Source organism: Euleptes europaea, chromosome 12 (assembly GCF_029931775.1).
Source record: "Euleptes europaea isolate rEulEur1 chromosome 12, rEulEur1.hap1, whole genome shotgun sequence".
Classification (NCBI taxonomy): domain Eukaryota; kingdom Metazoa; phylum Chordata; class Lepidosauria; order Squamata; family Sphaerodactylidae; genus Euleptes; species Euleptes europaea.
This window is the reverse complement of record NC_079323.1, coordinates 20,917,737-20,989,383: the sequence shown is the minus strand read 5'-3', so window position 1 is coordinate 20,989,383 and position 71,647 is coordinate 20,917,737. Positions and strand designations below refer to the sequence as shown.

Here is a 71,647-nt window from a genome sequence, read left to right as displayed (position 1 = left end):
AGAACTGCATTTGCACAATCACAAGATGCTACAGTTTGTCTGCTGAGGAACTGCAGAGACATGCTATTGTAAGGAAAGACTTCTGGATTTCATGCAACAGATGATTGACAACCACGTATTTATTGGCCTATGAACTGATCATCTGGAAAACCTCTGCGAGGCAAAAAACTAGGGCTTGCTGCTGAATAAACTGTGGTCTCTTGTCATACTGAACCTGGACTGGGGAGGAGGCAAACATCCTCCCATAGCAGCTGTGACTGTCACAGCCTCCAAACATACGGGTTCTATTTTTATTTTATTTATTTTTTTGCTACCATGGCTAGTGGTTTTTGAGGAATCAATCTTTTTGTTGTTTTTTTAATCTCGTTCTCCTCACCTAATCTTGTGGCAATTAATTCTATGGCTTATTAATACATCATGAGAGGATTAAAAAATGCTTCCTTTCCCTGATACAAACTTGTTGGCAATAAATTTAATATTTTCCACTTGAGCCAGGAAATTACATATTTGAACAGAAGCTCCTTCATAAGATCATAGAATAGAATCATAGAGTTGGAAGGGACCACCAGGGTCATCTACTCCAACTCCCTGCACAATGCAGGAAATTCACAACTACCTCCCCCTCACACCCCCAGTGACCCCTACTCCATGCCAAGAAGATGCTCCTTTTTTCCCCAGGATTTGGAAACTCCTCTTATCTAAATATAATTACTGATATACCAATAATAGAAACCCCAGATTGGTACATCTACACAATAATGCAAGACAGTTCAATTAAACCGGGGCTCTTTGATCATATATATTAGATACCAGACTAAGATAGATGGACCACTTGAACTCAAACAGTCATACAAAATTAAAAAAACAAAAAGACTGAAAACTGTCCATAGTCCTAGGCAGGTGACAGAACAGAACAATAAAAGGTTTGAAGCCAGAGGGAGCCAAATACTGCTCATACAGTCCTGAGAGCGGGTGACGGAAGCTTTGCAGGCTATTTGCTTAATCAGCTGGGTGAAACGTGCTTCTGCATGCAGAGGAGACTCTCTGGAAGCAGCCTGGTTTCCCTCTCCAAAGGTTCCTGCACAAGTTCCTACTTGCAGAAGGTAAATAGCTGCTTTGAATGCAGAGGAGGATCTCTGAATTCTGGCCAAAAATAAGTACATTTCATTAGGCAAACATGTATTGATGGGGGTGGGGGTGACAGCAACTGATTTAATTTTTTTCTAAAGTCTAGGCACACAGAACCAATGAGGTGTAGCAGTCAGTGGATATTGTGTGTCACTTGGGGACTAGGATATATGGGTTCAAGTCCCCTCTTATCCATGAAATGACACTAGCAATTCATCTTCTGCCTCAGTTTAATATCAACAGGCTACCTCTCCGTGTGAGTCTACCCGAGTTTCTGTTCAAAAGCAAACTGCTAATGAAGAACACCACAGAAATTACACAACTGGCTAAGCCAAACAAGGTAAGCCCAAGTGTTAGTTGGCCATTCTATGTCTCAAGTTCAAATACCAGCTCAGCCCCTAACAATGGTTTTCAAGCAAAATGCAAACTAAATTGCAATGGCTTGGATCCTACTCACTTTTCTTCTGGTGGAAAAAAAGAAGGAGCAGCTCCCCACAATGCGGTGCCTAGTATTATGGGACTCACATGGACAAACAGCCACATGAACAGGGTTGCAGTGAGAAAGGGAACTGGGAAAGAAAGATCACCCCTCCTTCTCTCACGCTAATGGAAAAACTAGTCATATGACAGCAATTTGCCCAGCGGTTAGTGCTGGGCCCAGCATCTAGTCTTCTCTCAAAGACCAAAACAGCCCTGGAAACCAGTAACTATAAACTGTTGCCTAGCAATGGCAACTGAGACCATTTATTTCTTAAAGTTACAGGCATTGCATCTATTATTTTGAGGGAGTTTAACCCCCCAGTATTTGGGGTTTTCTTATGCAAACCTGGGGCATTTTTCAGACTTGTAGAAAGAGATGTCTTGTCTGTCTATGCCTCCAGTCTCTGGATTTAAGTAACCACAGATTTCAGTAGTCTCTCCAATTACATTTAAGTGCAGATCATGACAGTTTCATCACCAGCAGCTTCATATCAACAATTTCATCAAATTTCACCACCAGCAGAGAGGTCTAGCACACAGTACCAGCATACTAAATAAAAGCTATTGAAATAAAAGCATCATTACTTGTGCCTAAAAGATAACACAGATTGCATGGGCCAAATTTAATGGGCCAAATTTAATAACAGAGACTATTCCCAGTCCTGGTGTTGCCATTGAGAAGGCCTTTTTCTGGGTGGCCAGCCACCTCTATTCAGCTCTCATGGTGGGGTCTCCTGCTATATCTTAAGGCACAGGCAGACCCATGTGAAAGTAAGGAGTCTTTCAAATACCTTAGTCCCAAACCATTTACTTTTTATTTTATTTACTTTTATTAACTTCCATTTGTTACAGACTGTTGCTGCTGTTTGCTTTAGTGTAATATGTTATTATATTGCATTTTTGAAGATGAGATGTTTTATATAATGAATCATCTCTTCATAGTTGTGGGTAAGATACAGGTTGAATATTCTAAAATATGAAAAGTTCCAAAGTATGGACCACTTCTAGTCCCAAGCAGTCTGGATAAGGGATACTCAACCTGTAGAATTTATGTTGCTAGTGGCCTTGAACATGTTTTATGGAAAGGAAGGTCTTCCTTTGTGGTCTCCCTTCCAAGTACCTACCCTGCTTAGCTTCCAAGATTTGACAAGATTGGGCTATACCATGCCTTCTCTCCCCACAATCTTAACTGTGTGTGTAAAGTGCCTACAAGTCGCAGCCGACTTACAGTGACCCCTTTTGGGGTTTTCATGGCAAGAGACTAACAGAGGTGGTTTGCCAGTGCCTTCCTCTGCACAGCAACCCTGGTATTCCTTGGTGGTCTCCCATCCAAATACTAACCAGCGCTGACCCTGCTTAGCTTCTGAGATCTGACGAGATCAGGCTAGCCTGGGCCATCCAGGTCAGGGCACAATCTTAACTACTAGACTATTATTTAAGTAAAAGTCTAGTAGTTAAGATTGTGGGGAGAAAAGGCATGATATAGCCCAATCTTGTCAAATCTTAGAAGCTAAGTAGGGTTGGTACTTGGAAGGGAGACCACTAAGGAAGACCTTACAGAGGAAGGCAAACCACCTCTGCTTCCTGCTTGCCTTGAAAGCTCCTTGCAGGGGTTGCCATAAGTCGACTGCGACTTAATGGCGCTTTAAACACACGCAGTCAAGATTGTAGAAAGAATGTTAATATCCATGTTTAATAAAGATGCAGGTCATCAGCACCACAATAACTGGACTGAATCAACAATTACATAAAGGCAGATAAGTATTCTGTTTTGATAGCTGCTTCATAAATTTTTATAGACCTGGCAATACTTAATTCTTAAACATTTTATATCATTCAACACTAAAACCATCTGGTCTTGCGGTTTTATTACTTTTCAATGTTTATATTGCATTTTCTAAATTCTATGCCATAATTCATCTTGGTCCAAAAAAACCACATTTCTTTTGAAGAAATATCTTTTCCTAGGAGTGATTATTATCACCCAAGCAAATGAATTAATAAATAGTGTATAGATACTTTTTGGTGTTGCGCGGCATCGCATTCTGAAAGATTAATATTCTTGGAATTTTGCTGTTTCAAAAGGAAGGCCCTTGAATTTTCTGACCTGCTTAATGCAAATAAACCTGAATACTGTTTTATGAGGAAGTGTCTTATCAATTCTGTATTACAAACCTAGGACTGCACAACAGCCTTAGAGTAAAGGAGATTAACCGGTAAAGTACCCCAGTAAATTTACTTTCTACTGTTTACCCAAGAATCATGATTCTTCAACAAACAAATGCCAAGGAAATAACTGAGTGATAAACTGCTGAATTAGAATGGGTTTCTGCTTAATGTGATAAGAGATCTGACACCTTTCTCAGCCTCTACAGCAGTTAAATAGCTTAACAGTGCACTTCTAAGCAGAGTTAGTCCACTGAACTCAATGGACTTAGATGTGTGTTTGTCTGCTTTGGATTGCACTGTAAATAGTATGTGCTACCATTAACAACATAGCAGCTTTGAGTCCTAGCTGGAAAGAAAAGCGGGATATAAATAAATGCATCTCTTGTGAATGGTCACTGTACCTATCTTGTTTACTCCTGCACTTCATAATCCAGTCTTCTCAACATTGCCCCTTTCTTGCTGCATAAGTATTTCTTCTGACTGAGACAACATTTCAAGCATCTAATCCATGAAAGTTTATGCTTCAATAACAGTGCAAATCCTCTGCACAGGATTGCTCTACAAATCTATTAGTGTTTAAGTCGCCACAAGACTCCTTAGGGTTTTGCTGTAACAGATTAACACAACTACCTAACACAAAAGTATAGAGTAAGTAGTTCACATTCTACTTGGCGGTAGTGGAAAGTGTCATCAAGTCACATCGGACTTATGGCGACCCCGTAGGGTGTTCAAGGCAAGAGACGTTCAGAAGTGGTTTGCCATTGCCTGCCTCTGTGTGGCAACCCTGGACTCCCTTGGTGTTCTCCCGTCCAAATACTAACCAGGGCTGACCCTGCTTAGCTTCTAAGATCTGATGAGATCAGGCTAGCCTGGGCCATCCAGGTCAGGGTTCACATTCTACTTACTGCATTTTGTGCACTACATATGCAATTATTCTTTCCCTTAGGAAAGGAAACATTTGTATCCCAAATATTCTGCTGTGAAGAACACAGAGTTCAGTTTCAACACACCCCTTACCTCTGTCCACATATATGATTCCAATATTCCACTTTAAAAATAAGATTGTGTTAAAAATCCAGGGAGACTTCACTTCTCAAGACCCTCAAGATGGCAGTCACATGGTCTGTAATAATAAAATGATTCATTGAAACAGTTACTGTAGACTGTAAAAATTGGTTAGCTCCTCAAAGTAACTCTACATAAAACAATTTAATTGTAACAAAGAAATAAATGGATAGTCACATTCCATTGGAATATGCAGCTAATATAAATCTAGTTCATCTATAAATGCCCAAATAGTCTGTATTGCTTTAGATGTTTGAGTTGTGTTTGTTTTTAATATGAGGCACATTTCTAATTATCTGTACTGGAATATGTGCCCAATTTTATGATCGCTAGAAAACGCAGAAGGTAGTAGGAAAAGAGGAATCCAACATGAGATGGATTGACTCTATAAAGGAAACCACGGCTCTGTTTGCAAGACCTGAGCAAGGCTGTTAACAGTAGAACAGACATTAATTCATAGGGTCACCGTAAGTCAAAAGTGACTTGACAGCACTTACACACACACAAAAGTTCTCAGTATTTGAAGCATAGAAGCCGAGAGCGTGCAAGGAATCACAAGGAGAGATAAATTTTGCAGAAATCCCTCCCCAAAGCAACCTCCCCTCTCAGCTTCTCTCAACATTTTAGGGCAAGGAGCATGTTCACTCATCAGCATATGTGTGTGTGTGGGTCTTTTAATTTTCAAACTAATATTTGTTTACATATTTAGGAACTCCCAATAAACAACTGTCAAGTCAGAATATCTAAGAAATGCTTCTTAGTCAGCCACCATATACTCCCCAGAAGGGAAATGGGTCTTCCCCATCACCCTTTTCCTTCATCCTATTACGCTATCAAGTTAAATACACACAGTTGGATCTTCTCCACTTTTTGATGCAACCTGTAGACTTACCATGGAGTGGGAATCAATGACACCCCCAGTGACCTTGTGTGGGGCACACAATGCAGAGGTCTGGAAATCCAAATGGGTTTGGGGAGCAGAAGCAGGTGGGGGCAAGTCTAGAGGAAGGGGAAGAAACGCAGGCTGAGGACGTGAGGTCAAGACCAGCAGGGCTAAAAATGGCCAGGGCAGAAGTGGATTCATTGCAAACCACCTCTGCCCGTCTCTTGCCTTGAAACCCCTATGGGGTTCGCCATAATTTGGCTGAGACTTGACAGCACTTTCCCCCTCCACATGTCACCTACAGTGTATAAAGTGTCGGCGAGTCGTAGCCAACTTATGGCGACCCCTTATGAGGTTTTCAAGGCAAGAGACTAACAGAGGTGGTTTGCCAGTGCCTTCCTCTGCATAGTAACCCTGGTATTCCTTGGTGGTCTCCCATCCAAATACTAACCAGAGCTGACCCTGCTTAGCTTCTGAGATCTGATGAGATCAGGCTAACCTGGGCAATCCAGGTCAGGGCCACCTACGGGTTAGGGTTTTGGACTGTGAGGAGCTTCTAAATACATAGGGTTGCCAGGTCCCTCTTCTCTACCAGCGGGAGGTTTTGGGGGGCTGAGCCTGAGGAGGGTGGGGTTTGGGGAGGGGAGGGACTTCAATGCCATAGAGTCCAAGGCACCTTCATGTGTTCGTCTTGTTTGTGAGCTTCCTAGAGGTGCCTGGTTGGCCCCTGTGTGAACAGACTGCTGGCCTTGATGGGCCTTGGTCTGATCCAGCAGGGCTTTTCTTAGTGCTTATGCACCATGCCTGTTATAGTAGGTGCTGTGGAACTCAGGCAGGGTAATGCTGCTGCAGCCGTCTCTGCCTGAGGCCCTGGGGAGCCGCTGCTGTAATGCCCAGATATAAGGGCTGGTTTAGAACACTATGTATTCATACGCACACACATGGAAGCTTTGGGAAGTTGGCATCCAGGAGCCAGGAACCAACAAATCATGCTCTCTGTGCTTGGTACGGCCTTTCACCAGTAGAGAGCTCTGAATTACCTTCATCTTTAGGTATGTGGTTTCTAGTTACTAAGATCACAAGACCTAGGACTTGCTTAGAGACAGCCTTCGGCCAAAATCTATGGCTATGCTAATTAGAGTGAAGTAGACACTTAATGTGCATTGGTGCTTTTGTGTATCAATCTGCTTGTCAGCAGCCATGGGCCTGCCCCATGCGAATGCATAAACGATACTGACTTTCCTTTGTTTCTCGGGTGAGTAACTCTGCACATCTTATTTGTGGGTTATTTCACTCCAGGGTCTCTGTTTAGCTAAATAAAGAATTGTTGCTTATTTTAACCTCCTCCTAGTTGTCTTCATTGGACTCTATAAGACAACCAGGGCACTTCAGTATAAGGCAGCTTCATGTGTTTGTCTGGTTTGTGGGCTTGCTAGAGGCACCTGGCTGGCTGCTGTGTGAATAGACAGCCGGCCTTGATGGGCCTTGGTCTCACCCAGCAGGGCCTTTCTTAGTTCCTATGTTCTTAAATCTATTATAGTCGGTGCTGTGGAACTCAGGCAGGGTAAATGCTGCTGCTGCAGCTGTCTCTACCTGAGGCCCTGGGGAGCCACTGCCGGTCTACTGACCTTGATGGGCCAAAAGGGTCTGAGGCAGTATTGAAATGGTATTATTGTATTAATTCCCAATGCCAATAATACTGTAGGAGGTTGAGAGTTCAAAGCAGTCTGTTTATTAGGCCCAACATACATACCGGGTGAAAATTGCCCAAATGCGCAGGACAATTCACACAGAGAACAAAGGATTACAACAACGTTTATAACTTTGGGTCAGGGGTGTTACTATTACGTAGATTCACTGCACATTGGTTGTCTATTTCACTTTAATTAGCATAGTGTGTAGATATTGGTCCAAAGCTGTCTCTAAGCAAGCATTAGGTCTTGTGATCTTTGGAAGTAGGAAACACATTCCTCAGGAGGAAGGTAATTCTGAGCTTTCTACTGGTGAAAGGCTGTACCAGACAGCAATGTAGCCTTATTAGTTCTTGTAGGTTATCCGGGCTGTGGTCTTGGTATTTTCTTTCCTGACGTTTCACCAGCTGCTGTGGCAGGCATCTTCAGAGGAGTAACACTGAAGGACAGTGTCTCTCAGTGTCAAGTATGTAGGAAGAGTAATATATAGTCAGAAGGGGGGTTGAGCTGAATCATTGTCCTGCAAAAAGTATCAAAGGTAATGTGCTAATCATTGTCCTGTAAGAATCAAGATAATGTGCTAATGAGGGTGTGGTATGTTAATATGGAACCATTGTATCCTGAAGTGATCTGTTAATGTGTGAAATCCAAAGCTAATCTGCATGGCTATTGTTGACTGTAGTCTTTGTTAGTCTGGAGGTTTTCAGGACAGGAAGCCAAGCCTTATTCATTCTTAAACTCTCTTCTGTTAAAGTTGTGCTGACGTTTATGAATTTCAATGGCTTCTCTGTACAGTCTGACAAAATAGTTGGTAGAACTGTCCAGTCTTTCAGTGTCTTGGAATAAGACCCTGTGTCCTGTTTGTGTCAGTCCATGTTCAGCCACTGATTTCTCAGGTTGGCCAAGTCTGCAGTATCTTTCATAGTGTAGCCTTATGTTCTGGCAGCTCAGAATGGGGTCTGCCAGACTCATGCTAACCCTAATGATTACACGTTAGGGCAAGGATCAATATCTCACCCCTTATACCTGGGGCTGCATGTCAATTACATACATGTGCTCTTACATGGTATTGTGCTAGATCAGGGGTGGGGAACTTTTTTTCTGCCAAGGGCCATTTGGATATTTATAACATCATTCGCGGGCCATACAAAATTATCAACTTAAAAATTAGCCTGCTATATTTGGTCGAACATTTAGCCAAGAGGCACGACCGGAGATGGCTCCGAGTGTCCGCCACATAGAGCAGCTCGCTTTTGAGCTCTGCTGTCCCCAGCTGGGCCCAAGAGATTCAGGCAGGGCAGCATCCTTCTGAGCTAGAGATCTGCCAGGACCCATGAAGGGCCAGACCAAATGATTTCGAGGGCCTCATATGGCCCCCGGGCCTGACGTTCCCCACCCCTGTGCTAGATGCTACCCCTTATATCCTGGGCTTAACATCTTTATAAGTACTTTGTACATCCTTTTATTAGTACTGTGTTGCATGTCATATTCTGTCAAGACACTTCCAATTTATGGCAACCCAATGAATTAATGAACTTCATACTATCAGCCTTCCTCAGGCCTTACAAACTGAGGGCCGTGGCTTCCTTTATAGAGTCAATCCATCTCTTGTTGGGTCTTCCTCTTTTCCTGCTGCCCTCAACTTTTCCTAGCATGACTGTCTTTTCCAGTGACTCTTGTCGTCTCATGACGTGACCAAAATACGACAGCCTCAGTTTAGTCCTTTTAATTTACCTCTTATACCTGGGGCTGCATGTCAATTACATACATGCGCTCTCACATGGTATTGTGCTACCGGTAGATGCTACCCCTTATATCCTGGGCTTAGCATCTTTATAAGTACTTTATACATCCTTTTATTAGTACTGTGTTGCATGTTATATTCTGTCAAGACACTTCCAATTTACGGCAACCCAATGAATTAATGAACTATCAGCCTCCCTCAGGCCTTACAAACTGAGGGCCGTGGCTTCCTTTATTGAGTCAATCCATCTCTTGTGGGTCTTCCTCTTTTCCTGCTGCCCTCAACTTTTCCTAGCATGACGGTCTTTCCCAGTGACTCTTGTCGTCTCATGACGTGACCAAAATACGACAGCCTCAATTTAGTCCTTTTACTTCACCTCTTATACCTGGGGCTGCATGTCAATTACATACATGTGCTCTCACATGGTATTGTGCTACCCCCGTGTTGGCGAACCTATGGCACGAGTGCCACTTCCGGCACGCGTAGCCCTCTCTGCCGGCACGCGTGGTTCCTCCAAGCCACTGGCTTTTCCGGCTCTGCCCCTCCCCGGACGGGGGAGGCTGTAGCCCAGGGGTGGGGAACCTCCGACATCACTGGCGGTGGCCCCCACTCTCCCACAGAAGCCGCCGCCATTGCCGCCGCTGGAGGGAGCGTGCGCGGCCTGCCAGGCGGGTGGGAGAGCGGGGAACAGAAGCCGGGCGCCCACACTCAGTATGGCCGCCGGCTTCTCTGACGCCCTCTGGGCCTGTGCGGGCTGAGGGGCGTGGCTGGCCGGTGGGCACGAAGGAGGCGCCCTCTGCCCCACTTTGCTCGCATCTCGCCGCATCCCCCCCTTGGGGCAGGCAGGCCGGGTGGGAGATCCCCTCCGGGCGGGGGGCTTAGGGGCCTGGGCAAGGCAGGCAGGCAGAGAGGGGCAGTGAGCTAGGCTGGGCTCCCTCCCTCCTTCCCTCTGCGCCAGACGGGCCTCCTTTCCACCGGAGCTCCACTCTGAAAGGGGTGGGTGGAGGCAGTGGCGGCGAGGCCCAGCCGGGCGGGGGATCCTCCTCCTGCTGCTGCTCAACCCGGGCACGTGGGAGGCGGCCGGGGGGGCCCAACCCCGTGCACAGGTGAAGGGCGCGGTGGCAAGGCTGGTGGCTGGTGAGCCGCGGGGCGGGAAGTCAGGCAGAGGCCCTGGGGTGCCTCCTTCCCCTCCCTCGCTGGCGGCGGGCCAGGCTGGGCGGGGGCAGCTGTCAGTGGGGCAGGACGCCGAGCCTCCGCGGGAAGGGTTTCCAGGCGCCCGTGCACTGCGGGCTGTTCTGCGCTCGCGCCCCCCTTCTCTGCTGCGGGCTGAGGGAGGAGGTGTGTGTGTATGTGTGTGTGAGAGAGAGAGAGAGAGAGAAGCGGGAAGGCTTTCCTGTCTCTGGCCATTCATGCATGGGATGTTTTGCCTTGGATTTGCCGCTCTGTAGATGCACATTTTCCCCATCCAAATTCTCAAAACTCATCAGTAAGTCCCCATGCAGAGTTTTGAGAATCCGGATGGGGAAAATGTGCATCTGGAGAGTGGCAAATCCAAGGCAAAACCTCCCATGCATAAATGGCCTCTTTCTTTCTCTGTCTCCCTCTGTCCTTTTCTTTCCCTACTTTTCTTTCTCTCCCTCGCTCCATTTCTTTCTCCCTTTCTCTCTCTTTTTCTTTCTTTCTCTCCTTCCCTCCCTCCCTTCCCTTCTTTCCTTCCTTCCATCTTTCCCTCCAGCAGCTTCTCCGGCGCCCTCTGGGTCTGTGCAGGCGGAGGGGCGTGCAGTCCTATTCCACCTTTGAAGTGCCCACAAGCCATCCTCCAAACACCTTTCCATTTGTCTTGATATGTAGAGAGAAAACACTAAGGAACTAGTTGCCAATCTCCAGGTACTAGCTGGAGATCTGCTATTACAAGTGATCTCCAGCCAATAGACATCAGTTCCCCTGGAGAAAATGGCCACTTTGGCAATTGGACTCTATGGCACTGAAGTCCCTCCCCAAACCCTGTCCTCCTCAGGCGCCACCCCAAAAACCTCCCACTCATGGCGAAGAGGAACTTGACAACCCTAGCCTCTCCCTCTGGGCCCCCTCTGGGGGTGGTATTCAGGTTAAATTGCCGCATTGGCACTCGGCGATAAATAAGTGGGTTTTCGGTTGCAGTTTGGGCACTCGGTCTCTAAAAGGTTCGCCATCACTGTGCTACCCCTTATATCCTGGGCTCAGCATTTTTATAAGTGCGAGTATGCGGACTGAGCATAAAAGCGCGCCTTCCCAGGACGTTTCCCATCGCACAGAACGACTTCGGGCATGACAGCGTGAGGCGGCTTCGTGCGTTCCAACGGCCCAACGGCCCACCACCGCGCGCCCCCTCAGGAAGGCCGCGCTCGGGCTCCCCTGGCGCGAGGCGAGAAGGGCCCAGCAGGCCCGGCCTTCCCGCCCACTGGAGCGGCTGCGCAGGCCCGGCCCCCTTTGGCGGGCGGAGGGAGCTTCGCCGCAGCGGCGGGCGAAGGAAGCGGCGGCGGCGGCGGGAGCAGCAAGAGGCGGCGGCGGCGGCCCCCGTCCACAGCAGCGCGGATGGCTCCTGCTGGCGGCGGCGGCCCTGCGGCGAGGAAGATGGCGCCGTCGCACGTCCTCCGCTGCTGCCAGCGGGTGCTGGCGTGGGTGCCCGTGGCCTTCATCGCCCTGGTCGTGGCCTGGTCTTACTACGCCTACGTGGTGGAGCTGTGCGTGTGTGAGTAAACGCCTCGCCTGGCCGCGGCGGGGAAGAAGGGCGCTCCTCGCCGAGGCGCCCCGGCTCCTTCGCCTTCCCTTCGAGCCGTCATGGCGATGAATGAGCGAGAGGCTCCTTCCCCTCGCCGCGGGTCGCCTCTGCCCGGCTCCTGGGCCGCCGCCCCCTCGCGCCCCCTCCCTTGCTGAGCGGCGGGCGGAACGCGCCAGGCCACCCCCTCCCCCAAATAATTTTCGGGGGGACTTGTTGCCTGCCCTCTGCTCAGCTTTGCCCTCCCCAGCCATGCACAGGATCGCACCTAGGCGCTTTTGTCTTCCTGGTCCTGGAAGAACGACTCCCCTTCCCTCCCCGCAGAAGTCCTTACTTTGGCCATTGATGCACATTTTCCCTATCTGGATCCTCCAAACTCTGCATGGGGGCTTGTTTTTGGCCACTTACGCATGGAAGGGTTTACCTTTGATTTGCCGCTCTCGAGGTGCACATTTCCCCCATCTGAATTCTGAAAACTGCATGGGGGCTTCTTTTAGTTTTGAGAACTCAGATGGGGAAAATGTGCATCCACAGAGCTGCAAATCCAAGGCAAAACCTCCCATGCATAAATGGCCTTTGAGTTGGGGATGTGCATTTTGTTTTATGTAGGTGAATTGGTCTCCTTTTGCAAACCCGGCTTGTGGGTGCATCAGGGAATTCAGCAACCAGTAGTTGAGATCCTGCACAAGTAATCTTCTTCCGATCTTTCCTTTTGCCTTTGTGGTGCTGGCTGAGACAACTAGTGTGTCTTACTGAATCGGATGTTGCTGGATGCTTTGGGATGTCACTTTTTTTGCTGTTTCCCTGCTTGGCTCCTTGTAGTGCATGGTCAAGAAGAGTGAGAATTGGAGGGCTTTCGAAGAGCCTTGCAAGTCCCTTTTACTCAATAGCGTTTCCAGAGATGCAGGTAGCAGCGCGGGCTCTCTAGCACTCCTGCAGCAATTCACGGTGCTTCTCTGGTCATTGCTGCTCAAATGAATGAACTGGTGTGGCAATCCAGGAAGGATCTGAACCCTCATCCTTCCAAGTGTTAAGGAAGCGTAGCATTCAATATTCAAAACAAAATGTACTAAACTGCAAAAATATTGACCAGTGAACAAGAGATTGAAGACAGACAGTTGGCTGCAATATGAATGTAGTCCTAAGCATCTACTGCATGGGAAATCATAATGGTTGCCTATTCAAGACTACTGAACGCAAGTTAAAATGAACAGGATCTTGTGGTAGCTTAAAAACTGACAACATATTGTTCCACCAAAGTTTTTTTGTGGACTAGAGCCCACTTCTTCAGATACAATGAGTGAATCCTCGCTATGCTGTAGTCTTATGTAGGAGGTGCGGGCGGCAACAGCAGGGTCAAGGGCCATGGCATATAGGAAGTACAGGGTGAAATATAATAACTACTTTTCACCCTGTACTTCCGGCTTGATTTCTAAGGTTTCTCAAGGCTCCTGTTTACTTTTGCTGTAGCAGAACAAGACTCATTATTACCATTAACAGATGAAAAGCAGGTTTTTAAAGTGCATTTTTATGAATAGTGACTCTTCCTAGAGAACTGGGAGCTGTCCAGATTAACCCAAAGCAAAAGAATTGAGTTGTTTTCAGTATCTACACTAAAAATATATAGTGATTGTTTCCTTCCAAGATGCTTAAAAAACATTTGAGTTCATTGACACGGAAATAAGTCCTGCTGAACTCAATGAAGCACTGAGCTAATGGAACGTTTCAAGTGATTGACAGCATAGCTCTGTATTGTTTGAATTGTGTTTATAAATTGTTTTGATCCTTGTATTCTTGGCAGAGCTTGTGGACAGTAAGAATAATGTTGAAATCCTGTCTCAGGTGTAAATTCTCTTAATATTTTCAGCAGGCCACCATGTATCAGCCATGGTTCACTTTCTGTTTACAAGGACTGTAACACATGAAAGAAGGGTTGTACTCCATATACAGTAGCAGGAGGGGTAGTTGGGTTAAGATTTTATCTTCTGGTCCCACCCTGTCTTTCATCTACTGATCTGGCAGTTTTGCTGGACGTAAGTTACTTACCTAGGTTCTGTGTGCTTGTGGGTTCTGCACCCCATCTCCAATGTTATCCAATGCTATCCAATGTTGTGAATTTCCTGCGTTGTGCAGGGGGTTGGACTAGATGACCCTGGTGGTCCCTTCCAACTCTATGATTCTATCCCTCGATTTGATTGAACAGGCTAGTGTGTTACACTCAAGATACAGTAATCTAGATTGAAGCCCTGTATGTTGCTGGCTACTTTCATGGTGTATTTATGACATCATTGGTAAACTACTTACATAGCCTCGTATAGGAATCAAAAGTGTTTTAACAGATGCATTATTTAGAGTGAAATGTGTGTTAACAACGCTTTCAGCAGAGTCCAGACTTCATCTTGTTTTTGTCCTATGTAGCTTCTCCTGGCAGATTGCCTGAAGGATTGACTTGGGCATTTAGTGGCAGTCGATAAAATGTATAGGTTCTTGTAGGTTATCCAGGCTGTGTGACCGTGGTCTTGGTATTTTCTTTCCTGACGTTTCGCCAGCAGCTGTGGCCGGCATCTTCAGAGGAGTAACACTGAAGGACACTGTCACACTGAGTAACACTGAGAGACACTGTCCTTCAGTGTTACTCCTGTGAAGATGCCGGCCACAGCTGCTGGCGAAACGTCAGGAAAGAAAATACCAAGACCACGGTCACACAGCCCAGATAACCTACAAGAACCTATGAACTCTGACCATGAAAGCCTTCGACGATAAAATGTATACTTTACTATTTTATTGTAGAAGGGTCAAATAAATCACAAAGTCATTCAATTTTTTAAAAATTGAGGGTTACATTGACTATGGCATCCATTGCAAATTAAAAATATATCCTCTATTGAGTATTTTCCTTTGGCAGAACAGAAATGAACAGGGAGAAATAAAATACAGTTAAGAAAATATAGCATTATGTAAATTTCTCCCCGAGTTTTATTTTTTTCTTTCCATTTTTGTGGGTCACTATTACACCGCTATTTATTTTTACTTCATTTATATCTCACCTTTCTTCCCAAAAAGGATCTGCAGCTTTCTCTTCTCCATTTATTCCTCATAACAACCCTGTGAGGTGGGTTAGGCTGAGTGTGTGTGCCTGGTCCAAGGTCACCCAGCAAGCTTCCATGACAGAGTGGGGATTCAAACCTGGGTATCCCAGATCCAAGTCTGACAGTCTGACCGCTAAACCATGCTGGCTATACAAGCAAGCATTTAAAAACTGTAGTTGTGGGTCAAGTAACTGAAATACACAAAACCAATTGCTTAGAACAGTGGTTCTCATCCCACCAGCCCCTCTGTCAGAGAACTTGGGTCCTACCATGATAAAAACAAAAGGCCCGCTTTCCCCATGCATTCTGTTATACTGCTAGCTTGCCAACAAGTCACAGATAGATAATCTGTGGCAGGAAGGATTGGTAGTAGGCAGCAAGTCAAACTTGCAGGTGGACATGGGGATTGAGGGAGAGCAAATTCTTAGTAATTGTTACGAGAACCCTGCATCTCATAGACTTCTTTTGTGTCCCACCAGTGGTACATGTAGCACCGGTTGAGAATCACTGGCTTAGAATGCTGCTCAGGGTCTTCTTGATCTTATGAACGTGCAGAGTCTGTCATTATACAGAAGCTCTGTGGCAAGTTTGGAACCTGCTATAACATTTTTTCTATTCTGACATTATGTAACCAGACATGAAAATTATATGTTTTTTGTGGGGAAATGTGCCTCTTATGCTTCTTTGTTTTTTGTTTTTTTAAAGCTTGTGGTTTATGTATGCTTTGGAGTGATACATAACTTGTAAATGGGAACCTCTGAGGCTCACTATGTCCCAGCTGCCCTTAAACTCTTCCAGGCAAAAACATGAGCTCAGATGCTGTACGGAACTCACCTTGGCTCTGCACCTTATTGCTTTACACCTCTTGAACTGGTGTAATCCAAATTTCTTAGAGCTGCCCTTCAACTCCCACAATGTGTGTCAATTGGAAACTGGTATGATGAGGGTAGAGGCAAAGGTCTGCTTATCCTCTCTCTATATATGACTTAGGATGAATCTTAATCCTACGGGTCTTTTTCCACTGGCACTGAGTGACTCTACTATAAAGAACACAATATAGTTAAGCAGTGTGCTTAGGGGTGTTTGGCTATCATAGTATATGTTAACAATAATGTGACTGCAAGCGTGCTGATCTGCAAAGAAGTCTGCGTGGCTAGCCTGCCTTTATGGATTTTGGGTTATCTGACCATGATGGTCTAGATATTAATGTTCTAGACCAGGAGTTCCCAACCTTTTTCAGCCGTGGACACATTTGGAATTCTGACATAGCACGGTGGGTGCAGCAACACAATGTGGCCATCACAGGAAGCAGAGCCAGCCACAATATGGCTCCCATAGCTTATCTTCAGTCAATACAGTGAAGATCCTTGTGGCGTGATGGCAGCTGCTTACAAAGCAACATTTTAAAAAATCTGCACAGCCAATCAAATCTCCAGTGGTCAATGACAAGCCTTGCTGGACAAAAGCCCCACCTGGCCCCACCCACACTTGGCGGGTATCAGAAAAGGTGTTGGTGGGTACCGTGACACTCACAGTCCCCTGTTCTAGATATTATTATGATACGTGCAAGTCCCGGGCAGAGGTTGATTAAGGTGAATACTTTGCAGCAGGGACCAAACAACTATGGAGTTGATGCTTCTCCCTGGAACTTGTGATGGCCAAGAATGTTAAGTGTTAGGTTCTTGCCTTCTCTTAGAAGGGCAATAACTCTACTAGATTAAGTTAAATTATATACTGATCATTTGTGGCATATATTTACTTGTTAATGCATAATGGTAGACAGGCTTAAAGGTAGTTCTGTCATATGCCATCAGTTAACTGAACTGGACAGTAATGATTGTATGCTTCCACCACAATGAGATCAGTAGGCTCTTGTTTTATAGTGCAATCTTAACCAAAGTTATGCCTTTCTAGTTCCATTAAAGTCAGTGTGCTTAGAAGGAGGTAACTCAGTTTAGGGTTGTGCAGTTAAACTTCCAGGGTAGTCACATTAACTTAGAAGTGGAACCACTAAAGGTAAGACCTCATGGGAATTTGTGCCAGCGGGAGGCCAAGCCAGTGCCCCAACGCCGGCATCCCTGCCTCTCTCAGTGGTGCAAGTTGGCCAGGCACCAGCACAAGCAGCCGGGACCCCAGCATGGCCACTTGAGCACCTCCTGAGCTCTTTTGGCCCCAGAGCTCAGGAATGGGCTGCCCATCTCATAGATCTCAAGGGAAGGAGAAGTTTAACTTTTTTTGCCCATGCCATTTTCCTGCTCTAAATCATTTCTGAGTGTTTTTCCATGTGGGGCAGATGGCAACTTGCAGGAGGGTTGTTGGATTGGCAAACAGGCATGAGGGGGAAGGGTTAGTGTCTCTTCCTTTATGGCCCTGTAGCTGCTTTTAAATAAGGTTAAAGACTAGGAGAGCTGATCTTAGGTCCCTTGTGCGATCTGGTAGATACAGGAGACTGACTGCCCTCATTCTCAGTTTGAAATCATAGTGCCTTAATATAGTATGACAGTAGTGATACACCTGAGTTGCCGATAGATATATTGGTATAAGCAGATGACACTGAAATTCCATTCTTTGTGTATGAAACTTATGGAATGCTAATGGCCCTGAGAGAAAAGAGGCTTAAGACTGCTGAAAGGTTGGGAAAGCAAATGCAGAGAAGAACCTTTAAAAGCACTCTGGCTATATATTGCCTAGGAAGTTTCAAGGATATGCATTGATAGTAGAACAGCTAGATTCGAGTCCAACAGCACCTTAGAAACCAACAAGATTGTCAGGGTCAAAGCTCCCTTTATCAAATACAGTGTTAGTAGAATGGCTAGGAAAATAGGAAAAATCTGGGGGGGGGGGTCTGTGCTAGACAGAATATTCTACCTAGTACCACCTTTAGTATCTACTTCATTATCTCTTCCATAGTCTGGTGTTTCCCTGCAGTCTCTTTTTTCTGTTAAGTGGTGTTTAGTATATGCTATTCAATAGGCTATACCATGCATAGAAATTGGGGGATTTGTTTCCTCAATATGTTCCAGAATTGTACAATAATTTTGCCATGTAAAATAGTGGGGTGTGCTAAACTGGAGTTGTGAGATTCATTTTATCTTGATATCGCAGATCATTCCTGTATAATATGTAAACCTGTTGAGGATCATTGCGTACTTAAGCAATATTCAACTAGGAGTTGCAAGGCAGCATGAAAATGGGAGGCAGGCAAAAGAAATAAATAATGATCTAATGGTATTTTAGATAGAAAACTTTTTTGTAAATGGATCATGTTAAAAAAAATCCTATGATCGAGGGAAAAGAAGCTTGAAATCATCGCTTTAGAATACTTTTGGAATATTCTGGGATCATTCCTAGAAACAAACAGCCAGGCAATCTCTTAGGTTTCCAAAAGACTCTTCTAAGCCTGTCAAATTAATCAGTATCGAACATTAGTGTGTGGAGGCCAGATGACTCAGGGTGTGTAAAAAGATGCCAAAACTCTCAGAACAAAGCCATTGGCTCAAGTTCAAGGTGGACTGGAAGTGTTCAAAAGGTACTGGGTACAGTCCCCTGGAGAACATCTCATGCACGTTTCTCCAGAAATTAACATGAGCTGTGTGAGAACTCCAGCATTTGTGGTCAACAGCCAAGTGAAATAGACTAGAGTGAGTATGCTGAGACCCCTGCCTTGTAAACAGGTGTTCAGCGCATAAATTATAAATGTATATGTATTATGCATAGCTATACGAAATAATTGCTGAGAACAAGACATAATATTGCTAAAGTGTGGGGTTGGCAGTCTCCCCCCACCCCAAGAGGCAGTCCAGCATCAGGTATCACCCTGTCTATTTTGTGTCCCGAGCAGTGCAATCTTATTTATGGCATGAATAGTTTAATTGTGTCCTTTGAAGCTGCCATTAAATTTTGAAACGGCTCTTGGGAGCTACAGTAAAGATGCATTACGGCTGGCTTTTTCTAAAATAAAAAGTCAGGAAGTTTACAGTACACTTTTGTGTCTGAGATCGTTTTAATCATTTCAGTGTAGCTGTTAGAGTGTCAGACTACGATCTGGGAAACCCAGGTTCGAATGCCCACTCTGCTATGGAAGCTTGCTGAGTGAGCTTGGGCCAGTGACACTCTCTCAGTGTAAACTACCTCACAGGGTTGTTATGAAGATAAACTGGAGGACAGGGAGAACGATGGAAGCTGCTCTGGACCCCCTTGGGGAGAAGGGGCGTATAAATGAAGTAAATAAATACATAATTGGTTATGGTGCTTAACATCCATAAAGACTGTCAGTTCAGGTCTTGCCCTGCAGGGCTGAAGATTACAAATGAGAGATAAGTAATGGGAGATAAATGGGAGATAAGATACCTGTAATGCCTTTACCATCCTTCTTTCATTTACTGGACAGTTTATGCAGTGTAGCCTAACTATATTTAATGTAATTGGGCTTTAAAAAATTTTTTCACAATCAGTGAAAGTTGTTCTTTTTGCAGTTTGATGCTAAAATATTATGATGCTCTTCCACTGGGTTATTTGTACCTATGTCCTTTGAAGTGTGCTTTTGATCTTGTGAATGCAGCATCTGTAAATCCAACTTGCGCTAATTCTTCTTCAGAGCCTTGTGATCAGTGTAAGGCTCCTTCCTTATACAACCCTCATGAATTGAAGCATTGTTTCATCTTTCTGGGCAAGAGGAAACCCCTTTCTAATTAACTGTATCTCTGAAAACAGCGCTAGAGGCATTTTGGTTCAGTTGCGCTTGGGTTTTTATTATTAGAAGAGGGCATTGTAGTGTTTGTTTTAAGGTTCAGTTTTGGCCGAATCTTCTGTTCCTTGCATTTTTTTGTGCCCCTTCACATTGGCAATCAGGACCTATTCCTAAGAGTTAGCAGATGAGTGAAGTGTGTTCAGTGTCGGTGATGAACAATAGGTTATGTTCCTGGCCCATGTAAGTATTAAATTCTACTGGAATAAACTCTTCAGCCATTCAACAGATGGTCCTTATGCATTTTTAATTGAATCATCTCTGCCTGCTTTGATTTGTTCTGGACGGAGCTTGAGAAAGCCCTGTTTTATTTATCTTAATGAAATGTAGTAGCTCTCTTATTATATTTGTCTATTGTAAGGGCCTGCAAAGGGAGGGAAGGCAGCATGGTGTATCCCGATCTCATCAGATCTCGGAAGCTAATCAGGGCCGGCACTTGGAAGGGAGACCTCCAAGGAAGACTCTGCAGAGGAAGACAATAGCAAACTTATCCACTTGCCTTGAAAACCCTACCAGGAATTGCTATAAGTTGGCTGTGACTTAACTGCACTTTACACACATGCAAGCGCCTGCAAAGAGGCCCATGGATTTCCCCACCTTCCCATACCAGCTGCCCCACTCACCCTGAAAATCCTGTTGCAAATAATAATTGCATGCTGTCAAGTCACAACCAACTCGTGGCAGCCCCAGATCTATGGAGTTTTCAAGGCGAGAGATGAGCAGAGGTGGTTTGCTATTGCCTTCCTCCTCACAGCAACCCCAGTTTTCCTTTGGCAATTTCCTATCCAAGGACTAACCATGTCAGACCCTGCTTAGCTGCCAAGTTCTCATGAGCTCAGGCTGCTCAGGGATATTCAGGCTGCTACCTGTGTCAAAGGACACTGGTAAATACAATGCTTTGTGGCATGGGGATGCAGCAAAGAGTGGCAGTTGGGCAGAGCTGCCTCCCCTTGCTCTTGTGTGAGTGATGGAAGCCTCAAGGCTGAGTATGCTGTACTCAGGAAGTAGGGGTCTAGCACGCCATTGGTAAAAAAAGATTGCTCACCTCTGTGCTTGTGGTCACATCAGTTGTGGGAGAATTCGCTATCACTTCCAGTTTGCAGAGGGGGAAATAACAGCGCAGTGCTAAAGCAGACAGTTATACCCTCCTAAGTCTGTTGAAATCAATAGGCTTAGAAGGGTGTAACTCTTTTTACAAAGGCACTGTAGGGCTACTAGCTGTTTTTCAGCAAATCCACTTGATCTGCAGCTATTCCGATTATTCCTTTGTTGATCTCAGGCAAGTGCTTATAGATGGTAGTGGCTGTGTGGCTAAGATTAACAGGTTGGTGCTAAACACCCTTTTACATCTAAAGAGATACTTGGAGGGCTCTTGCAGATGAGTTATGGTATAATCTGTCTCACAAGCCTTCGATTTTATACCACTGTACAAAATTGATTCCTGCGTGTTACACGCAGTCACTATTATTTATTCCCAAAACATGAGATTAAAGTTATTTTTAGCTTGTTGAATCTGCTGTTGCATGTGTATAATCCTGCTGGGCTAAATAAAAATAGTCCAAGACCATGCCAGTGACAGTAACTGAAATCTGTTTGTCTTATTTTCCTAAACTCTACTTTGTTCACCTTGTTGATTTTGGCAAAACTCTTATCCAGTAATCCATTCTACAGTCTGGCCTGGCCAAGAGACCAGAACAAAAGTTCATCATCAGTAAATCACAGTAAAGAGGAGGAGGGAAGAGATACAAGACAATGCAGAGGAAAGAACTGTAATAGCTCATGAGCAGCTAAGCTTTAGATCACCAGAAGTGCTTCTGTCCAAAGCTTGGCACAGTAATCAAGGACTATCTTCCAAGTCCCCTGGGCATGTTCAGGGAAAGCAGCTACAAATATCATCTGGTTACTGAGCCAAGGCATTATTTGTGGTCTCCCGCAAGTTAGTTAAGCCATATGATACAGCAGAAGAACACAGATCCATTTTTGAACCAAAATATGGTAATATGTTACATCATGAATATGGAACAAAGCATCTCTCCATCCACCCAGCAGTCCAACTCTTGTGGCAACCTGTGGTATCCAAAGAAATAGTGCACACAGTCTTAAAGGCATTTGTTTCTTTTGCAGTCAACATTGGCTGCTTAATCGTTGTATTTATTTATTTACTATGTTTATATCTCACCCTTCTATACAAGTACTCCAAGAGGTTTATGAAGGAGTGGATCTTGTACAAAATGTCTGCTGATGGAAGGCATTTCTGTCAGCAGAGCAGGACTTCTCGGCTTCCCCACGCACACTGCAGCCCCCAAATGCCCTCCAGTGGTGCTCTTGGGGGGTGGGGGGGTCATAGGACCCTCTCAGGAACAGCATGGGAGGGAGTTGAAAGTCTGCCATGGGTGGGGTAAATTTGTCTGGACCCAGCCCAATATTTAAAAGAACAAATCAAGAAAATCATAATAGCAGCCTAAAATTACATTCTAACGCCTCAGCTATCCAGAACAGGCTGTATCTGTTTTATGTCAGTTTTAGCTCGATTTTACACCTGACCAACAATACTTTCATCTTGTCTAGATTGGCCTTAACTTGTTCACCTGTATATCCAAATGTCACTGCTTCCAGTTCCACTGACACCTTTGATTTAGATAGGTAGGAGAGAGAGAATGACATGTCATGAGCATATTTATGATACTGTGCTATGAAGCTCCTCTCTCAACAGTTTCACGTAGATGTTAAAAAGTATAGGAGGAAGGGTTAAGCCCCCCTGGCAACCCAAAGATTAAGTGGCAGAAGGTAAGGCAGATAAACCACACGCTGTGCTTCACACTTGCTGTGTGCTTTTTCTGAGCTGCGTGCATCCTGTGCAACAAATAATTTATCATTGGCTTAAAATCTGGCACACAGCAAAAGACAATTTTTAAACTTAGAATAGCTATTGAAGAAAAGATATGGAAGTGCTGTCATTGTGCAAACTAAATTTAGCAACAAAGAAAAAAGGCAGTTTAGAGTTAAGTTTTTTTTTTTTTAATTTGGAGGTTAAAATATATTGAGGTCTTGTTCTTCACAAATTATATTAAAACTTGGGGAAATGGCTTGTGGAAGGACACAAAGTGATTGAGTGTTACCTTCAGTTTGAATCTTTCTCAGTGGACAAAAAATATCTTCCCTTGAGTTGCTTGTGCCCTTCCTACAGAAAAAAAAATGACAGGCACCCCATGTTTTCCCCAGGGGTGGCAAAAGGAGCTTGGGGTGGCTTTTTTCAGCAGGAAAGAAAAAGTTCAAAGGCTCTCCCCCACACTATTCTTTTTTGTCAAAAAGGAGCTTCATCTTTATGCCCTGCTGCAGGCTAGATCACGAGTATGCTGGCTTCCATTTTGACACTTTCTGGCTGTTTTTGTGTTTTTCACCTCAGTTTCCATACTACATTTTCATTATTGCCCATGTTTGATAAATGTTGTTTGTTTCTCTAATGACTGCAGGTGTATTTACTGTAGTTTTCTGTGTTTTTCCCCCCTTAGTTACAATTACCTCTACTGGAGAAAAAGGTAGGAACCTCTCCCTGTGTATACAAAATATCATCTAAAAACTGTTTGTTTTTGTTTTTCTACCTGTCTAGGGAGCATATCTGAATCTTAAACTCATGTTGCTAAATTATTTACAATGCACCCTTCTGTTTTGAGTTCTGGGTTTCCATGAAGGTAGATCTTTCAAAACATAACTGTGCAAAACTGCCCCCAATTCCTTCATTTTTAAATTACCACTTATTTTGCATCTATTTTATTTCTTGCTGATCTCTCCCTTTGTTCCCCACTCCCTGTTTTCAAGTGTTGCAAGAGTCATTGCTCATTCTTTCGATCTATGACAAGCCTATAAATATTGGAATGTGAGAATTAAGTGGCTCCACTGTGATATATTTTAAAGGGTGCATGTGCTGATCAGTTTAGCTCCCTAGATGTGTGTTTGAAAAGCTGAGTAATGAAATATATCCCAAGGGAGTTGAATGGGCACACCTCTGGCCATTGGTAAGTTGGCAACCTGAATCTTCATAACCACTCCTATTGTTATGTGAGGAATGGAATCATGATTTGTTTTTCTAACAGAGGGTTTCTGCTGAAAACTGCCCATCTGCACTGCCTCCTCCCTATTTTTGGCCTATTATGAGAAACTGGGGAAATAATTCAATTTAGAAAATTGCTACCTCAGAAGGTTGCTATTGAAATGTACCCATTTTCTTTTTCTTCCCCCCTCCCTTTAGATCAGGGGCTTTGGTATTGGCTGGTATATTGACATTCTGCATTTATTTGTATTGTAATCCAACCTTGAAGAAGATTGTGTTCCATATTTTAAAACCTAGCATTATACATCTCAGCAAAATAATTTTTTAAAAAAGAAGCAAAAGAAATGTACCCATTTTCATTGAAGGTTTGTTACTGATCACTGGTGGGGAGCAGCAGACGTTCTGCTTAATTTGTATGCCTTTCTCTTTAAAATGTCAGCCTTTCTCTAGTTATTGCTATTGCATGAATTCCAAACTGCTTCAGACGCTTCTCTAAAAAACTTAATGGGTTTAATCTGGCAGTCTTATCAGCAGGAGATGCTGCTGGGCACAGACCTTCCCCAATCCCCCCCCCCCCCAGCAGTCCTTTCCAACCCTGGGAAAGTTTGCTCCTGGAATCGAGACCTGCATGAAGTAATAGCCACACAGGTTGAGAGACAGCTGTGGAGCGGAAGAAGGGAATGCAGTTGCCCTTCCTGCCTCTTCTATTAGTGGAGCTCTACTGTTGGAAAAGGAAGCAGGGAGCATCCTCCTCCTCACTGCAGTTCACCAATCTATATGGATGTTACTTCAGGCAGGTCCTGTGATCCCAGGAATAAAATTTCCCAGAGTCAGAAGTGGGTGCTGCCAGGGAGGGCAGAGAAATTGGGGAAGATCTGCAATCCTTGCATAGTATAGCCTTATATCTTCTTTGTGGGTCTACTCAGGGCGGTAGCTGGGGGGGGGGCGAGGGCATGCAGAGAGGGCAGCAGAACTGCCTCTCCCACAGGAGGAGCAAGCCAGGCAGGAGAGGCAGTTCTGCCGCCCCCTCTGCACGCCACATGGGTGCTGGCTGCCCTCCTCACCCCCCCCTTCAGTTACGTCCCTGGGTCTCCTTGTCATGGTTTCCCTAAAAATCCTGTGGACTTTAGTTTGATGATAGTGCTAAGAATGGTCTCACTGACTGTGAGATCCCGAGTCCCCCATTCAGATTTACAAATTCCAGGATAATACTTAACGGTGAACTAACTCAGTAGTGTGGATATGCTCCAAATTACTTCCTTTTTAGTAGTGCCTTTATATACTAGTTGGGAACATTACCAGACTGCATTTTCGAGTAAGACACTGTCCCTATTCATAGTATACCACTCTCACTACACAGCAGCCCAAATTTTGCCCCTTGTGCTTGTTTTCCTTCCTTCCTTGCGACTTCTGTTGTGTTGGTCATTGTTTTGCTTTTCCAGTTGAGTGCTTTGATGTAGCTAATTCCTGGTCTGTTTGGTTTCTTCCTCTCAGTTCCTTCAGTTCCTCAGTCTGACAATTTCCTTATGTATTGTGTCTGCATTTTTGGCATAATGCTTCCCATAGAACAGTCTGTGCCACATCCTGTATATTAAAGTTCTTTATTTAAAAATCAAGCCGCAGGGTTGCACAGGATTAGGATTCTCTGTAAGAGTTAGAGGCTCACATGTGCTCCTTTGATAAGCATCTTATTATACTGGATTCTAGTAGTACAGTTTCAGAATTCCTCTCTGTGGAAGAAGCAGCTTAAGGCAGGCTGTTGCTAAGGAGAAGCATATAAATACTATTACCAAAACAAATTATCCTGAGAATCGCATGCTTGAAGCTCTGTCTCTCACCCTATGGCCCACATGCCAATTGAGATTTGTCCAGCAGGCACATGTTTTCTGTCCCTTTATTTCTCTTTGCCAGGCTTTCTTAGTCACAGCACCTATTCTAAGGTTTCCCACTGGAGAGATACATTAGGCAGCCTTTCTACTGGCTTTTTGTAAGCCGTTCTTGATTCGGTGGGTTTTCTTTTTTGGGACTGTTTTCCTGGGTTTCTGAAGTGTCTTTTATCCTGTTGGATTCCTGTTAACTTGCCAGTCTGCTTTTTAACAGGCATTTCACATGTAGTACTATATATGATTCTTCTCACACCCCCCCCCCCTTGTTATTGTAATTTTGAGGATTGTAAACTACATTAAATAGCGGGAAAGCGAGGCATAAATTTTAAATAAATGAATCTCGGTGCTAGATTCACAAATTTTAAGCTTTTGAATTGAACTGGTAAGTAATCACCTCGGCAGAAGTTAATCTCTGATTTTTGTTATTGGAGACTTTACTTCTTTCCGGCCACAAATTTAGGTTGGTTTCCAGAAACTTGTCTCTGGTGACTTTTTTTGTCTGCTTTTTAAAACAGGAAATTTCCTATAAATTAGCATTTGCAGTTTCGTCACTGGACAATCTAGTGCGTATAGATCATCTCTGGAACAGATGTTCCTGTAATGTTGCTATAAGATCAATAGTATTTTTCAACATTCTTCCTTTTTCAGCTCAAAAAAGCAGGACAATAGCGTGTCTATGAAAGCACAACAGAAAAAAATAACATTTAAACATTCATGTTAGAAAAAGTTCCTCCTGACACCATGCAATCACTTTTCTTCCCCACCTCACATCAGTTGGTGACAGAAAGTATGTTCTTTAATTATCTCCAATATTCGATGTGTGTAGCTGCAGCTCTTGAATGTAAGAGAGAATACCAATCCTGTTTTGTCAGCTTCTTAATTAGCTTAAATCAGACACATGCGTCTCCAGAAAATTAGGTTGGACTAGATTAACGGAGGAACAAGAAGACAGATCACTCAGACTAAAAGCAAGCAGCTGAACTTGGCAGTCTCGTAAATTAGGTTGAGTAGGGAGCTTTGAAATGTGTTGGAGGAGAGTGTTACGGATACCAAATCAAATCAAGCCTGAACTGTCCCTAGAAGCTAAAATGACTAAACTGAGGCTATTGGACTTTGCTCACATTATGAAAAGACAGTCCTGCTAGGAAAATTTGAGGGCAGCAGGAAAAGAGGAAGACCCAACAAGAGATGGATTGACTCAATAAAAGAAGCCACAGGCCTCAATTTGCAAGATCTGAGCAAAGCTGTCAAAGATAGGACATTGATTCATAGGGTCGCCATGAGTAGGAAGCGACTTGACAGCACTTCACACACACACACACACACACACACACACACACACACACACACACACACAAGGAGCTCTTCACCAAGACACAAGCTTACTGCTGCCTAGGGCACGACCCACCACAAGTCTCCCATGGCAGTACGGGCAGCTTGACCCCCAAGATCTTGGCACAGCGTAATCCAGAGGCTATGCGGTAGTCGCCGAAGGTGCCCCGTTCTTGTTTAGGAATGATTACGGCTATTGTAACTGGCCACAGCAGCAGCAGGACCTCTGAAGCATGGGATTGCCAGATTTGCTAGAGGTTAGCCACCTAGGATGGTTCCAGGAATGCGCGCGAGTGTGTGTGTGTGTGTTTCATCAGTGCAGGGCAAACCAAGTTTGAGATCCGTGCTCTTAGTTTCTATGACAGTTAGCCTCTTTTGGATTGATATGTGTTTGCTAGGAAGAAAATGTGTAACAATGATGGTTTAACAATGCAGTCCTAAGAAGAATTGCACTCTTCTATGCCCATTTATTTCACTGTGTTTAGGATTGCTTCGTTCCTCTGCTTACGATTGCAGTGTAAAAGACATCAATGCAAATCTTCATCTAATTATGGCTTGATAGTACTAGTTTTAATAATAATGTTAAAACTATATAATAAACCAGTTGTTCAATAATGTTACTGCATTCTGCTTGGCACTAGTGCTTAAAGATGAATTATTATTATTCAAGTTGGTGGAAGTCTGCAGTGTTTTCTTTCATTCTTAACATTAAAGATGATATCCTCCATGCCTTTTATGCCTATTACTAGGGAACTCACGACTTCTTCCTATTGATTGTCCCTAGCTGTCGAAGTTATTTTCTTAAACCTAATTTGGTTATGACTATTAATCAGTTAAAAAAAGTTAAGGTAAAGGTCCCCTGTGCAATCACCGGGTCATTCCTGACCCATGGGGTGACATCACATCCTTATGTTTACTAGGCAGATGTTTATTTTACGGTGTGATTTGCCAGTGCCTTCCCCAGTGCTCACCTATAAACACGTTGTTTAACATAAGCATAAACTATACAAACAGTGTAGATTCCATATAGCATTACTGTGCTATGTTGGGGGGGGGGGTTTGCCTTTAAGTCACAGCTGACTTATGGCAACCCCGTAGGGCTCTCAAGGCAAGAGATGTTCCAAGATTTTGCCATTGCCTGCCTCCGTATCATGACCCTGGTATTCCTTGGAAGTCTCCCATCCAAATACTAGCCAGGGCCAACCCTGCTTAGCTTCCAAGATCTGACGAGATCAGGCTAGCCTGGGCTATTCCAGTGCCATTTATACTACAAACCAAATCCTGTTTAATTGTTTATTCAATGCCCCATCTTGTTGATTGTATTGACTCACTCTGTGTAATCCACAGAGTCCCAATGAGAAAGGCAGACTGTAAATAACATAAATAAATAAACACTATAGAACTCATTCCTTTTTTGATGCCAAATATAATTAATGAGGCAGGTTGCTTCAATCAGCAAGCAACTATTTTGTGCCTGGGAAGTAGTTTTAATGGAGGAGTTGTTTTGTATTGAAAGCCTGTTCTTCTTCTCTGTTACAAATCATTAGACACTAGTTTCTCTCTTGGTCACACTAACCTTTCTGTGTAGTGTGACCTCCTCTCGTGTAGCCAGTGCAGATATACTGAGGATCTGTGTGCAAAGAGTCTCCCTATGCATGTTGTGCTCAAGACCTCTGGTCAGATGAGCCTGAAATAAAAGGAAAGGCAAAGAGTCTCATCCCTCTTCTAAATTCATAGTCAAGTTATGGAAATGTCTATTAGCATGCACTTCCTTTCTCTGCTGGAAGTAAAGAGGAGATGAAAAACTTGTCTCTCGCGAGGCAAATTGACACTGTGAAGGCTTCGTCTGGCACATCTTCCCTTTTTTTGATCTTTTCATATTGACAGTGATGCAGACAGATTGGAGAGAGATCTCAGAGGAACACATATGACAAGAGAGTTAGGAACGTATACGAGAAAACAGAAGGGAGTGGGCATATTAGGTGAGAGGCAGATCGCTGAAGGATAGGATGCAACTGCGCAATCTTCAGCAGTCGCAAAGGGATCATAAGCAAAAGGGAGAAACAGGCTTAGCAGAGCACTAAGAACTGCACTTGTGGCAAAACAGATTGAACTGGGGTGTCTTAAACAGAGTCCTGAATGAAAGAGCTGTTAATTTATGCATATCTGTGAAGGCTGTAAAATGTGTTAAAGATATTAGAACTTTTAAAATCAGGATGGGTTGATTTTGAAACCCTCCAGTTGCCCTTTTGCACTCAAGCTTTCTTTTTAAAAAGTGCATATATACCGTTTATCAACTCCTCAGCAATTAATATAATGCTTACAAGGCAGATACTTCCCCCCATCATTAATTCTTTGCATAAGAAAGCAGACCGTAACTCAGTGGCCCAATTCAGTATCCTACCAAACCAGGAGCCCCGTGGCGCAGAGTGGTAAGCTGCAGTACTGCAGTCCAAGCTCTGCTCATGACCTGCGTTCAATCCCAATGGAAGTTGGTTTCAGGTAGCCGGCTGAAGGTTGACTCAGCCTTCCATCCTTCCAAGGTTCGGTAAAATGAATACCCAGCTTGCTGGGGGTAAAGGGAAGATGACTGGGGAAGGCATTGGCAAACCACCGCGAAAACAAAGTCTGCCTGGTAAACGTCGGGATGTGATGTCACCCCATGGGTCAGGAATGACCCAGTGCTTGCACAGGGGACTACTTTTACCTTTTACCTTTACCAAACTGTGGTGTTTACTAACTGGTTGAGCTCAAGCCTACAAGTGTGAGTTTCCAAACAGTTGGGCCTCCTCCGTTTTAGAGTGTCTTGACTACTTTTGTGTTCTGCTTGCTCAGTGTTCCCAGTGGCTTCTAGAGACAGGATATTGGGTTGGACACAGACTAAACTGGCAATTTCTGTTTATTCCCCCTGTTCCTGCTGCAGCCCCTGCCTGTGCAATTCCTCGGGGTCCCCTATCCCCCAAGGACAGCACTTTGTGGAGATCAGTGGGCTGCAGTGGAAGTCAGGAAAGCTCCATTCTGCTGTTGCAAAATTAAGTCTGGATCCATTAGCAGTAACTGTAGTTTGTTGGTTTGTGCAAGCTGTGGTTTGGCTTGAACTATCATTTGCAAACCTAGTCAAAACCATGACTTCTTATCTGGGTTTGCCAGCAAGCTACGAACCATGATTTGTCAATTTGTACACTCCCATCACACTGTAATTAATGACCACAACATATGGCTTGGTATGATGTCTGAATTCAGACAATGTGTTTGATATAAGTTGCTAATTCTTGGCTGGAAATTTGGGGATGGAGCCTGGGAAGGGCAGAGTTTGGGAAGGGGAGGGAGCTCAGCAGAGATGTTATGCCATAGAGTCCCCCCCCCCCTTAGAAGCTGTCATTTCCTCCAGGGGAACTTATCTATGTAGTCTGGGGATCACTTGTAATTCTGGAAGAACTCCAAGCCTGTCTGGAAGTTGGCAACCCTAGTTTGATACTGTGTCATGGATTCATTCTTAAGTGATTATAAGTATAGACTTTGCTGTACTGTAGTTGCATAGAATTTAGAGCATTTTTAAATAGTCTGCTGTTATACTTGATTTTTTTTAAAACCCTGACTTCAAATGTAAATAATAAATATTAATCTGCCTTTCTTAAAACTCTTCCCATTCTGATTACCTAGTACTTTATTGATCAAAAGTGGCCACAGTAGCATAATTGTGGTAATTGATTTCATTGCTATGTTAAAGCTAACTTAGTTGTGTTTTGCATCATAAACCATTGCATTTTTGGTTTATTGTTTTTGCTCTTTTTTAGCTGTACTCACTGAAACCTTATTTGTATTTCATTTTTATTGCAGTTTTCTACCTTGTGGTTTTTCATCTGTCGTTTGTCATGTTTGTGTGGTCCTATTGGAAGACAATTTTTACATCTCCCGCCTCCCCTTCCAATGAGGTAAATGTCAACATTGGCAAAATTACACCACTGCTATTGAACCACTTTTGCTACTGATGCTTGCTTTAAAAGTACAATTTCGTTTAAGTTTTTGTTCCCCTTCAGTAACTAACATAGTATACTGCTTGTAAGTTACCAGAATATTTTCTAAAACTGCCATATTACTTTGAATCACTAAGATTTCATTAATTTGAATGCAATAGTCCAGGTAAAGTAATCTAATAATACAACATTGAGAAAGAAGATTTTGAAGCTCAGTCCTGTTATTTAAATTTATAATCCTGTTCTCTGACTCAGCTTGTTCTTATTTCTGTAAACCTCTGTATTATAACAGTTTTGCGTTACGATTGGAAGCCAGTATCTTAGGAGTTGCTTTTGTTGTAAGCGGGCTGCCCCAAACACCCAAACAGGGCCCATAACATTATTGCAATTCATGCTGAGAGCATCTGGTTGTATGTATTTCATCCTTTTAAAAGCCAATTTGCAAGGATACCAAGTCTACTTCTCTTGTATGCACAATGAGCCCTTAGAGTTGTATCTTTATCTTTCTGTTCTTGGATTCTATAGCTAGTTGCATCTCTCTTATATCTAGCGTACCATCAAGTGAATATTTCAGAAGATCCAGGGAAACTCTGGTATAGCCAGTGTGGTGCAGTAGTTAAGAGTTCTGGACAAGGCCTGAGTAGATCGGGGTACAAATCCCCACTTCCCATGAAACTCATTAGGTGATCTTGGGCCAGACATTTTCTCTAAGCATAACCTACTTCACAGACTTGTTGTGAGGATAAAATGGAAGAGGGAAGGATCACATTTACCACCCGAGTTCCTTGGAGTAAAGGTAGAATTAACATGTACCAAAATAAATACAGGCAAGCTGTGTGTTCAATTGTGGCTTATTTAATTCCAAATGCATCCATCTTCTTTGTTTCCCACCCCTTGAGAAACTGATTGCTGCATGTAAATGGCTGGCAGGGGGGTATTTATGTGTGTGTGTTTTTTAACTACTGCAGTTCTAATGGTCTTTTTAAACATTTTGAAAGTACTGTGTAAGTAATTTTAAGGTCTTGCTATGTTTTTGGTGTTGCTGTACACTTCTACCGTGTGCCATTCAGTGCTCTTTATGATTATGCATTGCTTAAACTGGTTTTTAACATATAAATCATTCTCTTCTGCCCTCTTCAGTTCTGTTTATCCAAATCTGATAAAGAGCAATATGAAAAGGAAGAAAGACCAGAATCCCAACAGGAAATTCTGAGAAGAGCCGCTAAAGACCTTCCCATTTATACCACAACAGCGTCAAGAGGTCAGCCTGTAAACAGTCCCGTCATTGCCAAAAGCTTTTTGTGGCCACAGTGACTCATGACGCTTGACTGCGTTGAACCGCCAGGTTCTTCTGTCTGGTTTTAGCCTGTCTCTCTACGAACAGGCCATCGATAAATTCTCTAAAATGGAACCAACTAAAATTTGGTATGGACATTAATTGCATCATCAAATTGCAACTGCATTTTGTCTGCAGCAGCCCAGTGCATACACACATTGTTGTATACAAGCATACCTCAGAGATATTGCTCTGAGATACTACTCTTTTGATTTAATTTCAACCCATTGGTTCTGGTCCGACCTTCTGGGGCAACAGAAAACAACTCGGCACCCTCCTCTATATGACAGCCCTTCAAATACTTGAAGATGGTTATCATATAACCTCTCAGTCTTCTCCTCTCCAGGCTAAACATACCCAGCTCCTTCAACCTTTCCTCATAGGACTTGGTCTCCAGACCCCTCACCATCTTTGTTGCCCTCCTCTGGACATGTTCCAGCTTGTCTACATACTTCTTAAATTGTAGTGCCCAAAACTGAACACAGTACTCTAGGTGAGGTCTAACCAGAGCAGAGTAAAGCGATACCATATAAAAGTTATGTTTACACTATTGTCTAAAAATGTACTGTGATAATAATGAAAAAGTTTGAACTATTGTGAGAATTACCACAATGTGACACAGACACGAAGTGAGCACGTGCTGTTGGGGAAATGGCGCCTATAGAGTTGCTCGAAAACGCAATATCTGCGATGCGCTATAAAGCGAGGGATGCCTGTATACCTGTTGTGGTGATTCAGCCGATGTTGGTCATATATTATATTAATGTATACTACATCAGATGTGTATCTTGCAATCCTGTTACCTTTACTTCTCACCTTAACAACATGCGTTAACTGTCAACCATCTTTAGTCTGCCATGCATGTGATGAAGTCTGTTAAACATTAAGATTTTGCATCCTCTCAACATTTTACAATATGAAACCTGTTATGCAAAGCAGAGCATTTCTGAACTTACAGGGGCATATTTAATACCTTGATTTTTTAAAATGTTTAATGCAGCCATAAGATACTGTGATAGATGCCAACTAATCAAGCCTGATCGATGTCACCACTGTTCTGCCTGTGACCTGTAAGTACCTACCAGCTCTAGAGCAGAAGATACTTTTGTTGATTAAATGCATCTGAGGGTATCCAGTAGCAAATACAACTTCACATTCAAAACATCAGCGTTACATTATTTTTTCCTGATACAAGGCTGTTATATAGTTGTTACTATATCATTCAGTTTGTTTCACAGGGCAGTAAGCATGAGAGATTTATCATTCATTATAGTTGAGTGATTTCCAATGCAATCCTAGATGGAGTTATACCTTTCTAAGGGAAGGCAGCATGGTATAGCCCGATCTCATCAGATCTCGGAAGCTAAGCAGGGTTGGTACTTGGATGAGAGATAACCAAGGAAGGCTCTGCAGAGGAAGGCAACGGCAAACCACCTCTGCTTCTCACTTGCCTTGAAAGCCCCTTGCTGGGTCCCCATACGTCAGCTGTGACTTGACAGCACTTTACACACAAGCCCATTGACTTAATAGGTTTAGAAGGATGTAAATCTGTTCAGGATTGCATTGTTAGCTTATATAAACTTATTTCATTTTCAGAAACCAGAGTAATAACAGAGGTGTGTGAAACCACGAGCTATTCTCTCAACCACTGTGCTTGATTGTCAATATATAGCTCTCAGCATCCCTTTGCAGGACCTCTTGCATTCTAGATTTACAAAGAATTCTCCATGCCAAGGGTTTGTGGAATTTTTATCCCATTAGCTTACACAGCAGTGTCACTTCTGTGATGTAACCACCTACTTTAGTGTGTGAAGTGCCGTCAAGTCGCTTCCGACTCATGGCGACCCTATGAATCAACGTCCTCCAAAACGTTCTATCTTTGACAGCCTTGCTCAGATCTTGCAAATTGAAGGCTGTGGCTTCCTTTATAGAGTCAATCCATCTCTTGTTGGGTCTTCTTCTTTTCCTGTTGCCTTCAACTTTTCCTATCATGATTGTCTTTTCCTAATCTATCTCTCAGGATTGTTGTAAAGATAAAAATGGAAGCAGGAGAGTAATATTATAAGCCACTTTGGATCCCCATTAGTAGAATAATGGGGTATATCTAAATAATAAATAAATTTAGCAATAGTTAATTGTTTTGATTATTGTAATGAAAGGCAGGGAGGGAAGGTGGCATGGTATAGCCTGATGTCATCAGATCTCAGAAGCTAAGCAGGGTGAGTACTTGGAAGGGAGATAACCAAGGAGACTCCGTAGAGGAAGCCAATGGCAAACCACCTCTGGCTCTCACTTGCCTTGAAAGCCCCTTGCTGGGGTCACCATAAGTTGCCTGCAACTTGACGGCACTTTACACGCGCACACAATGAAAGTAAACCATGGAATGCTTTGAATTTGATTAGAATAACAGACAGGGAGAAAGAAGGGCTGCTTAAACTTTTTGCCTTCCTTCTCCCCTGTCTTCTCCTCTGCTCAGATTCTTATCCTCCCTAAGCAGCTTTTCATTACCAAAGATCAGATATCGGAGGAGACACTACTCCCCTCCCCTTTGCTGTTTTTCTTAAGTGAAATTTCTCAATACACTTGTCAAGACACTATTGTATTTATCTGTCATGAACCTCTCCTTTCACCTTGAAGCTCCGATCTTATACTGGATGGGAATTTCGGCAGTTGTAATAAGACTTTTTTTCCAAATGCTGAAATGTCATTATGGACTTAGAAAGACTGAGATTTCACGTGTTAGGAAATGCATGTAGATGCTCTTTTATCTTCTTTAAATTGATTGGAAATGTCTTCTTTTTTCTCTTAGGTGTATATTGAAAATGGATCATCACTGTCCTTGGTATGTTTTCTTTCTTTTCTGATACGTGCCAATATAAAAAGAAATAATTAACAGTGTCATTCTAAGAACATTTTCCTAGAAGTAAGCCCCATTGAATAGACTTGAATAGAATTTTCAATAGATCTACTTAGGATTGTTCTCCAAATCACTTTGAGTTAAGTTCATCAGATTTTTTTCACTAGTGAAAGAGGGAGGAGGGGGTCCCTTTTGATCACCAGAATGGCTATGCTGGGGATCATGAGAAGAGCATGGACTAAAAGCCCCGTGGGCTGTAATTAGAAGGGGAATTGGGTGAAATTGAAAGTATAAGCTGTCTGGATCCCACCCTTTGTCCTGACTGTACTGTAAAATATGCCAGGAGCAGGAATAACTAGGTGTAACTACTTCTGGGGAAATGTGAACAGGCCTGCCAACATCCACCATGGGCCCTCAGACAAAGATTCGCATTGGGTTTCCCTTGCCCCACCCAGGCCCAATGTCACATGACCTCTCAACACCGTTGGCCCCCAGAATGACCAGCCCCCCTCCTGAAATTTGTCTTCACAGTGGCCCCTCCCAGTTCTGGATATAAATGCTGCATTCATGTAGGGTTATTCTGTAAATAATTGTTAATTTGCTTTTGCTTTTAACAGATTACACTCCATAAACACAAGACCAGGGTTGCAGTCCCTGCTCTGTTAAAATTAATGGAAGCTTTGTTATTGATTTAGATAAGCACAGGATGGCACTCTAAGAACTGTTAATAATAATATTTTGTGACAGTTTTTGTTGAATGCTTAAAGCTCAAAATAAAAGTGAATGTGAAACCAAGAAAAGGAGAACTGGGATGTGAAAAAGAATCCATAAATGGAAGTACTTATGCAAAAATACAGATTATCTGCATGTATGCATAATCAGGCAGGCCAGAAATGCTGCATGTTAATTGGTAAAGAGACAGTTTTATGTCTTGATTTCAAACGTCATGCATAACTTGTCTGACCTAAAGAATGTTTTGGTTGATACTTTAAAGTTACTTTCAGAAAATATTTTTGCTGGTAGATTAAATATCATCTAGAAAGCCCAACTTTATACCCTCTTTATGCATAGAAGAAAATAAAATTTCTTTGACTCAGTAATATTTCTTTTATTTTCTAGGGTGAATAACTGCGTGGGATTTTCTAACTACAAGTTTTTCCTCTTGTTTTTATTTTACTCCCTCCTGTATTGTCTGTTTGTTGCTGCTACAGTTCTGCAGTATTTCATAAAGTTTTGGACAGTAAGTCTTTTTGAATTGATCATCATAACGTACGTCTGTCTAATAAAACGTCTAGGTTTTTCATTCCTTTTCCACATCAACTGATGCTAGTTAAGTGGTTAAATGTTTAATAAAATATTATTATATTGTTATTTCTAATAATATATGGTTATATCACTGAAAGTGACTGACGCTCTTGGAGAAATTATCTCTTACAGATCACATCTCATATATTGCCCTTCTATGCCTGTTTTGAAAAAGCACATTATATTTGAATGATGTTTATATTTGCAGATGTCAATGCCGCCCTCGTCTTATTTCAAAACAGTCTCAGTTGTCATGATCTTTGCTTGCTGTTATTGAGTCACAAAATTAACTTAGGTCATAGTAAATCAATGATTGGAAAGAATATTTGACAAATAGACTGTGAAAGTTTATGCTACAACGAGTCTGATAATCTCTTAAATGGTGGATGCTGCAGACCCATGTTATGCCTCTGAAAAGAGCTGGCTAACCATCCTCTCAACAAGAGAAATTCCCTTTATTAATGTGAGAATTTCATAACGTTTTAAAAAGGTAATTGGAATATCTAGTTTCAAACAGCAATTTAACTGAGTGCTCAGTTAGAAAAGGCAGTTATCTTTGACCCAATTTGAGTAAGTCAGTATGATTTCTTAAGATGTAATGTGGACTGTTTTGTTCTTATTTATCCTATTGCAAAGTTGGTTAGGCAGCGAAAGAGTCACTTTCTTGCTGAAGGCTATTCAGTTTGGTTTTTGGCTGAACCAGGATATAAACCTGGGTGATACATTTTCCAAATTCAGCTTTCTGGCCTCTCCATTACTCTTGTTTACTTCATTAACAAGTGTCCAGGGGATATTTTTTCCCAAACGTTCCTTTCTTTGGGGATGTAGCTTATTGAATAGAAGGAGGTGTTGCCTTTGATTCAAGTGGGTGACATAACTTCCTTGCAATAGTCTTCTGTGCTTCCGAAGGTTTCAAGATTATTTGGGTGCACCTGAGAGGGGCAGAAACTTCCTTTGATTCCAGAGGTGATCCATATGAAGTGTGATACCATATCACAGGACTTCTTTGCATGTATGCATCTGATATGCCATAGCATGGATTGTACTCCAGTTTTATGCATGAACCGTCTGGAAAATGTCATGAGTATATCACTGGATCTAATTCCTTCATATACAAAGAAATGAACCTAGTTTAATTGTTCCTGCATTTGATCTTAGCCAATAAGATAATTCCTTCAAAGGTTTGAGTACTGCTGTTTTCCTAAGAAACATGCTAAAGCCTCCAGGCCAATTTGTTACAAAATGTTACAGTTTTATGGCTATTGTTTAAAAATGGAGGGGTGGTGGTGGCCTGTTTTCATTAGATTTTTGTAGGCATGTGGTAGCACCCCATTTCTCCTGTGCTGAGGCCATCTTCCCCCCCTGGTGTCAGCAGAATCTAAATTTTCAGTATAAGCTGAACCCTGGTGGTCTGTCTCATACGACTATCAAGAAAACCTTTTACAAACGGGCACTCTATGTAATCTCGGAGGTGTTTCTAAAGGTAGTTCTTTACCTTTACCCCTTAGAAGCTCCTTGATCCATTGATCTTGAGCAGCGTAATTTTAAATCTAATGTTTGAGGGATATAAGGACTGAAATCAATCTTGCCACTGACAATGTAGCCTCGGGATCCCTGTCACTTAATAAAAAAAGGCATTATGTCAGACACCGAGGCATTAGATTTATATGTTAAAAGGGGAGAGATATAATGTGATCTAAGTTCCTCATAAAAGTGGCATTCAAAAAGGGCATGAGCTAATGAATCAATAGCGCCAGAAGAGCAAGGACAGGTCCTGTCTGGGTATGGTATATTCAAAATTCTGCCTTGCTTAACCATAGAGGGGTTAGCATTCAGTCTAGCTAAACAGAAGCTAAAGGTAGTTCTGGAGGATTGCTAAACTGGCTGGCCCCTCCATGTGAATGAGGAAAAAAGCACAATGGGCTCCCCAAGTATGCAGAAATAATACATACTTTGTAAATTACCTTCCATTCAATATCATTAAAAAAAAAAAAGCTAGCCCCCCTGAGGTACTGAAAATGCTCTAGAAGAGATCGAATGTTAAGAGCAGCTAGCAGCTAAAAGGGTAAAAGAAATGAGGCTGTTCAAGACCCTGAGAGCTTAGAGAATGCTTTACAGCAATATCTTGATCAGAAGTGGTTTGCCATTGCCTGCCTCTGTGTAGCAACCCTATGTTTCACCTGTGGTCTCCCATCCAAGTACTAACCAGGGCTTGATCCTGCTTAGCTTCTCAGATCTGATGAGATCGGGCTACCGTGGGCTATCCAGTCCAGGGCAGGAGATGATTACCTAGGGTTAATTCCCTCCATTTCTCAGAGGTGTGTTCAATAACGCCTCTGCAAAAAAAAAAAAAAAAAAAGTGCTGAAATAGTTTGTATGATTTCTGAAAGTTAAGCGTTTTTTGAAAATGACATTGTATCAGTCATTAAAATCTACCTACTCTGTAAAGCATGAAGAGATGCATCAGGAATTTTGTGGCATCTCAAGATCCAGTGAGCAATTTGGGTTAATCTTTTATATACCTAAGGTTTAACCTTCAGCAAAAACTAGCTGCAGTGTAACATTCCTCACCCAGATGTTCCCTTCCATGTCCTCAAAAGACTCTAATTTATAGCTGCGTAACAAGGTTTGACTAAAACTAGCATCATTTTGGAGGACTTTCATTCATAGGGTCACCATGAGTCAGAAGCGACTTGATGGCACTTAACACACACACACACAGCATCATTATAGACCTTTGGGGGCTCTTTACATTTGCATTCATCAGACTGTTGGCTTTAACAGTTCTTCAAATATGGTATATTAGAGTGAGCATTCACTTCATTTTAATGGCGTGTCCAGAGTCCTCACCTTTAAAGTTAATGACCCTTTAACTTTGATTTCATTAGGCAAGCACAAGATCCCCTTTACATGTTCATTCAGTGAATGCAGAATAAACCTTCTTGCCATTGGAATGCTGCACGTTTTCTTACCTTGTGCGTACAGAAGCCACTAATTTTCTAATGATGTTTTTACTGTTTCTGAACATCAGCATTGAAGGGGTATAGCTGTTTAATAAATTGTCTTTATTTGCACAAAGCTTTGCCGCAGGAAATCTGCTGAGAATTGTCCAAAGGTAAAAATCCAGTATTGATGCAATTTGAGCTGAAATCTGTTCCAGTGCACTTTATTTTGTACATTCATTTCTCAAAGTGAGTCACAAGGTGCTCATAAGAAAAGGAAATTTATAATCCTTCATCTGTAATACAAGGGGAATTAATGTATCTTTATTGATTTGACGTTTATTGTTGAGAGGCTGAGGCTAGGAAGGTACCAGTGGTGATAAACGTACTAGCTGAGTTAGAGAAAACGAAACAGATATTAGTGAGCCAGTGAGGTATTGTGGTCAGAGTGTTGGACTAGGATCTGTGAGCCCAGGTGCAGGTTCAAATCCCCATACTTGTCATTGAAGCTTGCTGAATGACCTTGGGCCAGTCAGCCTAACCTACCTCACAGGGTTGTTGTGAGGATAAAATGGAGGAGGGAAGAATGTTGTAAGACATTTTGGGTCCCCATTGAGGAGAAAAGCGGGGTGGGGTATAAATGAAGTAAATTAGATAAATAAATGAAGAAGTGATTTACTTTTTTGGTTTGTTTGAGAGGTCACCGTTTAGAGAGGGTTGGGTTTTTTATTGAACAAAATAAAAAGCTCATTTTTCTGAATATGTATGGAGCATTTCCATACATTTTTTCCTCTCTTCAAATACACAATATGCAGACCACATTATTTAAGCGGGGGAAGGGGGAGTTATGAGTTGGGTCTCCTGTCATTTTTTGCTCTTCTTAAAGGCTTGTAATATACCAATGCATAGTACTTCGGAGTTTAAAAAATATTCTTTGCAAACCTCGCACAAAAGAATTTGGGATGGAGTACTGGTCTCTCCAGGTTTCTTTGCCCATCTGATTCCTGGAGCTCAGTTCTCTTCTTTAGTTCTCCTGTGTAGGGAATAACTACAAGGGAGAGAGGAATTGGGCTTTAACAATGTATTTTGTTGGTGTCATCTCTGCGTCCAAATCCCTTTCCCCAACAATCTGTCCTGGAGTGAAGGACAACCAAGTCCTTCCTTTGCCACTAAAGTGATTTGTGGGAGTTATGTTTGGATTAAGTTTCCTATGTATTCTTTCCCCCCTTTAATGATCGATGTATAATGGTCAGGAAAGAAAGAAGCTAAAGAATAAAGAGTCCTTTGTTCCCCATCTCTCTTCCTGCCCTCTCCTGTTCCTTGGGGTTTCCCCGTTAGTAGCAATGACTTTTAATTGTGGGTCAGTCCAGCAAACCATCTAGCTTGTTATTCTGCCTCTTAACATTGGCCAGTTAGGCTCTCCTTGGAAACATAGAGTGTTTGTCTTTGGCATGTGACAGTGAAAATCATGCAGTGAAAGTGAAGGTTGCCCTTATTAGAAAAGCTTGTAGCCACAGCTGGAGCTGCTCTCCATGAGTATCTGATCTTCCATTAACACCATTTATGTTAATGATCTCTATAGTGCACTCTACAAATTAATTCTACTCTCTGGAAAGATGTGTGTCTGACATTCTTGTGCTGTTGAATGTTAGAAAGCTAATGGAAGGTTATGTGTTGTTGTTTTTTCTATACACACAGATTTGTGAAGTACTTAACAAAGAATATGATCATTTTTATGGTTATGCTTTCACAGGAAACATTAAACTCTGACTAACTATGTTGGTTACATGTGATTGAAATAAGAAGTTTATGCTAAATATATAGTAATTCAAATGTATGATATGTGGTTTCATTCAGAGGAGGAAACTTTGTAGGGAAGAAATAGTTGAATAGAAGATTGATATTTTTTTTTTGAGATTAATTTTTTTCTTCTTTCCCAGAATGAATTGCTAGACACACGTGCAAAATTCCACGTCCTCTTCCTTTTCTTCGTGGCTGCCATGTTTTTCATCAGCATACTATCACTTTTTAGCTACCACTGCTGGCTGGTTGGCAAAAACAGATCAACAATAGGTCAGTAAATACCAGGAAGCAGATATTGCTGTGAGTAGGTGATCTCTAAGCATTGGCTTAAAATAAGGCCTAACTTTTAAGTCTTTGACTGTGAATTGCTCTATCTTACAGACAGATACAGTGATCATAACAGCTGGGATAAGCTTGTTTTTGCTTACTCTTTTCAGAGGTCCCCCAGTTTGCAAACCAGTTTTTCAATTGTTTTGAAAGGTTTTTAAATGTGCTGTTTTGTTTTGGTTTTTTTCTTTTGTAGAGTAAGGAGATTGTGCACAAAGTTACATGCATTGTAAGGCTAACCACCTGCCCACACAATAATACCTCACCATTTACAAAGCTTGTACACATGAACACATGAAGCTGCCTTATACTGAATCAGACCCTTGGTCCATGAAAGTCAGTATTGTCTACTCTGACCGGCAGCAGCTCTCCAGGGTCTCAGGCAGAGGTCATTCACATCACCTACTTGCCTGGCCTCTTTAACTGGAGATGCCAGGGATTGAATCTGGGACCTTCTGCATGCCAGTTTGTTCTCCCCCCCACTGCCCCAGAGCAGAATATGTTCCCAGTCTGCCACACTAACATCTAGAATTTTAAAGTGGTTTTTTTTAAAAGGAAAAGAAAACAAGCTGTTTCCTTTTGCGTCAAAGCTACACTGCCTCTCCAGAACCAGGTTCCTACGCATCTTCATTATGATTATAGGGTTCAGCTTTTGAAGGTGGTTTAATGCTAGCAACACTGGGTATTAGATAGGAACTTGCTCTGAAATTGTTGCTTATGTGACTCCTTAATCAAAGTCCAAATTGTTTGGCCATGGTTTGTTTCTGGGTATGTTCAGATTTTTAAAAAAATCATTGATGAGTAATCATCCGGTATTGGGGGCAGGGCTTTCTGGCAGAGAACATTGTTTTCAGATTGTTTTATGCATGACCTGTTCCTTCAGAAATCGTCACTAAAAACAGTTTATTTAGAATATAAAGGTAAAGATCCCCTGTGCAAGCACCGGGTCATTCCTGACCCATGGGGTGACATCACATCTCGACGTATTCTAGGCAGACTTTTTTTTTATTAACATATATAAATACAGTCACAATTCACAAACATATAAACAAACAATATAAGACTGTCAAACAGACAAGACAAAAACAATTTTAAAAAAAGCTATCTTTACCACACTTATGGTCAGTGGCTTAGTATTCTTGTAAACAAATAGATAAATATACAAGTATAATTACGAATTAGATGGTTAATACAGTTAGGAGTGAAAAAAAGAAAAGGAAAAAAAGTAGAGGAAGGGTCGTTATAACTTTTAATTCATTTCCCATAATCTTTGAAATGGGTTGGATATATGTTGAATTTCTTTCTGGTTTATATATGAGATGAAGTCATGCCATGTTTCATAAAAATTCAGTATATTGGCCTTACCTTTGATAACTCTAAGTTGGTGTGTTAATTTTTGTGCCTTTGCTATTTGCCACAGTTCAGAATACCAAGAGGGTAACGTTAAGAGGTCTGCTGTTTCCCAGTTTCTTGCTATAACCTTTCGAGCAGCCATTAACTTGAACACTATTAATCCTTTAGATTTTGCTCTTTGGTTATGCTCCCCCATATTGATAGTAAGGCCAATGCAGGTGTAACACATATGTTTTGATGTGTGATTTTTGAAATTTCTGCAAATATTTCCCTCCAAAACTGAGATATTAATGGGCATGTCCACCACATATGTATATAATTACCTGGTTGTTTACATTTTCTCCAGCATTCCAGACTGTGAACATTTCTTATTCTTGCTAGACGTATCGGAGTGATATACCATCTGTGTTGTAATATCAAGGAATTCTCTTTAAGAGCCACTGATATGGTTTCTAGACTTTGTTGACGGTGTGGTTTGCCAGTGCCTTCCCCAGTCATCTAGTCATCTTCCCTTTACCCCCAGCAAGCTGGGTACTCACTTTACCTACCTCAGAAGGATGGAAGGCTGATTTCATTTAGAATACATGCTTATAAATACAGTATGGTGACATGATTAGCTGGGATAATTTATAACTATTGATGTTAGGATTATTCTTGTCCTCATCCACTGGTTGGCAGCAGTGATAAGTCTGTGTGGTTTAGTTTGTTGCACGTATATTCTTGATCAGTGGCAGAACAAATATTTATTCTAATGCATAGAATAAATTTGTAATAAAAGCGAGGGGTCTACTGCTTCTAAGTCAGGTATAGCTGTGGAGGCAGCCCTAGGACAAATGGCCATAATCTGCTGCCAGAAGGCTCCATGCTTAATAGTGTGGAGTTGTGAAAATAATTATGTTTGTACCCTACATCCTTTGAATGTTTGCAATTTGTCTCCTCTCAAGAAATAAATCTATTATTGTGAACGCATCTCTCATAGGAGTGTTTCAAATATTATCTGGCAGGTTTTGTCACTCACCAAGCCTCCGTATGGGTAATGCAACATGGATTTGCTTGCCAGCCTGGTGTAGTGGTTAAGAGCAGTGGTTTGGAGCGGTGGACTCTGATCTGGAGAACCAGGTTTGATTTCCCACTCCTCCACGTGAGTGGCGGAGGCTAATCTGGTGAACTGGGTCTGTTTCCCCACTCCTACACACGAAGCCAGCTGGGTGACCTTGGGCTAGTCACACTCTCTCCGCCTCACCTACCTCATAAGGTGTGTGTTGTAGGGAGGGGAAGGGAAGGTGATTGTAAGTCAGTTTGATTCTTCCTTAAGTGGGGAGAGAAAGTCGGCATATAAAAACCAACTCTTCTTCTTGTTGATGAAATTGATAGTTTGACAGACTTTTTTAAAAAAATCCTGCTGCTGGTCCTGCAGTGCCATCCTGAACAGTGTGACACCTTTCTAAGCATGTTGATTTCAGTGGACTTAGAGGGGAGTTACTCTGCTTAGGATAGCACATCTAATCTACAGAAGAGACATCTGTCTTTCTCTTTCCCCACCCCATTACCACTTCCTTAATTTGTTTGTCTTTTCTGTGTCTTTGTGTGGTACAGAAGCCTTCAGGGCGCCCATGTTTCGAAATGGACCAGACAAAAACGGCTTCTCTCTCGGATGCAGTAAAAACCTGAGACAAGTTTTTGGAGACGAAAAAAAGTATTGGTTGTTGCCTGTTTTTACAAGGTATTCGTATTTAAATTCTGTTTTCTCAGCTTCAGAAAAAAATATTGAAAGAGCAAAACCTAAGAGTTTTACAACTAAGCTGTGTCATCCTACAGAAGAGAGGAAATATAACAATTGTTACAAAATTTCACAGGGCAACTACAATTTTAGAAATCTTAGAAATAGAAATGCCATTATGTTTAGGTATGTAACTTGCTCACTTCTGTGTAAGAACATTGCCTTAAAAAATGGGGGAAAAAGCATAAGAGGCCCTGGATCAGACCAGTGGTCCATCTAGTCCAGCATCCGGTTTCACATACTAGCCAGTCAGAGGTATTCAAAAGTTTATTACAATAAGCCATACTAGGTAAAGTCAGCAATTCACTTAATCAAGTGTAATTTTTTTTTGCAGTACCCTTAATTGAATAGTAGTAGCTTAAAAAAACCCCACCATGCTTTAGAACAGGGGTGTGGAACGTCAGGCCTGGGGGCTGTTTAAGGCCCGCAAAATAATTTGGTCTGACCCTTCATGGGTCCTGGCAGATCTCTAGCTCAGAAGGATCTAAGACTGGCGATCCGCCCCCTCCCGCAGACAGGAATAGCCTCTATTCAAGGAGGATGTGAGTTTGTTTTGTCTAGAAAAGGAACCTTTTCCCCCCTTGCAGAAGAGTTGTTAGCTATGGAGCTGCGAGGACCGGCCAAGAAACTGTGTTAACCCTTTCCCACCCAGGCTGTGGAGAAATGTATTCCCTCTGTACTACAAGAGGGCTGGGGGTGGAAGTGGCAACAGTAGAGGGGTTAAAGGGGGCAGGGCCAGAATGTGCGGGGGGGGGGCGAGTTCTTAGCCAGTGTGTCCTCATTTCATCCCTCCAGGTGGAGGTAGCAGGATCCGGCAGCACGGCTACGCCCGGCTGGTGCAACAGACCATCCTGTGCCACCAGGTGGGCGAGTGCGCCACCAGTTGGGTGCCTGCCTGCCCATGCGGGAGGGTCATCTGGGGCAGCTGCCTGCTTGGGGCTTGGTTGGCTTATTTTTAAGTTGAGAAAAGTAGTGTGTATAGCTTCCATAATGTTTGTCATAATGGTGTGCAAATTACATGTCATATAAAAGGAAATGGCACACCTTAATTTGCAGCGCATCCTTCAGTGTTGCAAAAACGTGTTTAATACAAGACAGTGGTCTGTTTTAATGTACTACCTACAGGGCGATATACTATCTATTTGCGCTGGTCCAATTGAATGTGTTAGTTCTCTTCTCTCAAAGCACTCGGGTCTTTTTAAAACCCTAGTGTATTTATTTGGATTAGTGTTTTAATAATTAGTATGTTAATTATTTATGAACTGTTTCATGTTTATTTTATCATGCAGCTTAGGAGATGGCAGCAACTTTCCAACTCGCCTAGTAAATATGGATCCAGAGCAGGTTACTGTCTCAAGCCAAAATGAACCCGCCAAAAGGTATTTTTACTTGGTTCTTACTTTTATTCATCCCGCTGCACCATTTCAGTGAAGCAGAGAAAACCCATTTTGAAGACCACTCAAAATTTTGTAGAAACTGTTGGCCACAATAGTCAAACCCCCGTCAAACTCTTTTTCTCAATCCCATGGACTGATTCTTGTTTCTTCTCCTCCGTTCCCTGCTGTTACTTCTGACGTGTGGTCTTATCAGAGCCTTTATTTATGTATTTAGAATATTCCTGTGCCCCCTCTTTGGAGTCCTTGAGACGGCTTACAATTGAAAACCACAGTATTAAGAACAAAGCCATTCAAAAAACAAGCTATTAGACATAAACAGCTTAAAAACTGCCCATAAAACAGAAGTGGACCATTTAAAAACCCCTAATAAAAAGCTTGGGTGTAAAAAAAGAAAAGAAAGATGTGTTTTAGTCTGGTGCCTAAAAGAAAGTAAAGTAGATGGCTTATTTTATTTGTTTTTTTAATCTCCCACTGCCTTTTTAAAGTCTACTCAAGCTCTTATCTTGTTTTCTAGTTTTATTGGCACTGCCTTTCTTTTCTTTCTCACCTTCCCATCCACCTCCCTTGCTTATTTGTAAGGGTTTTAGGTTGGTGTGCGAGCAGAGTGTTTATCTATTTATATTTTATCTAGTTTATATATTTAATTTTACTTATTTTAGATATTATTGTTATTTTTTTTTATTTTAAGCATTTTATCATGGAGGTTGATATGTAGTGGTGGCAAGGAAAGGGGAGTTTTGGAAGTGGGAGAAGCAAGGAGGGGAGCTGTGGAAGGGCTTTTGCCTCTTAATTGAGCTCTGTTACATTCCAAAGCGTTTGTTTTTAATATTCGAAGGGCGCTCTCACATGAGCACATGAAGCTGCCTTATACTGAATCAGACCCTTGTTCCATCAAAGTCAGTGTTGTCTACTCAGACCGGCAGCGGCTCTCCAGGGTCTCAGGCAGGGGTCTTTCACATCACCTACTTGCCTAGTCCCTTTAACTGGAGATGCCAGGGATTGAACCTGGGATCTTCTGCATGCCAAGCAGATGCTCTACCACTGAGCCATGGCTCCTCCTGCCTCTCCTTTTATCCCTCTCATTCTGCTTTGAGGAAGCATTCTTGCCCTCTCTGTACTGGCACTGTCTTTCGAAGTGAGGTACTCATTGTAGGTTGCACAGGGTTCTGCCATAGCAGTCTTTTCCTGTATTGTGCAACTTCCATGCTGTTTAATTTGACAGGACACTTCTATTCAGTCTTGCTTCTGGAACCAGCTAGAGTTAGGAAGTGAGTCTGATAATCTTGGCCTCGTGATGGGATAAGGAAATGACTTAAGGATGTTGCCCAGAAGAAGAGGCAGGTGAAAACTTGTCAGGACAAAATATTCTACCTGTATTGACACCCAGGTTGCTTTTGGTTCTACTTCTTGCCATCCATCTTTCAGAGGCTGTAAATAAAAAATAAAATGCATGGTGCTCTCCTGAGAGCTTGTGTTGGCCCCTGTCCATAATTGGCACCAGCCTACTTTGACAAACACTAATGGAAACTATTTTGTCGGAAATGAGATCTAAAAAAGAAATGCGCAAGTGTTTGTATCTTCGGTCAGATTTACAGCAGACCTCAGTTAACATACTGTGTATTTTAAAGGGCTTGGCTTTTCTAAGACCAGACTCCCCCCCCCCCCACTTCTCCCTCCAAACCAAATGGGCCGTATTTCCAGCTCCCTATTCTGGCTAGTTAATTTCTTGCACATCCCTTTTGTTTCTCTCCAGACACTTCGAGTTGTCTTGTGTGTCCATAAGAGAGGCTAGGAATGAGATCTCTAATACTTGATATGCAGTTTTCTTCCAAACTGTAGGTTGTTTTTTAAAGAAAGGTTTGAAGGATAAACCATGGCTGTGGTAGAATCCAACCTCTAACAGTACTTCTGTTTTCCAGCCCTGGCCCCAGTCAGCCCTTTCCTACTAGACCACTCAGTGAGTCCCAAAATCGATTGCTAGCCAGTGAAAACCAGTGGCCGGAAGTCAGCTTGGAAGAAGAAAATGTTAAATCAGGTATCGAATGTCAACAGATTAAAATATTTTGACTGTTTGATTGTCATCTTCTTGTTTAGAAGGTATCCCTCCTTCTCCTGATGATTCTTTTGGTGCGTTCTTCTGACTGTCTTTTTAATTCTTGTAAAGATTTAGACCATAGAAAATGTTTATCTGTTAAAAAGTAATGTGAGTAAAGAACCCAGGTTTTTTTCACTCTTTTGTCGTGTAACTTGTGCCTTACACTGTCCTCCTTTTGTATTTTGATGTAGATGTTAAAAAGCATATTATTGTTACATTGGAAAGCTGATCCTGGTTTCCCTATCTAACCCTCATAAGAAGAGGAAACAATGGTAAGATATATTAAATAATTTCTACTTGGAAATAATTATTCATCTTGGCCTGACAAATAAATAAAATTGTCTTGGGTTAATTTTTTTTTATAAAGGGTAGAAACATGACCAATTGATAAAGGTGGGCAAGAATATTTCAGTCCAGAGAAAGATTGACCTCTGCCCATTATTCTTAGACTGACTAAAACGCAGTTCCGACTTATCTCCAGTCTGTACTGTGTCTTAGATGATAAAGAAGAAGAGTTGGTTTTTATATGCCGACTTTCTCTACCACTTAAGGGAGACTCAAACCGGCTTACAATCACCTTCCCCTCCCCACAACAGACACCCTGCGAGGTAGGTGGGGCTGAGAGAGGGTGACTAGCCCAAGTTCACCCAGATGGCTTCATGTGGAGGAGTGGGGAAACAAATCCAGTTCACCAGATTAGCCTCCACCGCTCATGTGGAGAAGTGGGAAATCAAACCAGAATCCACTGCTCCAAACCACCGCTCTTAACCACTACACCACGCTTCCACCCTCTTCCTCTCAGGCACCACATTCCCTCCCCTTTTGTTTGCAGCATCATAGTTTGGCCATTGGTGCAATCATGTTGCGTAAGCCCAAGTAAAGGCCATAGTTTTCCATTTCTGAGGCAAAGAGAGAGAATTCATGCATGGGAGTGGGGGGAGGAGAAGTGAATGTGCAGGCGGCTACCTGAGGCTTAGTCATGTAATACCAAACCAGAGGTTAGCGTTGCCTGTTAACCAGCTGCTGTCTGCATCCACCATTGCATACATAGTTTAGTTTAACGTGGACTGAGACATGGTACCTCTTTTAGTGCTGAGGCTCTACCTGAAGCGCCTCTGAATGTGTGCACAGTGCTTCTTCCTTAGCATGGAGTAGCTACTATCAGCCCCGCCCCCCGCCCCTGGCATTAGGGAAAAGGGTTTCCAGGTCACCTTGAGACATCCTTATTCACCCTTGAAAAATCAAGTGCTAGCGATAGAGCTGTCACGTAAGCAGATTTAAAGCAGGAGAGAGTAAATTGCAACATGGAACATTCAGGAATTGTTCTCAAATGACAATTGCAGAGCGTAAACAGCTTCCATCTGGATAGAAATTAGTTTCTGATGAAATTTAGTCTAGCTTGCCAGACTGAGGCTGCATGGGTAGAAAGCAATTAGTGGCACAGAACCATGTGTCCTTCAGTGTTTTCTGCAGTCCTTCCTTTGACATGGGCAGCAGGTTGTAGAATGACATGTGCATAGATTTGCATGCACAGTAGGTAGCTTGGGCGTTTCTGTTTTCCTATTTCTCCATATATTCATCCAATATTACACTTAAACTGATTTTTAATTTTTCTTCCCAATAGGTTTCTACAATACATTTGTGCTTGGATATTACTTAATTTTGTATGGGAGACACTGATATATCAATGGAACAGTGCAAAGCATGTTAACAGGATATGAAAAATGAAATCCTTGTATGGTGTACAATGGATGCTCATAAGCACTACTACAGGAGCAGGAAGTTATGACTGATGCCTTAAGACTCTCGATGTGCATTTTGCAAACATGGACAAGCCGCTACCAAAGGGCCAGATTCTGAAATGCCCTGAAAGTGGTGCGCAAGACTCAAAATGCAGAAACTATGCATTCCAGCTGCATTGCAAGGGAGGGGGCTGATTCTGCAAAATCATGTGAGAAACGGTTCTGCACTAGTGTTATACAGAAGTTATTTTCATAGCAGTTCTCTGGAAGCGGGGGCGGGGGAGGTATGTCCAGTATACCAACGTGGAATGTGGCCATTAAAACTGCACACTGCAGCTATGTGTGATGCAAATATTACCTTGTGGACTAGTGGCACGGTACGGTTTTGCTTCCTTGGTCACCGTTATCAAATAATCAGAGGAACTGGTAAATGTCACTGAGAAGCTATTCTGAAGATCCTGGCTTTTTAGTCCGCTCTAATAGTTCTCCTCCTTCAGACTTCCTTTTTTTGCAATACAATACAGAATCAAATGAGCAAGGTTAATCAGTTGCTTGTTTGTTTCAGAATTTAGGCCCATTGTCAGTCTAGAGAATTAGTGCCCTCAGTTTTCATTTGTCTTTTTTTTTTTTTTTTTAAGCGCCAATATTTAATTTCTTCACTGTTTGGTCTAAGCCATGTAATTCTCTAACCCTGTGTAGGCATGTTTACCTGAATTTTTTTACTAGGTCTTCCTGGCTGATAGTCCTAAAATACAGCTCCCATCTAAAGCCAGTAGGTAGCATGTACTTAGATATCTTTCAGGGCAAGTCCAGAGACCACACACTTATTTCCTTTAAGAGAAGGGAAGCATGTTTATAGTATCTGGTGTGGAGAGGAATTCCCTAAGGATCTTTCCCAGGAGTATTACTCAGAGATGGTAGGGAAGGGGGAGACACAAGGGAAAAGGATTATCTCATACTTGAATGCAGCTACTTTATTTCCCAGGTTTCTAAGGCCACCAGACTTTCCAACAATCTCACTGATTCTAGGTTCTGCCCTTGGGCACAAATCCTTATCTGAACAAGTAATGTAATATAATGGGGATGTAATCGTGAAGATAAGTTCACTAAGGACACGGAGATATTAGAAGCTTGACCGGCAAGGGGGTGGGGGAGATATATATTTTTTTAGATATTTATCCTGATATCTTATCTTGAGCGCTCTATACAGCTCATGAATTAATATTAAAATGCACACAATTAAATTATAAATGTAACGAGATAACTTATTTAATCTCTGTGAATCCAACCACCAAAAAGCCAAACCAAATAGGAAAGTCACACAGATTTACTAGGCGGAGCATTGTTGGGATTTTTTGTCTTGGATATTATCATTCTAAGAATGTTTCCCGCAATGAAGGTGCTGCTTGGTTTATCTTAAGGATCACAAGAGAGAACAGAATAAAGGGCAGCCGCAGTCCTTCAAGGCAGCTTAGCTCAAAACTGTGGTGTGAACTGTGTCTGGAAACTAGGGCAGATACTGAAATGTGTGTATAACACACTCGCAACAAGCCATCTTTTTGCATTCCACTCGCAAGCTACTTTCAGATTTCATGACAAGCTGCAGTTAAACTGTGATTTGGTCACAACCACCGTTTATTGCTTTATTCACATGTGTTCTTCCCATCTATTCTACTGTAAGGAGTTTGACCAAACTGACACAAGCAGAATTTGTATGGAATAAAATTCCAATTCAAAAAGATCTGTGCAATTTTGATGTCCCATCTAGTGAACCGGAGTTTGATCAGGCCAGGAAGTCAAGCTCCTGTGCACTAGATGAGGTAAGAAAAGTGAAGGGCACGCGCAAACCCAGAAACAAACCTGTGTCCGTGTTCAATCAGAGATTAGCCTGCAATTTCACAGCTACCCAATAGTCTTCTGAGCCAACTCCATAGTGTATGAGTGTGCAGATTTCAAGTTTGGAATATGCAAATTTCCAGATTCATGTCTACCTTTCACCAGGAAAAATTGGGGGGGGGGGGAACCTGTGTAGATTATTTCTACCTGAAAAGGTCTAGTAAGTGATAGATTTAGGAATGTATATCAAGGCCTTCATCTCTGAGACATCCCTGTTCTACCTCTTCTCTCCTCCTCCCCTTTCAGAGTTGCTAGCCCTTCAGGCTATTTGGTTCTACCTTCCTTGTCGATATTTTGCTGTTTCTGCTTCAGATAAAACTGGAAAGAAATGAGCTGGCTTTCTTTTATTATTTAATTGTGATGTTTGTACAAATACGCAAATGTATTAAAAGATACTGCAGCGATGTAAGGGCATGTTGCCTTTACGACCTATCAACCTTGTGTCAAACCAGACATGATGCAAGAGATCATTAGGCTTTTCCTTATTTTTTAACAGCTAGTTAGGCCCACGCAGGTGCTTTTAAGATAAAGAGTTGTCAGTATGAGATGTTTAATCCTTTCCTCTCATGCCTCTTAAATCATCGATGAATGGGCTGACTGCTTTCAGTGCTGATATTAACACCTGCATTGTTGCTCGGGTACTGGGATTTGACCTCATTCCCTGCACAGAACAACCAGTGCTTTGGCTTAAGTGCAACCAGAAAGCTCTTGGTGGCACGTAAGCAACTTGCAAGTGCTTCTCTACTTCATCAGAGAATGGAGGGGTAGTGAGACTACTGCTGGTTTCTTATGTCCCATCATAAGGCCTGCCAAGTAATCTTGCGCCAGCTGGGAGCTGTAACAATAGGACTGCCTCTGATACAAAGTAGGATGGAGCTGTCCTGCTCTGCCCTCCTCAGAATGCCTCAGCCTTGGGCTTCAAAGGGGATAGGATCGGACTAAGTAAATCTTGAGCCAAACTACACTTTGGTTGTGCTTGCCAGTAGATCAACTACAGCAAATTTCTTTTTATAGCATCACATTGTTACATGTGCAGATTGCATCAAATGTGTGGGTAACAGGGTTCTTTGTAACGTGTACATAGGATTAAAGGCCCATATGCACTTCTATGAATATTAGGTGTCCAGATTAGAATTATGCATCCCTCTCTTTTTCAGTCTTGTTGGGGGTCACTGAAAACAACAGTGTCAATGTTTAATATTGTTCTGCAGTCCTTAAACCACTATGAAAAGATCCCATTAATAATTGGGTGAAATTATCAAACTATCTGTGTATCAGATCAACAGTGGACTTTTTTAAGGTATCTAAAATGCTATTGCTTAGTACATAGACATCTTACCAGTCAAACTAAATGATACCAAAGAGTAGAGTATAAAGTTTTGTTATATTGAAACACATGTTTACAGGTTTCAGTTCAATGCTTTACCTTCAAAGCATTTTTCTGGTGAATGAGGCTAGCATCAACAGAGCACTTTGTGGATCAGACAAAATATTTAGAAAGCAGTGTGTGGTACAAACACTTTCAGTGTTCATAAATATTTTCTGGATGCCTCTAGAAATCCTCCTCACTTCAGAGATTGTTAAACTCCATTTCTGTTGTGAGTATTGTCAAATACCTGAGGCTTTTTATATGAGATGCCAGCCATAACACACTAAGTGAAGCTGAATTACAGCTACCTAACAATACCTCCTCTGCATCAATCTAGATATCCAGTTTATTTCCCAGATATTATATTACTTGAATCTTGTACGTAGTAAGAGTCTGATCATGTTTACAAAAATTACTGAAGATGAGTTTCAGAAGATAAATGTACAGTAATCTGGTAACCCGTTAAGACATTGTCAGGATCCTCTTCTTGACACCAAAGAGCTAGTAGCCTACACATTTTATATGGTATACGTTATGTTGCCATTCCTGGGTTATACCAAGACTGGTCTCTAGTAAGTGATTTAAGGATTGCAGCCTTTACCTCAGTCCTAAATCTCTTTACTTGGAAGTCCACACAGCTGACTTTCAAGTACACAGTTAAGGATTGCAGGTGTAGCAAATAGATAATTGCTGTCCAGTGTTTCATCCCTTCCCCCAGTGTAAATTCCATGGCCATAGAATGAACATCCCTGGTTTAATCTCTGGGACTGCTTCAACCTGAGTGTTTACTGGTGCGTATGTCAGACGCAATACACTGCACTCCTGATGTCTGCAAGTATTTTATTTAACTGTATCTTAATTGTAAAATTGCAAGTATTCAAATTTAAATTGAGAGGTTAGAGGAGAATACTTAATGTGAATAACATTTTATGTTGCCTATAGGAATATTCCTATACACGAAAACATTGCAATTAATAGTTTAATACTTCAGTGACTTTTTAAATGGGCTTTTATAAATACACAAGTACACGAATCACTTTGCCTGAAATCTTATTTTTAACTGTACCTTGTAATATCTTCATGTATGTTTTCCAGCAATGTAATACTTTTAGATCATGTTGAATATTTTGTAAATCAAAGTGCAGACTTCCATTCATATCTTAATTATAACTCATGATCAAGGGGGAAAATGCATAATCTTTAAGCCCTTCTTTGCCAAAGTGGTGATACATTCATGGATTATGACACAATGAATGCAAAAGAAACAAAATAAATACCTTGAAAATAAGTTTATTTGCAGCGTATTTCTCAATACTGAAAGTGGGAAAGATACAAACAAAAGGATAATTGAAATAGCATGATGGGGAACCATGGGTTAGTGGGACATTATGCAAATGAACATTTTAAAATTTGGGATCCTGTGGTCTGCAAGCCCAACCTAAATAACAGCAGCAACAGCCAGAAGGTGGACTTGACAACTGACATTGCTGGAGTGGATCTGTAGGATCCAGTCCCATGAGTGGTATAAATAGAGTGATATGGGGAGCACCTTACAGGTGATCCTCTAAATAAGTTCAGTCATCCATTAAAATTTGTGGACACCCAGTACAAAAAGCAGCAGCTGAAAAATCCTAACCAGCCTGCAAAGGTTGTGATGCCAGCTAAAAACAGCTTTGAAAAGGTAGAAGAATATATAAAGAATAGGTCTATCAATAGCTGGTAGCTACAATACCAAAAGTAAACAGTACTTCCAGAGTACAGGCATACCTCGTTTTATTGCACTTCGCAGATATTGCGGTTTTTACACATTGACGTTTTGTGGCAACCCTGCGTTGAGCAAGTCTATTGGTGCCGTTTTTCCAACAGCATGTGCTCACTTTGCGTATCTGTTGCATTTTTAGCAATAAAAGTATTTTAATTAAGGTATGTGCATTGGGTTTTTTTTAGACATGATGCTGTTTCACACTTAACCGACCACAGTAGAGTGTAAACGTAACTTTTCTAAGCACTGGGAAACCAAAAAATTCTTGTGACTTGCTTGATTGGGGTGGTCTGGAACCGAATTCGCAATATCTCTGAGGGATGCCTGTTTACCAGATGCTGAAAGTTAATGGGGATACTACTTATCCCCAACTGAACTAAAGCCTAGGCACACAGCTGTGACTTCTCATTTTTATTGCCTTTTGGTACCTCCCTCACTGTCGATGATTAGATTGTTAAATCTTTGGGGCAGGGACCCGTTCTTTCTTTTTTTAAACTTACACTGTATAAAGCACACTGTACATTAGTGGTAATGTATTTTTAAAGTGTCATAATGTTCCTGATATATCTTGTTTGCAGACCGAATATTGAATCATGGGAGCCACCAGCAACACATGTTCTGATTACTTTCATGACTGAAGGAATATGTTCACAAAGCTTAAGCAGTTCTTCAATACAAAACTAAGAGTGCCTACCAAGGAGAACTTAAAACTGAAAGTAAGGTATACAGACCTTTAAGACTTGAATATTATGCAAGAGGTGCTATAATTTATGAAGGAATCAAATTAGGATGACCATCCAAGTCAAAAAAATTTAAAATCACATTTTATTCAGCAGTTTGAGGACCTTGGAGAAAAAAAGGTACAAGCGATAATTGTCTAGTATTGCAGGAATGCCAAATATTGAGGATAAGAACTGTCAGCGTATTGGAGGGTTTTCCTTCTTAGAACAAGATAACCTGCCTAATGTTTTCCAATAACCTTTATTCCCACCCACTCCAACTCCTGCCACATGCGACCCAAAATTACACAGCAGCTTCCTGTTTTACAAACAGAGGGCCGCACAGGCACATACATGTATACAGCCAGACTGCCCTGGATATTAAAGGCTTTGGGTAGCTCGTGCAAATGCTTTCAGATGACTTCAACCTGGAACGTGAATGAGTAAAAAAGAATAATGCCAAAATGGTTAGGGCTGCATCACTTCCTTAACCTACTGTTACAGTGTTTTTAGAGCTCACCTGCTTTATGCGGTCACCATTTTGTTGTTCAGAGAATGCAAACCTGACTAGCTCCGCTGTTCTAAACAGTAGTGCTATTTTGTGCCCAAAAATACTAGCCAATGCCTTTTACTTTTAATGCACAGAACTTTATACATACTCCCTCAGTTGAGGCCTAAACTTTGAAGCATCTCTGTGGGAAGATGTTCACTAAGTGTACTACTAAAGCGCTGGAAAGTTTAAAAAAAACGCACAATTTGACAGAGTGTGTTCCCAACAATGCTGATTAAATAAGACTCATAATTGAAGAACAATATATTTGTCAACAAACTTTACTATAACTGATTACTGCCACTGGTCATGGATGTAAACAGTTGATCAGAGAACAAAGTTTAATAAACTACATAAACTGATATTTAAGTGCTTTCCCATTTCTTGGTCACATTAAGATGGTTTAGATGTTCTGTGGCATATCTGTGCTCAGGAAAATTAGATCTTTTTGCAGCTATGATTGCTTGCCACTTTGCCCTCCTACGTTCCTCATTATGGCGATACTCCTGCTCTCGTGTCATGTATGGCCGGCTCAGCCAGTACTCATTTTCAGCTTCAATTTCCAACTTTTGAATCATGCTGCGCTTCATTGCCAAGGTAACCACCTTTGGTCGTCTGTGTTTACCAATCCACTGTTTCCCAGGAATTCTGTTTCGAAGTAGTGCCACAGTCAGAAACATTCCTTTAAAAGTAAAAAAGTTAAATTTGATTTGTCTGAAAATTAATAGCAACAAGTAAATATTCTTTTAGTTAGCAGCTCAAGTGCAAAGAGATGCACTACCAGTACTGGCGGAGATCAATTAGAAAATGCAATTTCTAGCTATTAACACAACAGCATGCTGTTACATCCCTATCAGGGAATCCAGCCAAGTATATCTATGCAGAGCTATCATTCCTTCCTCCAAGGGCAAGCACCCTGTCCCGAATTCTCTGTGAATTGCACAGAACTTGAAGTAGCAAATAGGTGTGTTCTCACCTTGAGCTAGCTTTGTAGAATCAGCATGCCAAATGACTGATCTTTTCTCATTTCATGCCAGGCAATGCAGGTCCTTTTCATGGTTTTCCCATTGCTTAGCAGTGGGAACAGATACAGATTGCAGCTAAATTCTCACTGTGATAGTGTTCTGTGTCTGATTGACTACTTCAGACTACAAACGGGATATAGCATGACCGAATCCAAATTATACCGAATTTTTAAAAATTCAACAGCCCTACTCTCAGGATGTGGTGTGGTGTGGCTGTGCCATCCCAGGCTGTCACCTAACTACCCCCTCTTCAGGATTGGGCTGCCCATCAAACTTATTACCAAAAAATATCTACTTCAGTGATTGTCACATCATGCATGCCACCTGGTGCACTTTTGCACTAATAAAATTCAGCTCCCTGATGCTGTACCAGTGGAATGCTTGAGGATCATCTAATACATACTAATTTTTAGTATGGAATGCCAGTGGGGGCTTTATGCCGGCGGGACACCTGTGGAAGGCCCCGTCGGTGTCCTGGGGCGGTGCCCGGAGACCAGCGTCTGAGCCTCCCCGCCAGTGTTGGGGCCACTAATGCCAGCATACAAAAATACCCCTACAAAGACAACTAGATGTTGGCAAGAAAAGTTCCACTTAGATTCCTCCACATATGCAGCAAGAAGAAAGTTGTGTATGTAGAAGAAAAAAAGAGAGCCAGTATGGCATAATGATTAAAGCACCAGACCAGCATCTGGGAGATCCGAATTCGAATCCCTAGTCTGCCATGGAAGCTTGCTGGCTGAATCCAGAAGCAGGTTTACCATCTCAGTGAGAATTAGGCCTGGCCAACTGTAGCAGATGCATCTCTCTAAGCAGCTGATTGAGTATAAGGGAAAAAAAGACTAGCTAACCAAAACTAACTTTTAAAAAAGATTCTCAGCATATCATCTCTTATATAGGAAAACATGACTATGTCATAATAATTGAAGCAGCAGTTTCAGTATGCTATATGACAAGAAAGTAGAAGGGAAAACGTAATACACATGTATACTTTCCCCCTGATGAGCAAGAGCTGTAAAGAGATAGGGATTTCAACCTCAAATCCGTATTACAATCCAGCAGCCTGAATCTAAAAGTATTAAGAGGTTATCTTATGAGGTTAAGCCACCTGCAATTTTTAAAAGAATCTAAGTAGTTTGTTGTTTTGCTATTTATTCTGAGTTTTGGGAACACGGCAGACTAAGCAGAAACTATAAAACAACAGCTGTATTCTTGTCTATACAAGTGTAAATTCCACTGGATTTGATGATACTTACTTTTGGCTTGGACAAGCCTAGAATCAAGCTGCACAATCCACACTCCTGGCACACAGGTAGGTTCAGCTAATTGTTTATCCCTCCAGTGGGGCTGGCTGAGTCCTTTCTAGGCCAGAGCCTCTGAACAAACCCACAGTTCAGCAGTATTTCTTGGCATAAGTTTGTTTCGGCTTGAGGACCTAGGATAAAAAAAATGTAATGTATACAGAAGCCAAAATTCAACACACTGAAGTTATTTAATCCTGCTGATTCAACAGTCTTTAGTCTGTTGGATTGGGGCCAGAATGTTTCGTTTCAGTAAATAATAAATACCTGGGGGAAGAGAGGCTTCAGGCTAATGTGAAGGTATGCAGAATTATGTATTATTTGATTTGATTTGTAACCCACACCTTCTTCTCAGGAGGAGTCTGTTATCCAATATTTCAAATTTTTAAAGGGACATCATTTATAACACACCTGTTCTCTCAGTGTTACACGTTACAAAAGGCACTGTGTGCTGCCAGCTCAACTTTATTGTACGTTTTTAATCTACAACAGCCTACCTGCACTGCCTTCTAAACATTGAACTAACATGACAGTTGTCCTTTGACATGTACAAATGTACATGTCTTACAACGGATGATCTTACAACGGATCTGGTTGGATTGATTATAGATTATTTGTCTCACAAAAACATTTCCTAAGGGGCGGGGGGAGATGGAAAGAAAGCAAATTTAACTAGAGAGAGCAATTTACCATTAACACATATGAGAAAATAGGGACAACCTCAGAACATACAGAAAAAAGTATAGCTTTGGTACAATGATTGCATGAACCCAGCTGAGAATCACTTGAAGAAATGTACTTGAAGAAATGAAACTGATAACTGCAACAAATGAGAACTAGGATGATGAAGTGGCTATAATGGTGGACTAAGATATGTCGGAGCCCCGTTCAAATCCTCCCTCTACCAGGAAACTTGCTGGGTGACCTTGGAGCAGCTGGTCTGTCTCACAATAGAGGTTATTCGGAGGACTAAATAGTAGAGGGGAAGCCAATGTATACCACTCTGAAATTCTTGGAGGAAGACCAAGATACAGATGTACTAATTCAATATATACTAGACTCACATGACCTAGTATGCCAATAAAGGTATTGAAATTGACTCACATGACCTTGACCTGATCCACTGAAGAACTTACTAAGTCCTTTAGCCACACTGTTCAACGCAGATCACGGCTTTTAAAATAACGCGTTATTTATTCGTTCTTAATCAGCTGTTCCTGCAAGGTCAAGTTTGTATCCCCACAACAACCCTGCGAGGTAGGTTAAGATAACAATGAATGGTTTAAAAACAATATATTGGGTAAAAGGGGGATTTGAACTAAGGGTTTCTCGGTGGTAGGAAATATTTTAAGGATTATACCATATTAGGTTTGTAACGACTAAACAGTCTTTTTCTATACTTTCAACACCGACCTATGTACCGCGAGAATTTTAATAAGGAATGGTGGGGGGAAAATAACACCACACAAGGCTGAACCTAGGCAGTTTCCTATACAGACACTGCACGCAGCACCAGGGAAAAGCTCCATTCTCTCGCTACTTGCTCATTATAGTGAATACTAAGGCCGTTTATGCATGGCAGATTTTGCCTTGGATTTGCTGCTCTCTAGGTGCACATTTTTCCCCTTCGGAATTCTCAAAACTCTGCATGGGGGGGATTACTTTTTAGTTCTGAGAATTCGGATGGGGGGGAAATGTGCATCTAGAGAGCAGCAAATCCAAGGCAAAACCTCCCACGCATCAATGGTGTAACATTAGCACAGGCGGGAAAGGAATCCAGCTGCCTCTCGCTCTTTCCTCCGCGATCCATTCTAGGGCCATTGATGCACGGGAGGCTTTGCCTTGGGCTTGCCACTCTCAGGACGCACATTTCCCCCATCCGAATTCTCCAAACCCTGCATGGGGTAGAAAAGGGCCAGAGTCCAGTAGCACCTGAAAGACTAACAAAAATATTTTAGTAGTAGAAAAGGGCCAGAGTCCAGTAGCACCTGAAAGACTAACAAAAATATTTTAGTAGTAGAAAAGGGCCAGAGTCCAGTAGCACCTGAAAGACTAACAAAAATATTTTAGTAGCAGAAAAGGGCCAGAGTCTAGTAGCACCTGAAAGACTAACAAAAATATTTTCTGGTAGGGTAGGAGCTCTCGTGAGCCACAGCTCACTTCTTCAGTTCTGAAGAAGGTGCTACTGGACTCTGGCCCTTTCCTACTACTGCAGGCAGACTAACACGGCTACCCACTGTGAATTATCTGCATGGGGTGTTATTTTTTAGTTCTAGGAATCCGGATGGGGGAAATGTGCGTCCCGAGAGCGGCAAATCCAAGGCCAAACCTTCCGTGCATCAATGGCCAAAGCCTCCAACGGGCCCTCCCTGGAGAACTTACCGAACGCCAAACGTCCCCCCGGCAGCCGCCTCCGAGGGTTCAAGATGGCGCCTCCGCACGAGGATTCGCCGCCATCGCGAGACCGCGCGCGCGAGAGAGGACGGGGCGACCAATCAGGGTTTCGCTACGGGGAGAGATTCAAAGCGCGAGGCGGGACGGCGTCAGAACGAAACGGCGGCCGTTGGGGACGGTGAGGGGTGTCTGCGCTCGGGTTCCGCGCCCTGGAGCCCAGGGTGTGTTTCTCCCGCTCCCCTCTTTGGGTGTGTGATTATTGGGGAGGCTGGGTTTGGGGAAGGGCCTGTGGCTCAGTGGTGGCGCCTCTGCTTGGCATGCAGAAGGCCCCAGGCTCAATCCCCGGCATCTCCAGTTAAAGGGACTAGGCAGGTAGGTGATGTGAAAGGCCTCTGCCTGAGGCCCTTAGTTCAGATTCTCTCCCCCCCCCTTTTACCCATTGTATAGTTTTTGGACCATTCACTGTTACCTTAACCTACCTCGCAGGGTTGTTGTGGGGATACAAGCTGGACCTTTTTGCAGGAACAGCTGATTAAAAACTAACAAACTCCCTGCCCCAGGATGTGGTGATGGCCGCCAACTTGGAAGGCTTTAAGAGGGGAGTGGACATGTTCATGGAGGACAGGGCTATTCGTGACTACTAGTTAAAATGGCTTATTAGTCACGATGCATACCTATTCTCTCCGGTATCAGAGGAGCATGCCTATTATATTGTGTGTGTGTAAAGTGCCTTCAAGTCGCAGCCGACTTATGGCGACCCCTTTTGGGGTTTTCATGGCAAGAGACTTAACAGAGGTGGTTTGCCATTGCCGTCCTCTGCACAGCAACCCTGGTATTCCTTGGTGGTCTCCCATCCAAATACTAACCAGGGCTGACCCTGCTTAGCTTCTGAGATCTGACAAGATCAGGCTAGCCTGGGCCATTATATTAGGTGCTGTGAAACACAGGCAGGATGGTGCACTCATCTTGTTTGGGGGCTTCCTAGAGGCACCCGGTTGGCCACGATGTGAGCCTACTGCTGGACTTGGTGGACCTTGGTCTCATCCAGCAGGGCTTTTCTTATGTTCTTAGCCACTGCTGGTCTGAGTAGACAATACTGACTTTGATGGACCAAGGGTCTGATTCAGTATAAGGCAGCTTCATGCGTGTAAATCTTGTTTAAAAAATTTAGTGCGTGACAAGGTAACCTGGTAGCAACTACCATAGACTCTCTCTGCGTGTGTTGTAGGGTTGCCAGCTCTGGGTTGGAAAATACTTAGATATTTTGGGGGTGGAGCCTGAGGAGGGCAGGGTTTTGGGAGGGGTGGAACTTCATTGGGGTATAGTGTTATAGAATCCACCTTCCAAAGTGGCCATTTTTTCCAGGTGAATTGATCCCTGTTGCTTAGAGATCAGTTATAATAATGGGAGATCTCCAGCCACCACTTGGAGGTTGGCAACCCTAAATTTGGGTAGATTTCTTGCTCTCGCCTTTTATCCTGTATTGTTTCCTGGGTGTATTATATTGACTGTGTTCCATTGTTTTCTCTGAAACAAGCTGTTTGTGTGATTTTCTATTTCATGGTTCTCTGATTGCACAAGCCAGTTTTACTGCACTGGTCATTGCATGCTGTGTTGTTATTTTCTATCATTACTTCATAAGTCTCAATTAGAAAGGCATAGGGTTTAATTAATGAAAAGGATAAACCAAGAACAAGTCTTTTCAGCAATGGCTGTTACCCATAGATGATCCAGGTGCGTTTCTGTTGTTCCCTCTGTTTCTCCCCCCCCCCCCAAACCAACTGAGCAAATGTGGTGGAAAGTGCCGTAAAGTCACAGTTGACTGATGGCTACCCAATAGGCCAGAGACTTTCGGAGGTGATTTGCCATTGCCTGCCTCCGCGTGGGTTGAAATGCAGCCCAATAATCAGAAGCCTAGTGATACCTTACAGACAGGTTGAGCTTTCCTGAGTCATAGCTCACTTCTTCAAATGGTAATAGAGGCTCGCCGGGGTAGTTTCAGGTCAATAAAGTGGTCCGGAAGCTTAAATCAATCCCCTTGTGCCCTGGTCCTGATCTGACCTGGTATGCCTAAGGTATCCTGCACTGAGCAGGAGGTTGGACTAGATGGCCCGTATGGCCCCTTCCAACTCTGTGATTCTAGGTTGCCAACTTTGGGTTGGGAAATTCCTGGAGCTTTGCGGGTAGGGTTTGGGAAGAGATATTATGCCATAGAGTCCATCTTCCAAAGCAGCCATTTTCTTCAGTGGAGTTGAACTTTGTGGTCTTGAGGTCAGTTGTATTTTTGGAATATTTCCAAACTATCTGGAGGTTGGCAACCCTAATAAGTATGCCTGATGATGCAGTTTGGGGAGGGGAAACTACCAGGGACTGTGGGAACATACATGGCTGTTTTGGCATTAAATATCCGGCACTGGAGGTTAAAAAGGGAATGCTATCTTTTAATGTTTGCTTGGAAGCTGGCTGTTCCTGGAAACAGGCTGTTAGACTGGAAGACCAGGTTCTGATCCAGTACAACAGCTGTTCTATTTTGAAGAGTTACAGGGTTAGTTCCAGGCATGCTATTTGAATTGCATGTGCTTAAATTGTCGTTATTTATAGAACCCCCCCTCTACATGCATAAAATGTATAGTCAGTATGGCAACATTTGTCAATGGTATTAGCGAGCCTCAACAATAGCCCAGCTACGAGCCACTGGTGTTGAACATCAGACTTTTGTTAGAGGTCTTGTTCATATGCTGCATAGGCTTTAAACCTCTGTTGAGGCTTCCAGTAGTGGAGAGGCAGAGGTTGTGATGTGATGGTGGTCTTAAATCCAGAGGTGAAGCTGTGTTAGGCTGTTGCACCGAAATTAAACAGTGGCACCTTCACCTGAAAGGATATTCCAGCATCGGCTTCTGTAGGTTAGCTCTGAACTCTCACCTGAGTGGCTGTCCCTAATTCTAAGGAAATAGCCAAAAGGCAGAGAGTGAAGCATTTTCCCTTACTTCAGAAACACAAGGGTTGGTGGGGAAAGACAACCCTACATACTCGGAAGCAATCTAGTAATTCTAAAGGTTGTAGTTATATACAATATAGCCATTAATAATTAATATATAAGTATGTCCATTTGGGCTAGCGCACAGTGCAAACATTAGCTCTTTTGGTTGATGAACATTAGCTCTTTTGGTATGAATCTCTAGGAGCAGCAGAGAGTACCACTGGGATAGCATGAAGAAGTCTGAGGACTTTATTTACAACTTTTCCAGTAGAAAATTTGGGGAGCACTGGAAAAAAATAATTCCTATGAATTGGGGGAATGAGTGAAATGTGCTAAGATTGCGTAAGGTGCAGATGTTTGCAGCTGTCTCACTTTCATATTAGGTATTTGCCCTGACCTGGGTGGCCCAGGCTAGCCTGATTTCGTCAGATCTCAGAAGCTAAGCAGGGTCAGCCCTGGTTAGTATTTGGATGGGAGACCACCAAGGAAGTCCAGGGTTGCTGGGCAGAGGAAAGCACTGGCAAACCACCTCTGTTAGTCTCTTGCCATGAAAACCCCCAAAATGGTTCGCCATAAGTCGGCTGCGACTTGACAGCACTTCACACATACACCATTTAGTACAATTTTTTATGCTAAGGTATGTGTGAATTTTATTAAAGCAGAAAAAATGAGTTAAGATTGAAAGGAAAGTCAGTTGTACATATGTTTGTTTCCCCAAAAATTTCAGGTTTTCCCCACCCCCTTTGGATGGGGAGAAAAACACCAGTTTATTCTCATGGCTTCAGAAATTTCCAGAAATGTTACATCTTTCTTTAAAAGTAAAAATGGTTTCTTGTGTTCATTTATTTAGATAAGATTGAAAATAACACTAAAGATGGCATGTTTCATTCTTCATGTTTAACCAATTGTTTCCCTTTCAGTTACCACAGCTAGCATAAGGTCTGATCAGTTTAGGAATTGTTGTTGCAAGTAATGTTGTGGTAGGAATGAATCTTATGGCTGACCGGTAGAAAATAGTAATTGTAGATTTGTCAATGTCTGGCTATCATATTTGCAGCTCACTCCTGTGCAGGGCTCAAATGGATGAAGTAGAATCTTCCTGGTTTTCAAACAAAAACAAAAAAACAAAACCAACTAATGTTTAATTATGTCCTGTTATATTTTTTACTTTAGACTTCTATCCCGCTCTCCCCAGCCGAATAGTATTTCTTTATGTTGTAGGTTGCTAGAAGTTTTCTCTGGTGACAACAGAGCCAGTGGTGTAGTGGTTAAGAGCGGTGGAGTTAAGAGCGGTGGAGTCTGATCTGGAGAACCGGGTTTGATTCCCCACTCCTCCACGTGAGCAGTCTTATGGACTGAGAACTGGCTGAAAAATAGGAAGCAGAGAGTAGGAATCAATGGTCAGTTCTCCCAATGGCAGGATATGAGCAGTGGGGTGCCTCAGGGATCTGTGTTAGGACCAGTGCTTTTCAACCTGTTCATCAATGACCTGGAGTTGGGGTTAAACAGTGTAGTAGCCAAGTTTGCAGATGACACCAAATTATTTAGGGTGGTTAAAACAAAATCGGACTGTGAAGAGCTCCAAAAGGATCTCTACATACTGGAAGAATGGGCATTAAAATGGCAAATGAGATTCAATGTAAGTGTAAAGTGATTCACATTAGGGCAAAAAATCCCAACTTCACATATACACTGATGGGATCTGTGCTGGCAGCGACAGGCCAAGAAAGGGATCTTGGGCTGGTAGTGGATAGCTCAATGAAGATGTCAACCCAGTGTGCTGCTGTTGTAAAAAAGGCAAATTCCATGCTGGCCATAATTAGACGAGGAATAGAGAATAAAAATGCTGATATCATACTGCCCTTGTACAAATCTATGGTGAGACCACACTTGGAATACTGTGTACAGTTCTGATCACCACACCTAAAAAAGGATATTACAGAGCTTGTGAAGGTGCAGGAAAGAGCAACCAAAATGATTAGGGGACTAGAGCAACTGTCCTATGGGGAGTGGTTAAGACGCTTAGGGCTGTTTAGCTTGGAAAGAAGGCGGCTGAGGGGAGACATGATAGAGGTCTATAAAATTATGCATGGTTTGGAGAGAGTGGACAGGGAGAAGTTTTTCTCCCTCTCCCATAATACTAGAACACGGGGTCATCTGCTGAAGCTGGAGGGTGAGAGATTCAAAACAGATAAAAGGAAGTATTTTTTCACACAACGCATAGTTAAATTGTGGAACTCCCTGCCCCAGGATGTGGTGATGGCTGCCATCTTGGAGGGCTTTAAGAGGGGAGTGGACATATTCATGGAGGAAAGGGGTATTCATGGCTGTTAGTTAGAATGGATGCTAGTCATGCTGCATGCCTGTTCTCTCTAGTATCAGAGGAGCATGCCTGTTATATTAGGTGTGGTGGAACATAGGCAGGATGGTGGTGCTGAACTCGTCTTGTTTGTGGGCTTCCTTGGGGCACCTGGTTGGCCACTGTGCAAACAGACTGCTGGACTTGATGGGCATTGGTCTGATCCAGCAGGGCCTTTCTTATGTTCTTTCTTATGAGCAACGGAGGCTGATCTGGTGAACTGGATTTGTTTCCCCACTCCTCCACACGAAACCAGCTGGGTGACCTTGGGCAAGTCACAGTTCTCTTGGAGCTCTCTCAGCCCCACCTACCTCACAGGGTGTCTGTTGTAGGGAGGGGAAGGGGAGGTGATTGCAAGCTGGTTTGAGTCTCCCTTAAGTGGCAGAGAAAGTCGGCATATAAAAACCAACTCTTCCTCTTCTTCTTGTCTGTAGGATCTCCTCCAGAATGGATTCAACAGGCAGTTTCTTCAGTAAACTGCGAGCCTTGGCGATCACATTGGAGAGACAGGCTGAGCAGCTGAAGCAAGCTTTTCGTGGAGACGAGACAGGTAAGGATAGCGTATAAATTACAGTGTAATGTGAAGTTACTGGGCTTGGTTCTGTGGCATTATCCAGAATGCATCTTGCATAAGATTTTTCTCGATGGTCTGGGACTGTGCACAAACTGTACAATAAATTTTAGTTGTAAAATCATAGAATAGAATCATAGAGTTGGAAGGGACCACCAGGGTCATCTAGTCTAACCCACTGCAGGAATTTCACAACTATCTCCCCCCACTCCCCCAGAGACCCCTACTCCATGCCCAGAAGATGGCCAAGATGCCCTCCCTCTCATGAACTTCCTAAGTTAATAGAATCAGCATTGCTGACAGATGGCCATCTAGTCTCTGCTTAAAAACCTCCAGGGAAAAAGCACTTACCACCTCCCGAGGAAGCCTGTTCCACTGAGGAACCGCTCTAACTGTTAGAAATTTCTTCTTAATGTCTAGATGCTATCCCTGATGCAAAGAAACTGCCTTGGTAGCTATAACCAACTTCCTCTGGATTCGGGCTTTTGGTTTGATTAATGTCTTTTAGGTCCTAGGCAACACGTAAGGTTTGAACACGTATGGTTTCTATCCAAAACCATGGGCAAAGTATTCTTTCGAATAGTTGAAGATAGGCAACAAACCAAGATTCAAAAATGTCTGAAGCAGATCTGCAAACCATGATCAAATGTTGCATCTGCACTGAGCAAACCAAAGCTTCCAAGGCAATTCTCCCGTCTTTCTCTAGTCTTCTGCTAGGGAGAGGACTCAGTTTAGCAAGCTCAACTGTAGGTTCATTGCACATTTTGGATTTTAACTAAGATTTTAAGGCCGTGCCCAGAGGGAATGACAAAAACTTTGGTAACTGACTCTACTTGAATGAGATGTGGTTTGTTCCCAGTTTGGAATCCTGATTTGTGGGGCTAGCACAAACCAAAGTTTGCTGACTCTGTTATAATGTCAAACTATAGCTTGCTGAAGATCCAAAAGTGACTAAAGTAGCTTGGAACATGTGAGCATGGGAGAGGATTGTGAGAATGAGTTCCAGGCTTACTCATGTAGCACAAAGTTATTTTGCATCAGCTCATTGGTTCTATTCAGATATGTTTTCACCAGGTCTTACTAGCAGTTCAATATTAGAGTGGTAAAAGCTAATTTTGTAAAAAAACAAAAAAAAACAAACTCATCATGACTTCAGTGAGGCTGTAGGCTGAAATATGTTCATCTTCAACCATGCCATAGCATTGCATGCCCTAGAATCTCTTAAAGATATTGAACTATGTGTTCCCCCCCCCCCATCTTTGTGTCTTGAAGAATTTGAGGATGACTCCCCAATGAGGTATTTACATGAACTGTACTCGGAAGTCAGGACACTAAAGGTACTACTTGGTTTATACTCCCTTTTTACAGTGATTACAATATACCGTATATACTAGAGTATAAGCCGAGTTTTTTAGCCATGATTTTTGGCTTAAAAAACTCACCTCAGCTTATACTCGGGTCAATACGGTAATTCGCTTGCCGGGCCCTCTCCCAGCGCGCTCCCGTCGGCCAGCTGATGGGCGGGCTGTCCCGCCTTCTCCACCCCATCCCACCCGATCGTGCCTTCTGCGCGGCGGTGGTGGCGGTTTCTTACCCCACCCCACCTGATCGCGCCTTCTGCGCAGCGGCAGTTTCTTCCCCCACCCCACCGCGCCTTTTGCACGATCGTCGCGCCGGTTTTGCGCAATCGCGCCTTTTGTGCGGCGGCGGTTTGTTCACCCCCCACCCACCCCGCCTTCTGCTGGGAGGCGGCGGTTTCTTCCCCCACCCCCCACCTCTCCCGGGCTGGTCCTCCCGCTTGCCAGCTGACCCTGCGGGGCCTCCTGCGTGCAGGGAGGGGCCCGCCACCGCCTGCCTGCGCACCTGGAGCCCGGTCAGGTAAGCCTGCGGGGGGGGGGGGGTGCATTTCCCTTGGCTTATACGTGGGTGCCTAATTTTTCCCCATTTGGGGGGTGAAATTAGGCACCTCGGCTTATACTCGGGTCGGCTTATACCCAAGTATATACGGTAGGTTTGTTGCTTACATAATGAAAGTTTGCAGCAATATTGTTTCATTTCCACAGTGTGGGTTGCACAATTTTCAAAGCAGGATGGCATATCAGTTTGGCTGGATAGATTATTGTGAATGGGCTAAGAACTAGAGGCTTTGAAGAGACTATCCCGAACAGCTTCCCGGGAAGCTAAGTGAGGGCCTCCCCTTCGTTTCGTTTCTTTAAAAAAAAATAACAAAATGAGTCAGTGTTAATTCCCAGTAGCTGTTAACAATCAGTACTATTTTTGTAAATTGTGACAAACAGGAGGTAATCTGGCCCCAAATTGTAAACAGCCAATCCTCTGCTGAGGCTTGGGCAGATTTAGTCTCAGTAACATCCAAAAGGATTTCAGGGAGCAGAGGAAATGGAGAGGGGAGGGAGTTACCTATCAACATTCACATTTTACCTCAGAGAGAGAGAGTGGTCCATGGATTAGAGTGGTCAGAAAAAGGATAGCTCTGTGTTCGGAGGAATCAGGAGTTGGGGACCTGGTGAATGGATTAGTGGGTCCAGGTTAATATTTGTCATTTTTGAGAAACAGTATCGAGCTGAGAACATTGAGAAAGTGTTCATTTTGCATTCTATGCAAAGATTGCAAAATACAAAGATTGGCTAGCGTTGTGATTACTTAAGGATAGTGATCTTAGAGAGAAAGCCAATAGTGACAGTAAAGGTCAAGATAAGCTTTCTCTCTCAACTTATGAAACGCCAGCCTAAATGGTTGCTTGTGCAGTTATAGCCTTACAAAATATTGAAATCTGTAGCATCGTCCAGCAAGCTAACTGCCACTTTTTCCAAAGGGGAAAATAAGTCCCCTTTTGACGTTAAACTTACGCCTTCTATGAACTACCTCGAATACGCCAACATATTTAATATTGTTCATACTTCCCATCAGAACGTAAAGGGAATTGAATCCTGTAGACAGAGTTGCAAGACTGGAGGCTGCCAGATCTTGCTAAACACCTCTGCTTCGGAGGGATGCTGTTCCCGCCTGCCAAAGACAGGTGCTGGGCCCTCCTAAATCAGCCATCGCAACAGAGATGTATCACTGCCAGTCGCCAACTTGGGTCACAGCTAAAACCTGGTTTGTCAAGCCCTGAAGAACATAATTTGATATGTGAGATCCATTGTCTCTGTTACATGTCATGGCAAAAAAATGAAAGGTTGCTCGATGTTGCAGATTTTTGAGGCTGGTGGGAATACTGATTGAAACTCCTTGGAGCTACAATGTGCGCTGTAGAAATTGGAAGTAAAGGGACCTCTGCTTGGTTAAGAGCTGCTTTGCCTTTGCTGTTTTCATGAAAACTATTGTTTTGCTTATCTGTATTTAGGATGTAGCTTAGGTAAGGGGGAAATATTACATATATTGGTTGCTGACCCCGGTGTGTAGGAAGGCTGAATGTCTTGATTCTCGTCTTACTCCACTAAATAATTCATGCTAACATCCACTCAGGAGTTAAATGAAAAATGTATTTCCCATATTCTCCATGAAAAGAAGGGGAAATCATCCATATTATAGATTTCCATTTTGTGGAGGAACAAAGTCCTCTTTTTAAAAAGCTTTGTTAGTTCTGCTGTGCCAGCAGTAATATCTTACTGTGTTCTGAGCTTGTTGTATAACTTGCTAACCTAACAATGTATTTTTCTGATTAAAAGGGTGAAGCTGATAATGTTCTTAAGAAGAAATCTGAAGAAAGGGATGCTACATACGACTTCATAAAGGCTAGCAAAGTTCTAATGAACAGTAATGCAACAGACCTTGGAAAAATAAGAGATCTTTTTGAGAAATATGGATACCAGTCAATTATTAGGGAAGAAGGTAAAGTTTTTTTCCTTGCTAGTCTAGAAGGTTTGGCAACTTCTAAATCTATTTATTTTATTTTGTATCTGAAAATTGTCCAGAAAACTTTATCCTCCAAAAACAGCTCTTTGGTGATCTGGTTTTCCTTTTTAGTTTTTTTTTAAAAACCAGGTTAATTTTACATGCTGTATAAACCCCTCCATTTTCCCACCAGTAACCAGAAATATCTGACTAGAGAAAAAAAATCAGTCTACTGAGCTTAATGCGGTTTGAATGTTATGTTCCAAGTTTTACCTGGAATTATGGTGTGGATTTGCTCATTCCCTTCTAATGCAAGGAGGCATCTTCCTCTACTCAACAGCTTGACTCCTTCCATTCGGGGAATACTTCTCGGGCAGATGGAGCCATTAGATTGAATTGTACTTTATGCTTACAGACATGACAGCTCAATAGGATATATTTGTGTTAAAGAGCATCTTTTTTTCCCTTTAGGACATTAAAAATTGTTAATTCTAATTGTAAGGTTAGGAAAAGCTGGGCACAACAGGCCACTTTTGTGCACTAATATAGCTAAAAGCTAAAACTCTGTTAAACTGCCCAACTTGGTTGGTACTGTATCGGTTCAGAAAGCAACTAACTTTATGAAAGAATGCATTTTTAAATGGTAAATGTTTCCCATGAGAAAAACCAGCAGTGCGTAAGGTCTCATGGAAGTTTCTCGTGCCAGATCACTGCCTACATATGCACTTCTGAATTTAAAGAGTAGGGTTGCACTCGGACATCACAGCAAACTAATGTAAACAGAGGTTTGTCTGCATTGATTATGGACCCAGTTTGTTTGCTGTGTTCATGTAAACCCGTTCCCCTTACTGCTCCTGGCACCACAACCCCTTTATCTGCAGAGCTTCCTCGAATACTTCCTGGTTTGACGGTCACAGCAAATAGGAGGTTGA

At 42.6% G+C, this 71,647-nt stretch overlaps 3 protein-coding genes across 3 annotated transcripts in view; 2 read left to right on the top strand and 1 right to left on the bottom strand.

Moving 5' to 3' along the window:
- Nucleotides 1–11,734: 11,734 nt before the first annotated feature.
- Nucleotides 11,735–49,962, top strand: ZDHHC20 (zinc finger DHHC-type palmitoyltransferase 20). Its single transcript, XM_056858711.1, has 14 exons — nt 11,735–11,891; nt 23,267–23,293; nt 30,864–30,958; nt 32,141–32,261; nt 33,337–33,406; nt 35,146–35,178; nt 36,313–36,433; nt 39,578–39,613; nt 41,381–41,513; nt 44,520–44,646; nt 45,993–46,082; nt 48,020–48,135; nt 48,387–48,467; nt 49,820–49,962. Exons 1-13 carry the CDS (start codon nt 11,735–11,737, stop codon nt 48,422–48,424), a joined length of 1,164 nt encoding a protein of 387 aa, XP_056714689.1. The 3' UTR covers nt 48,425–48,467; nt 49,820–49,962.
- Nucleotides 49,963–56,563: 6,601 nt separating this feature from the next.
- MRPL57 (mitochondrial ribosomal protein L57) lies at nt 56,564–58,685 on the bottom strand. The gene is made up of 2 exons (XM_056858713.1): nt 58,512–58,685; nt 56,564–56,915 (listed from the first exon to the last, which is right to left on the bottom strand). Exon 2 carries the CDS (start codon nt 56,911–56,913, stop codon nt 56,599–56,601), a length of 315 nt encoding a protein of 104 aa, XP_056714691.1. The 5' UTR covers nt 56,914–56,915; nt 58,512–58,685; the 3' UTR covers nt 56,564–56,598.
- An 8,051-nt stretch (nt 58,686–66,736) lies between these two features.
- Nucleotides 66,737–71,647, top strand: part of SKA3 (spindle and kinetochore associated complex subunit 3) — a 10,721-nt gene continuing 5,810 nt past the window's right edge. Inside the window, exons 1-3 of the mRNA XM_056858149.1 lie at nt 66,737–66,839; nt 68,133–68,197; nt 70,550–70,712. Of these exons, the coding sequence (XP_056714127.1) occupies nt 66,737–66,839; nt 68,133–68,197; nt 70,550–70,712 (331 nt within the window). The remainder of the gene's footprint in view (nt 66,840–68,132; nt 68,198–70,549; nt 70,713–71,647) is intronic.

Excerpts from the sequence above, each read along its gene's own strand:
- MRPL57 (XM_056858713.1), bottom strand. The coding sequence starts at position 56,913 with ATGTTTCTGACTGTGGCACTACTTCGAAACAGAATTCCTGGGAAACAG.
- ZDHHC20 (XM_056858711.1), top strand. The coding sequence starts at position 11,735 with ATGGCTCCTGCTGGCGGCGGCGGCCCTGCGGCGAGGAAGATGGCGCCG. Across the intron at positions 33,407-35,145 it reads CACTGTTCTGCCTGTGACCT|GTGTATATTGAAAATGGATC; the intron begins GTAAGTACCTAC and ends TTTTTCTCTTAG. Across the intron at positions 35,179-36,312 it reads ATGGATCATCACTGTCCTTG|GGTGAATAACTGCGTGGGAT; the intron begins GTATGTTTTCTT and ends TTTATTTTCTAG.